Source organism: Haliotis cracherodii, unplaced genomic scaffold (assembly GCF_022045235.1).
Source record: "Haliotis cracherodii isolate W230 unplaced genomic scaffold, xgHalCrac1.p SCAF_13, whole genome shotgun sequence".
Lineage (NCBI taxonomy): Eukaryota > Metazoa > Mollusca > Gastropoda > Lepetellida > Haliotidae > Haliotis > Haliotis cracherodii.
The window spans coordinates 11,796,476-11,857,423 of NW_027266268.1; the positions used below are offsets into that span (position 1 = coordinate 11,796,476).

Here is a 60,948-nt window from a genome sequence, read left to right on the forward strand (position 1 = left end):
TGGGTACTGAGTAGGACAGCCTACCCACAGGACTACCCAGACCCAGACCCATGGTTAGTCACGTGATATATTGTTTAATGACAAAAAGTATCTACAACTCTATGGTTACACTGCAAGTCACTAATATTTGCATTTCTTTCTGACTATGCACCCATTTCTTCTGACTTTTCATATCTTTGAATAAAGATATAACTTGAGTCAACTTCAGTGTAGGCATGACCAGATTGTTTAACACATGTATCTAAATATGTATTGACAGTGCTATGGTAAAAAAATGCCCAATCGGACATTTTGTACCCATCTCTTGAGACCTACAGTGGGTATCCGGGTAGGGTCGGTTTATAGGGGGATGGGTACCCGGGTAGTAAATTCAGACTCGTCCCAGCCCTAACAGAGAAGGACCAAAACTCAAAACATCAAATACATTATTGTTGTACTGTATACCACCAACATACTGCATCTCAACTTTATTATTAACGCATGAATAAATGACTGATCAATGGACAAATTGCCTTTTTAAACATGTGTGTTAAACACCTGAATGAACTCCGTGAATAATGTGTGCTAATTTTCAGCTCCGATGGAGATGTGGAAAATGTATAAGTTTATGAGGAAGGGACAAACGTGTCAGTATAAGCTCACTTTCAAGGTAAGCTTAACTGTGCAAAAGAAATGTATAAAACTCAACAAGCATGATTATAAAGACAATCTGATAAATCAAACCCATTGTTGTCAGTTACATCCCAATTTCACAAAGATGATTGTCTAAACAAGGAAACCTATCAAAACCAAACACAGCTTGTACTTACAATACCTTCAAGCAACACACTGAATATCATTGAGGCCTTGTTCATAAACTAATTCTATACTTTTAACAGAAATATCTGCTTACTATTTCTCTTTTACAGCTGAGAATGAGCCAGCAGAAATAGCAGAACAACAATTTCAAAAGCAATGCAATTTTTCAGGGCATTATCATTAGAAGAAGCCCTCTGAATATTCAACTGCCCCCCTTTGTAAAACACGATTCCCAAATTGCGTGGATCGATGCTTATGATATTAATCACTGGATTGTCTGGTCCAGACTCGATTATTTACAGACCGCCATCATATAGCTGGAATATTGCGGCGTTAAACAACAAACCAACCAACCAACCTTTGTCAAACAGTTATTGTTACCCCTGGCTTCTGCAAATGATAATGCCCTGAAAAAAAAGCATTACCGTTATCATTGCTAAAACGAAGAGAACTTCTTCGTATCATGATAACATCCCTAAACCAACCCAATCAAACACAAAATGGCAGATGTTTATACTAAGGAAACAAAAGAGGTCAGCGTGACACTGCATTATGTCACTGTAAGTCGTGTGACATCATTTGACCTTGGCTTTTGATTCCAGCATTGAAGGAAAATAGTTTTTTAAGCTAATCAATCGTAAATGTTCATAGTTTGATGGTCATTAACATTGATAAGGACTGATACAGAAACAATTGACAGTGAAATTATTTATATTGCCAGCTGCAAGGTCAATACCAGAAAACTGCCTAAACAATGACCGCTGCTGAACTGTTCGCCTTACTTTTCAATCTGTCAAGTGTTTACTCAACTATGCTGCTACTGTTTTCCCATAAACATATCCCCACAAATCATCACTTGACTCGTGAGACGCTCGGTCAATGATGCAAGCCCTGTCTGCTACAATCAGACACCATCTGTATCTCGTATGTTTGGAAAAAAAACAACTAATAATGGTGTTCGTTAACATTTTCCTTTTATCTGAAAATTCTCTCTAATTTTCTCCTGGAAAGACAAGAGCTGTAGCAAAACAACAGCATACCCGCTCCAACACTATGGAAAGTGAACCCTAAAAAGGTGAACAAAACGCAAGAAAATATTGTGTTAGGCACAAAGCCATAATGATCATTATTTATACCTTTCTCTTTATACATTTTCTTTTCTCTCCATTCTGCCTTCTTACAAGAATTTTTGGCATAAATATCTGTAAACTTCACTGAACTTAAATTTCACTTAACTTACTGGCTTAACTGGTCTTGCTTAAATCACATTGTCTAACGAAAAGCCAAAACAAAAGCGCTGGTTCAGCAGAGCACCATTCATGCTAATAAATACAACTGTCCATAATAGAATGTATTGCAGTACATAAGTCTCAAAACAATTATTTGTCTTTGTCATCTGAGATCATTGTGTCTTTATCTGGTAAACTTTTATGCATGTTTGCTAATGATGAAGTTTCTGAACAAAGTGTACATATTTTTTGTATTTCAAATATAGATAAAAGAACAGTCCAAATAGAACATTTTGTCAAATGGCATTAAGAACAAAAACAAACAGAAATAAAGCACTATGCCCTGTTGGCACATATAGAATGACTTTGTATGAACGCCCAGCTTCCTGAAGATGTCCCTGGATCTGAAAATAATACGGAACGATGTACTGAATTCAAACACTAAGGAACCTTGCTGAAATTGACTTTATTCCAAATATAAATGCTCAAGATATTGTGTAGACAGGTTTTTTGAGACATCTCCTTCAACATCATCCAATCACAAGTGAGGAGTGAGAGAGTGAGTTGGGTTTTTCGCCGCTTTTAACAATATTCCGGTTACATCACGGTGTGTCAGCTTGATGTGGGAGGAAAGCCCGAAATGATGCAGACAGTGCTGCAGGTATCAGACGTTTATCACTTTGGTGAAACCCACGAGCATGGGTATGGTGCTGACAAACCTAGAAACATATTCGGGGCGAACCGGGATTCAAATCCACAATCATAGGTTTCTGGTGTGCCCAAGGGACGCAACTCTGCACAGCGAATTGCGGAGCCTTAGACAACTGGGCCACCTGTGCCTCCCTTCTTTGAGTAGCATATATGAAACAAGTTCAAATGGGTATATATAGGAAGAATATCAGCATGAAGTCTGTATTAGTCTGTATTAAACATCTGTTAAAAACACATGATTGAGAAAGCCAATTGAGGCAGAGGCACCAGAGCTGGAGTGTGAGCCGACACAGTTACCTGCTTAATGACCACTGACAGGTGATCAGGCCACAATACTTCAGTCATTCACGGTTGAGAGCATCTTCCCGGGGCAAGCGTGTCCACTAGCCTATATCAAAGCCTAGTTTCCATCCGAGGCAAGCATGTCCACAAGCCTATATCAAAGCCTAGTTTCTACCCTTGCCACATCAAGGCCACTTTCCTTGGCGTGACCCTGGTGCCTGTTTGTGTAGACCATGAGTTGTGCCCATTGTAATGAAAAACGATATCCAATCAGATCGCTGTTTCCTATCTCGTATAACTTCACAAAGATGGCCACTACCACATGCGACGAGCAAGCCTATCAGATAACGAAAACATTCGCCATTTCATCCCAGACATAAAAACATAGGCAGTCATTGGGGGGTTTTAAAAGATGAAAAAGACGTGTCAACAGAGACAGGCAGCGGTAAATCACTTTCATAGAAAGGTGTACGAGTCGTGGATGTTGATTTTGTGAAACATTCTCTGATTAGACTGTCAGTATGTTCGATAGTCCAATCATATTTAGCACAGGAAAATGGGCTCGATGTGGCAAGGGTGGATACAAGACTTTGATAAAAAGGCTAGTGGATGCTCTTGCCTCTGGAAGATGGGTTGAGAGCGACTGAATCACATATTTTCAGAAGATCCTTGTACAGCAGCAGCTACTGACCTGTGTCTCTCGAGGAGCTCGGTCATATCAGGTACTCCACTGCTAGTTTCTTCGGAGATGTCTCATCTTGCTGTTTGGTAAAACAAAAGTAGTGACATGGCACAAAAGTCATGAAACATAGGGAGAAAAAAAAGAAGAAATTTATCCATAATAAATTTCTGAAAATGACCTTATTATGAGAATCTATTTCTTACGCTCACATGTAAAGATTTTGTCAGCCTGCAACTTAATTTCAAAACAATGTCGGAGACTGATTTATTATTGGTTATTTTTTTATTTTATTCTCCTTTCGCTTTCTTGTTTGCACCCACAAAAGATATCTATTCAGGCCTCACTTTGATTCCACTTCCTGTGTTTGTGATGTTGTCTTCTGGTTCAATAGATGTGTCAGGATCTTCTGTAATGATTGCAAATTGAAAGCAAACTCTAATTGTGTTGTCAATACATTGCACAGATTTCTTATCATTTTCAAGTTTGATTTGGATCAGTAGGTGCTCAAGTGTTGTTTTTTGTTTGTTTATTAACCACGCACTCAACAATATTCCTGCTATATGATGTCAGTCTGCAAATAATCAAGTCTGGACCAGACGATCCCATGATCGAAGTCATGAGCATCTATCTATGCAATTGGAATACGATGACATGTATCAACTAAATCAGCGAGCCTGACCACCAGATCCAGTTTGTCGCCTCTTACAACAAGCACAGTTGACTTTTATGGCAAGCATGGGTTGCTGAAGACCTATTCTACCCCGGATCTGCACTGGTAAGTGAGATGGGTTTAAAGCCACTTTGAACAGTATTTCAGCTATATGATGGCATGTCAGCTTGATGTGGAAGGAGGGCCCAAAGTGATGCAGACCTCAGACGTTTACAAGTTGGTGAAACCCACAAGCACAGGTATGGTGCTGACAGACATAGAAATATAATAGTGACAAACCTGGCATCAGAATTTAAATCATGTGCAGAAAATTACAAAGCTCTTGTTGAGTAGGCAAAACATATCCTGTTTCAAATGATAAACATTTGCTTAAATGAGTGACTGAGTGAGATAGGTTTCAATACCCATATAGTCAGATTGATGTGCCATGTGATGAGCAAAGGCAAAGTGATGCAAGCCTTTAATATTTACCTTTCTGGTATCTTTTGTTTGTTTGTTTGTTGTTTAACAATATTCCAGCTATATGACAGCGGTTTGTAAATAATCGAGTCTGGACCAGACAATCCAGTGATTGACATCAAGAGCATCGATCCACGTAATTGTGATATGATGACATGCATCAACCAAATGAGGGAGCCTGATCACCCGATCCGTTAGTCGCCTCTTACGACAAGCATAGGCTCTTTTTACAGCAAGCATGGGTTGCTGAAGACCTATTCTACCCCGGATCTTCACAGTTAGTCCGGTATCTCACAAGCATGACACTGACAAAACAATGGATGGTAATCAGGGCATAATCGGAATCTTGCATGCCTGGAGGGTGAAACCGTGTACACAGAATTGCACCTTCAGACGACTGGGCCACGACTGGGCCACGACTGGGCCACTTCTGTACCCCCTTCCACCCTACTTGCTTTTACCCATGTCTGCAAGTTGCTGAATGTAGAGCTGAGTTGACAGTGACACCACCTATCTCACCTGGTGGACTGTGCTGGGTGGCGATATGTTGTCCAGCCGGGTACAGGGCTACATTGCCAGCCCCTGTTGGCTGTACTGCAGGAACCACAAACTTAGGCACAGTACAGGTCTTGATTGCCAGCAAATCTGCACCATAGAGAGAGAATTATTGTGTAATTACCAATTTATCAAACTTGCATGATTAATGCAACAAATACACATGTAGTAAGCATTTTACTTTCTTAGGCAGTACATACAACATCATGCCTGTGTATGTTGTTTAATGCCTCACTCAGCAATATTCCAGCTGTATGACAGTGGCCTGTAAAGAATCAAGTCTGGACCAGACAATTATCAACATTTTAAGCACTGATCCATCCCATCTGGATATGTTGACACAGTGGGTGTGTGGGCGGGGCTTCGGCACGATGAGCAACAACTTTAACCATCAGGATATGCCCCTACAATAGGCATGGGATCATCTTCCCGAGGCAAGAGTGAGTGAGTGAGTGTGTCTGGTTTAACACCGCTTTTAACAGTATTCCACATGGCGTGTCAGCTTAATGTGGGCGGAAACCCCGAAGTGATGCAGGTCTCAGACGTTTAGCACTTCAGTGAAACCCACGAACATGGGTATGGTGCTGACAAACCTAGAACCCACAATCATAGGTTTCTGGCGTGCCCAAGGGACGCAACTCTGCACAGCAAATCGTGGCACCTTAGACAACTGGGCCACCCCGGATGCAAGAGAGTTAACTGACTTTGAAAGTCCAGTTTCCACCATTGCCGAAACTAGACTGGAAATCCTGGGCTCGATCCCATCAGTGGCTATTACGAGTTACGTCCCATCTGTGCCTGTCCTATGGACCAATCAGATTCCACCTCTCGTATCACTTACATTTACTTCAAACAATATTGCGTCACCCAGCCAAAATGATCTGATCGACAATCAAGATCTATATTATCAGAAAACGAGTCTTACATCGTAAAGTGCATCAAATCACGTGAGCACCTTGATTTAAATTTTGAAACGATTTAGAAAATATCTGTTGACAACAAGTTTGCGGTCCACATGTTTTGCAAATCCTGCAATCGACCAAAATCTGCATGACAGTTCATGAACTGGATTTTGATTCCGTAGCACGAATTTGATTGAACTATGCATAGACTTGTTAGTCCAGCCAAAATGTAACTCCATAATACCAGCCTACGTCGACAAGAGTGGGAACTGGACTTTTATAGTCAGTTAACTCACTTGCCTCAGGAAGATGGCATGGGATAAGTGAGTGAGGGATTATAGTTTGACACTGCTGTTAGCAATATTCCAGCCACCCATTCATGATTGGGGACACAAGAAAAGGGCTTGGCACATATTGTATCCATGTGGGGGAATCGAACCTGGGACCACCCGGGATGGGATGATGAGATCCGGTCTGACCTGGTCATACAGCATTCCTCCTGGCGAATTAGGTCTACAGTGAAACTGAACATGACTGCCTCTCCATCAAAACAAGTAACTGAACTGACCTCTGAGACCTGGTGCAGGCAGCCCCCTCCCAATGCCCATGTTGAAGATGTTGCTGGTACCCACTGGCTGAGCATCCACTGCTGAAAAAGGAGCACACATGTCAACCTCCGAAAACACCATTGACAGCTCATACCATTCACCAGAGCATTGTGAGTGTGTGTGAGTGAGTGAGTGAGTATGGTTTTACACCGCTTTTAGCAATATTCCAGCAATATCACGGGGGACACCAGAAATGGACTTCTCACATTGTACCCATGTCGGGAATCGAACATGAGTCTTTGGCGTGACAAGCGAACGCTTTAACCACTAGGCTACCCGACCGCCCCATGAGTGTGTGAGTAATACAACAGAAGTCCTGTCATTATCAGAGATCCAGATAACTTTTTGAGCAATTGAGTTTTTACTCCAGGGTTTCTATTTTAATTGGGTCATTACATTTTTCATTGGGTAACCAAAATTTTTCACTCATCTATTCATCACTGTATTGGGTGTTTCCCAAAATTAGTGAACATTTTAAGTTTTAAAAAAAAATGAAAGAATGTTTTAGATGCATATAACTGTTCGAAATATATAAGCTTGACTCAAAAATTTTCACTCATCTATTCATCACTATATTGGGTGTTTCCCAAAATAAGTGAACATTTTAAGTTTCAAAAAAAATTAAAGAATGTTTTAGATGCATATAACTGTTCGAAATATATAAGCTTGACTCGGAAAGTAAATTAGCTGTTAATTGTGTTTCGGAAATTAGCTCCTTTGTACGCATGCTGGAAATGGTTATTGGGTATTTATGCATGCTATTCTTAAACATTTGAGTTTTTCATTTAATGCATGCGTTTCTGTACGCAATTTGATTGAAAGTAATTGGGTTTTTAATATTTTGGGGGGGTATTTTACATAAGTACGCTGCTTATCTGTAGCTCTGCATTACTTAATGATTACTGCCCAAACTGTCCGGAGCACGTTGTTCTTGTGATCACCAAGAACAGAGTAAAACACTGACCAGACTTTCCCCTCCCTCGACCCAGGCCTGCCATGGAAAGGGAGTAGGCAAACACGTTGGCAGGGTGTTGTACGGGCTGTTGATGTTCAGACAACTTGGAGGCCTTGGAGGATTCTTGAGGAAGCCGTAGTTTGCCTGATGGATTTTTGCCAGCAAGCGGCTTCTTGACTGTCCTGAATATATAAACACCACTAAATACTTGCTTTTGAATCTTGCTTAGTGATATAAGGCCGAAAAGTAGAGTGTATGTCGATACTGATCCGAAAAACTTAAATATCTAACAGGCAAAGGAGTTAACTGACTGCAAAAGTCCAGTTTACACCGTTGACCGATGTAGGCCGGAATTTCTAGGCTCAATCATAGTGCCACCAGTAGCTATTACGAGTTATGTCCTATGTCCCTCCTACTGACAAATCAGATTCCACCTCTCATATCACTTGCATTTGCTTGAAACAAATTGGCGGTCCCCAGTCAAGACGAACTGATTGATAATCAAGATCTATATAGGAATAAAATCTGTCTTACTTCGTGAGGTGCATTTAATTACGTGAGCTCCTTGATTAAACAAATGAAAAGATTTAGAATATATACAATGGCCCTGAGTGGGTGGTAAACATGCTTTACAAATACTGCACTCGTCCAAAATCTGCCCGGCAGTTGACAAACCAGATGTCGAATTTGTTGCCTGATTTCGATTGGAATATGCTCAGACTCAGTCCTGCCAAATCATAACTCCATAATTCAAACCTAGTTTGGCAAGGACGGAAACTAGACCGTGCAGATTTCGATCGACTGCAGTATTTGCAAAGCATGTGCACAGCCAACTCGTTGTCAACAGATATTATTCCAAATCTTTTCATGTTTTTACTCAAGGTGCTCACGTGATTTGATGCATTTCGCGTTGTAAGACCCGTTTAATCACAATATAGATCTTGATTATTGATCAGATCGTCCTGACTGGGCGCCACCATTTTGTGTGAAGCAAACGCAAGTGATATGAGAGATGGAATCTGATTGGTCCATAGGAGAGGTTTAGAAGGGACACAACTGGTAATAGCCACAGGTGGAGCTACGATCGAGGCCAGTAAATTCAGCCTATTTCGGCAAGGGTGGAAACTGGACTTTTAAAGTCAGTAAACTCTCTTGCCTCGTGAAGATGCGGGAAGATGGCAAAAACAGGAGCATCCCAATCCCCTTCTTTTACTAAATGTCCCAAAACGTTCCCATCCGAAATATGCAGCATGAACCAATTTGACTTCACATCAAAGGACAGTTGACCTGACACATGCCCAATGCAGAAACAGGACAGGCAATGCCTCTACCTCCCTGAACAACAAAGCCGCTTTATCAAGATCGCTTCTCGTTCAGGAAAACACAAGCCCAATGCCCAACTTGGAAATAGAAAGTCATATGCTTCTAGCTACCATAATAACAAAGTCCCAAGCTTTCGGAATGTCAGCTTTACACCAGATGACCTTCACCTTCAATATCAACCCATGATATGCGAGACCACTACTTCTTGCAAACTGAGGTGGTGTTACCATGGTTACATGTACAGAGTCTCCATGCCGTGCTAACAATACTTCCAAAATGAAACAAATCACAAGTCATTTCATGAGTGAATGACCTTCTACAGCGACCCAGACCCTTGACAATCATGAGAGAGAGAGATCATCTTATCTGATTGCAAAAACCTTTGATTTTTCATGAATTAATCCAACATTTCATGAAATGTTAACCTTGTTTCTTAATTTGACCTCTAGTGATTTGACTTACACTTCGGTTCCTGAGGGATTATGTACACTCATCAGATTCTTTTCATAAACACTGAAGTCAATGCTATTTTTATGCCTGGTTCATAAAGTGACCCTGACCTTCAAAGTTATCCAATCATATGTCAGAAAGTTCCCCAGGAGTACGTATTAGGAGGAATATCATGTACGAAGTCTTCAATATTAGTCATAATAGTGTGGTTGAGAAAACCACTTGCAGCGATGACAGCAGTGGAGCTCAAATTAATGCAAAAACATTCACATTATGACAAATTGATCTTGAAGAGAATACCAAATAACCTACCTACTGATGAACCCACCCACCAATCTCAGTCATGAAATCTTAAGTATAGTTCAGGTAAAGTTATACATATTCAGTGGTTGATGTTTGTCATTTAATGCAACACAATAGAAATTCCAGCTATATGACGACGGACTGTAAATAATCAAGTCTGGACCAGACAATCCAAAGATTAACATCAATCTATTCAATTGGGATATTATGACCATCTCTGTGCAAGTCAGTGAGTCTGACCACCTGATCCCGTTAGATGGCTCTTCAGTGTTTGAAATAAAGCATCGAAATCAAGCATCGAAATCCTCATCATCACAATAACGTCTATTGTTATAACTGTAGGGGGTCCCCAGATTCAAATACAACAGGATAAAACCTCAAGGACAGCAAGAACCCCCTCTATATTGGTGAGGTGAAATGGGGTTTAACGGCGCGTCCAAGGTTATGGCACTTATATAGCGACGTGCATGCACATGTGTGTGTGTGTGTGTGTGTGTGTGTGTGTGTGTGTGTGTGTGTGTGTGTGTGTGTGTGTGTCTGCTTGTACTAGTCCGGACTGATGCCGATTTATAGTGCTAGCACACTGAGATACCATGCCACAGTTTAACATGAATACCCCACTCAGAAACAGTATACTGACTCCGAGCCGACCAGTACTTGTTTTAGCCTCTTAATGCCTAGCGCCAGACAGGGTAACAATAAGTACCATCTTTTAACGTCTTTTGGTATGACGCGGCCGGGGATCGAACCATGGACCTTCCGCTCTCCGGGCGGACGCTCTACCTCTTGACCACGGAGGCGGTCCCCTGAATATTAGCCTACTTAACATTGAGATACAAATCTTATCCATCTATGTTTAATGTTATAGCCAGCTGACTACAGTGTACAATACTTACTGTCCTTGAAACTCAGACTTGAGATTCTCGTAATATTGACGCTTTTGTGCCTGTGCATATCTGTCAACAAACAGGGTGTCATTGAGTATGTGGTGTTTCACAACACAATCAGCATCATTCCAGGTGAATCCCTGTAGGCTGTAAACAAGTGGTACCTGACAAACCACTGGTTGATAGCATGAGCAGCAATCCACAATCTCAGGTCATGCTGACATACATCTGCCTGGTCACACATTACAAGCACCATATCACACATTACAAACACATCACTTGACAAATACCATATCACACATTACAAACACATCATCACACATCACATGACAAATACCATATCACACATTACAAACACCATATCACACATATTTTTCTTCTTACTTAATATGACAACGTAAACGGCAACTAAAGACACGATAACTATATTTCAAGCACCATAACACATTACAAGCACCATATCACACATTACAAACACCATATCACACATCACAAACACCATATCAAACATGACAAACACCATAAAACACATAACAAGCACAACATCACACATTACAAACGCCGTATCACGCATAACTAACACCAAATCACACGTTACAAACACCATATCACGCATTACAAACACCATATTAGGCATTACAAACACCATATCATGCATTACAAACACCAAATCACACATTACAAACACTGTATCACACATAACAAGCACCATATCACACATAACTAACACCAAATCACACATTACAAACACCATATCACACATTACAAACACCATATCACACATTACAAGCACCATATCACACATTACAAGCACCATATCACACATTACAAGCACCATATCACACATAACTAACACCAAATCACACGTTACAAACACCGTATAACGCATAACAAAAACAAACACACTACAAACACCATAACATCATGTCGTCAGCAATTTTGGAGCAGCAGAATATTTAGCAGAAGTGTTCTCTTACGGCAGAACTGACCTACCTTGCAGAAAATCGCTTTTGAGCAGAGCTGGTGTAGAACTGTCAGCACCATACCTGTGCTCGTGGGTTTCACTAAACTGGTAAATGTCCAGACCTGCATCACTTCAGGCTTTCCTCCCACATTAAGCTGACACGCAGTGATATAACTGGAATACTGTTCAAGGCGGCATTATACCCAACTCACTCACTCACTCATATTTCCTAGAAAGTCTGACCCATTCAGTTTCACAGAGATTGACAATACCTTTTTCAAGTCATAAATCCATGTGTTTATATTGTGAATCATAGAGTTCATTCTTGGCATTCTTAATATCATTTGAAAGTATATTATAACTGGCTTCACATAGAACACATTGCCACAAGTTCTAATGGTCAATACCACACTTACAGGTGTAAAGCAACTTGAGTCATTTGAGTGAGTTTGTTCGGATTAATGCCACATTTTTACAGTTTGCCATTTATTTGTTTGTTTGTTTGTTTGTTTGTATAATGCCGCACTCAGCAATATTCCAGCTATATGACGGTGGTCTGTAAATAATCGAGTGTGGACCAGACAATCTAGTGATTAACATCATGAGCATCGATCCCGCAATTGGGATACGATGACATGCATCAACAAGTCAGAAAGCCTGACCACGGGACCCCGTTAGTTGCCTCTTAAGACAAGCATAGTCACCTTTAACGACAAGCATGGGTTGCTGAAGACCTATTCTACCCCAGATTTTCAAGGGTAGTATGCCATTTATATCACGGCATGTCAGCTTATACTGGGAGGAAACCAAGAAACATACTTGGGGCGAACCGGGAATCGACCCCACCATCTGTTTCTGGCATGCCAAAGGGACGCAATTCTGCACAGTGAATTGCGTCACCTGAGACGACTTGGCCATCCAGGTCCCCAAGTCATTTAAAGTCAACTGTATCAACTCTGATCAAAACTGGGACTATGTGTCCACAGTCAGGACTAACATCAATATACTTACCCCGACAGGTTGATAAACTTGAACTTGTCGAAGAAGTCTGGGTCTACACCAATCCTTGGACATGAATTCATCTCTAAGAAAATAGATCACAGTAAACTTCTTTCCGTGAACAATCAGTTAACAATGTTTGTTTGTTGTTTAAATGAATGAGTGAGTGAGTATGCTTTAACGTCGCGTTTAGCAATATTCAAGCAATATCAAGGCGGGGGACACCAGAAATGGGCTCCACATATTGTACCCATGTCGGGAATCAAACACGGGTCTTTGGCGAGACAAGTGAACGCTTTAACCACTAGGCTACCTGACTGTCCCCTTTGTTGTTTAAAGCCAAACTCAGGATATCTCTTTAGGTTGTGAGGAAATAACAGACTGTAGAAATGGCAGTTTCAGTCTAGATCTCAAATATACATGATACAAGCCGTTATCTTTTAATGCTACTCAAATGGTGATCAGAATGCAGAGATATGTATGAAGTTTTTCGAGCAAATAACTGCCAAAACATAAAAAAAACATGCTATCAAAGGTACTTCCTATCAAAGTGTGAGTAGCTTTGGAACAACATTACCGTCAACATCAAAAGCGCAAAAGATATCAACCAATTTAATGGACTGTTAATAACCTATTTGTTCCAATCTTACCTCACTTAACTCTCTCTTTGACCACCAGACTCATACAAAAGTGCCTTAGAGCAAATCCAATCTGGAAATTGGTACAATATAAGTTTATATATTATTATTATCATTATTTCATTCTAATAATGTACCCATATCCCAGCTCTCGTCACAGGCCAGGTGGTTGGTGTATGGCGGCACGTCTGTGCATCCCTTGAAGAATGTCCCTTCTCCATTCATCTTGCTCTTCTCTGTAACCGTGGCAACAATACAAGCAAATAGTATGACCAACTAGATACTCACAAGTTATTGTTGACACAACTCTTTAGTGATAAAGCATGGTTTTAAGGGGGATGAGTTTGGGTTTGATATTGAATTAGTATGTCCGTTCTCAAATTACTTATTTCTTTTTATTACTCAGTTTATTTGTTTCCCCAAAACACAAGGTTTGTGATTGAAATCAAAATAAAATTGCAAAACAATATTTTTCTGAACTAAAATAAAAACAGTAAAGGTATTGTTGGTGGGATAAATGACAGTGAGTGAGTGAGTGAGTATTGTTTTACACCGCTTTTAGCAATATTCCAGCAATAGAAATGGGCTTCACACATTGTACCCATGTCGGTAATCGAACCCGGGTCTTCGGCATGACGAGCGAACGCTTTAACCACCAGGCTACCCGACCGCCCCGACAAGTGTTACAACTGTTAAGGCACACATCCTGGAATCAGTAACCAATGGTAACGTTAACCATAACAGCCTATGCCCAAGACCCTACATTTTTTTTCAACTATATTAACTGACTGTCGGAATGAGACTACAAATGTTTATTTGATCAACATTTGTGAAATTTAGGGTTGGCAGATCCATAATCCAGGAAAAAATAATAACTGGAAAGCATGATCAAAAACCTTGAAAGCGTATTATGCTGACAGACAAAAGGGTCACAAACAGCTAAAGGATGACACTCCCGCTCTGCAGATACTGGTACGATGCCATGACCCTGAGACTCTATGGGGAGTCAGGGCCAGTACTGCTGCCCAGCAACCTATGCTGGTTGTAAGAAGCACCGATGTGGATCAGGTGGTCACACTCAGTCGACCCCATGTCATTGTACCCTGCTCACAGCATCAATCACTGGGTTGTCTGGTCCAGTAAGAGGCGACTAGCACAGTGTTCCCACTGGCTTTAGAAACTGCCAGTCCTAGTTGACCGGCAACTCTAAAAATTACCAGTCCCCATTAATTTTTGTCAGTCCAAACTTTCAACAAATAAAAAATGTATGAAAATTAGCTGGTTTTAATTCTTTCAACATCATGTTCAGTGCAATGAGTCATCTCTGAAATAACTTAGTTAGATCTACATGTCATTCACACAAATTTCAGTCACAATTTTCTCTCTCTTTTTTCAATATTTCGAGACAAAGTCACTACAAATGGATATTTAACCTCGAAGCAAAGTGAAATGTTATTTCCTTGCACTAAAAAAAGACAAGGGGATGGCCTGATGGTAACAGACAAGATGATATATTTCTATGAATATCACTGATGTTTTGTTCAACAACAAAGATTTATAAGGATCTTTATTTGCCTGTCCAGAGGGACTGGCAGTCACCTGAATTACCAGTCCCAGCCTAAATTTACCGGTGAAAAACTGGTAATTACCGGTAAACGGGAACACTGCTAGCGGGATCGGGTTGTCAGGCTTGCTCACATGGTTGATGCATGTCATCGTATCCCAGTTGGTTGGATCGATGCTCATGATATCAATCACTGGATTGTCTGGTCCAGGCTTGATTATTTACAGACCGCCGTCATATAACTGAATTACAAATTCATCATTCATCAGTGGTTCTGATTCCTGCAAGATTTAGAGTCAACATGCTCACCATAAGCGATGTCTCTCTCCAGCACTGCTCGGTCACAGCAACTGGCCATGTGGTATCGAAGTTCCGGCTTCGGCATCTCATGCTTAGCGTTAAACGGACACACCGAAAACTCTGATCCAGGCCAGTTCTGAAACAATGGCATCATTAGTCAAAGGTATGTATGTTGTATGTAAATCCTCAATCCTGCTGAGCCCCGATCCAAATGAGCAGTAAGGTCTAAATAATTACTGGGCTAATCTTTTTTTAAGCTGCCTTTCTTTCTGTGTTTCCCACTGTACATGACAAAAAAAACACAGATGGAAGATGTACTAAACCCAGGCAACTTAATGTATTTTGCAAATGCCGAGGAAGGGTTACAGAGAAAAGGCTCAATCTACCATGTCTACCCCCATATTTGAAAATTAAGGGCAACTGAAACCACAACATAACTGATATTGCCTAATCCTTCCTTTACTATTTATCCAATATTTGGCGAGATGCTAAAAGAACACATAAGCAAACTTGAGCTTGTTTAATAACCCCAAAACACCCTTACAATGAGGATAAAAAAAATCAAAAATCTAAAATGTTGTATTTCACGAGCCTTGAAAAGTGATTTCTGAAGACACGAAGTGCGAAGGCACTGGGGATCAGAATTTGAAATATTTTGCATAATTATACATTAATTGCAGGGAATTATCTGAATTCTCAACTATTTTTGTTGTTGTTCATGTTTCAGCATGCTCAGCAATATTCCAGCTATATGATGGCAGTCTGTAAATTGTCGAGTCTGGACCAGACAATCCAGTGGTTGACATCATGAGCATCGACCCACACAATTGGGATATGATGACATGCATCAACCAAGTCAGCAAGCCTGACCACCAGATCCCTTTTTACGACAAGCATGGGTTGCTGAAGACCTATTCTAACACGGATCTTCGCTGGTCAAATTCTCAACTAAGTGCCCCTGGCAGGCAAATTGGGATTTTATAAAAGTTCATGTGTTCTTACATTCAGAAGTATATTGAGATTGCATTTAATGCAATGTTACTAAAAATAAAGCATTAAAACCTGTTCCAATAGTGTGGTCTTGTCATAAATGAATACAGGTTACTGCTACAAATCTTAAACCATACAATTAGTTAGTAGTTCTATATACAGTCAAGTCCCGTTAATCTGACGTTGTTGGTTGAATATGATTATCTCAGATTAACAAGTATGTCCAATAAACGGAATTAGGTAGCATCAACGTTCATGACCGAAAACTGGACAACTAAACGATGTATTCAAACATGTTGTAATCAAAAAGGGAAAAAGGAAATATTCATATTATAGTTTTGGCAGTATATGTTTTCTAATCATGCAACCTCTAAAGTTAAACACAAAACTACTGTTACGGACTGTATGACTGATTCAAAATACTTTTTAAAGCATTGTCTGGAATGGAAGTCGCAATGCTTATGAAAAGTGCTTTCTTAGTGGCTAATGTCAACTTCCTGTTAGTAATTTCATTTGTCGGTCAAAGTTCGCGAAAGGTCTTTCTGACTTGACCTGTAATGGGATGTCCTCAGCGGTAACGAGAACTTGAATCTGATTTTAATGAGATTGAGATAATCTAGGCATGTGATTAATCCTGTTTTGTTTATTTAAAGCAGTAATTGTTTATTGTTAAGTAATAATATCTCTATAGCCGTTAAAATATGCAGCTACTCGCCGACTCATCTCGTATCAAAACACAGGGCTGTGTACTCGCAGGCAGATGACCACGGAGTACACTGATCACCGTGTCGGATTAACGAGACTGAGATGAGTGATTTATGCAATTCGTTGCAAATTAGGTGTGTCGGAGTCAGAATGCAAGACTGTCGGATTAACAGGTCTAAAAAGCACTGATTTAATCGGTTCCCATCATTTGTGTCAGATTAATGAAACTTGACTGTATTCGTAGATTGCAACATGAATTGGGATATTTAATTCCAATGTGGGAATTTATAATGACGTTTGCTGCGGACTTGGGGCTGAAATATTGGTATCTGAGCATGTCTAGACAAATCCCTGGATTGTTACTCAGTCTAGTCCCTTACATATTATTATTATGACTGCCGTCAAATAGCTTGAATATGGCTGACAGTGTCAAACAACAAGCACTCAGTCCTTGTCCAACATGACCTATTGGCTACAAAATATTCTGTACGGTTCTCAATGTCTCCATTTGAAAACTGCATTCACACATAGGTGCATGTCATCGTTTCCCAATTGTGTGGTTCGATGCTCATGGTGTCAAGCACTGGATTGTATGGTCCAGACTTGATAATTTACAGATTGCTGTCATTTAGCTGGAATATTGCTGAGTGCGGCGTTAAACAGCAAACATACAAACTTAGGTTGGATTATGTTCCCACCTTGCGGCACTTCATGAGGTGGTACTGGAATCGTTTCGCTCGCACCATGTGGACCTTGTCATAGGGACACTCTAACAGTTCTTCAGGGTCGGGCACAACAAACTCAGACATGGCGCCAGGCACAACTGAAACCAAGGAAACAGGAGAAAACGTTTTTTTCAAAAAGTGAAAATTTGATGCAGGACAAATCTTAGTCTAATGTATAGCCATGTGCAGAACGAATTGCAGCACTTTTCAAGACTGGGCCACCTGTGTCCCTTAATGTAGTTGAGAGCTGTGATGGGGTCAGACAATCAAGACTTCAAGACAATTGATTTGGAGTGACCCTAGATATTTATTTACGGTCAGATCCCATCACGGCTCTCAGCCAAGCCAAGTGCAAATCACTTTTCAACATATCATCAGTGTCAGTACAGTGTTTAGGGAGTGCATTAATTTTTAAAACTTTAATTAAATTTTAATTGTTTACTGAAATCTAATAAGCGTGAACATCAATTTAAGAGGCAACTGAAGGAACTGATAATGTCGATGACAATTCTTAGCTTGACAGCATCGAGTGCCTGTGCAGTGCTTGCAGTAGACAAGGCTCTTGCCGTCGAATGCTACTAGCCTCCACTCCCCCGCTGAGCATCGGAGTTCTACATAGAGCCTTGATCACTGCCACTGGTCGCTTGTCAAATTTGAAGTTCAACCGGACCGAATAAGAATGGCCAAGACTCACTGACTTCAAACTTGACAAGCGACCAGTGGCAGTGGCAGAGCATACCTGCTCCCCGAATTGTTTTAGAATCGACCTGAATCCTCACATACAAAGTTACTATCACTGATTGTTGCGACAATATAGCCGTTAGAATCCAAAGAAGATCATGAAGGACAGCCTCGACAGGTCAACACTTCCGACAACCAGCTGAGAACACCTGTAATAAATGAATGAAACTTGACCAAGTTGACTTGTCTTAGCCTGACAATATGTGTCATGTACTTACAATGTAATGTTACATCGAAACACTTCAAAAACATATTTAGAATGAAACTCGGACCAACATAAATACCTGAATTAATAACACAGATGACACTTGACCTCGTGCTTCCTGGAAGTCAGCACCGAAGTACAACGGACCGCGCTTTTCTGATTGGTAGATTAGCGTTGGCGGGTTCGATTAGATAAACTGTCAGCGCGTGACTTATTTGTTTATTTTTGTAAGGTTTTTATTTTGATCTGTTTATGAATGACGATAATCATTGTTTCAATTAAAAAAAAAAATTAAAATGCTATGTGTTGCTATATTTACATATGTAATTCTGTAGTGTTTGATATTCAAATTTGATATATATATGCAGGAACGGCCATCAAAATACACATGATTACATGTTATCGTATCCCAATTGCGTGGATGGATGCTCATGGTGTCAGTCACTGGAATTACAGACCGTCACCATACAACTGAATTCTGTAGAGAGCGAAGGTGAAAAAACAAACACAAAAGCATAAACGTGCGGAAGCCTTTCAGGGCCATTTGTTTTTTTAATTTTTTTTTCGATAGTAGAAAGATACTAAGTTGAAATTTCAAGATACTATCTTGAAATTTCAAAACAACAGGGCTGATGATATAGTCGCGGTAGCGCTGTCCATTGAGATTTCCCTCTACCAAGTGCTATCAAACGGGTCCTCTGTCTTGCTGTAATCCCACCCCATACAATAACACTGCCGCCCCCGAACTGATCTTCTTCCATGACACAATGATTGACGTAACGTTCACCTCGACGTCGGTACACTCGAATCCGTCCATCGCTGTGGCTGAGGTGAAAACGAGACTCGTCAGTGAATAGAAGTTGTCCCCACTGCATGGCCGTCCAGCGTAGACGCTGTCTGCACCACTGTAGACGTGCTTGGCGGTGGTTTCCTGTCAAAATGGGACGTCTGGTGGGTCTTCTGGCGACAATCCCTGCACATCTGAGGCGACGACGTACGGTTTGTGAAGAGATTCGTCGAAGGCCAGGGATACTTCTTGCATTCACTGTTGCTGGCTGGAATCGATTTCGTAGGTGTGTTGTTCGAATCCGGTTGTCTTGTCGATTATTGGTTACGCGTGGCCTGTCATTCCGAGGATTGTCTCTGACTGCATTCGTCTGTTGCTAAGTTAACGTTGCCATAAACACCAAATGGTGTTTCTTTGGACGTCAAATTGTCTTGCAACATCACGTTGACTCGATCCTGATTCAAGCATACCAATGCCTCGCAGACGCTCATTTTCGGACTGGCGTGGCATTTCGTAATGTTGAAAAATTGCGTAATTTTGTTGTTTTTTCTGAGTGGTTGTTGTCAGCACGATGCTAAACAATGCATATGGAATCCCGTTAACGCACATGTTTTTATACCCATTTTTGGGTAGTGAAATGCATGGGGCTTGCATAAAAGTCAACTTTTGCATGGAATGCATGCTTTTCTGTAGCAGTTGCGTTTTAGTGACTTAAATTTGATTCCATACATGTACTACAGTATTGAAAACCAAACTTTACTTGTTTGAAAAATACACTAAAAAAATTGGAGTCGCAGGAACTTTTGTTGTTGAGTATATATATCACAGAAATGAGTCTGAACCAGATCTAGAAACACCAGAAGTTGGGACATGGAGGAACCTTGAGGACAGACAATCAAGCCGTCAGGCACAGTGGGGGCACACAATCAAGCCACCGGGGCACGATGACACACAATCAAGCCCTCGGGCACGATGACACACAATCAAGCAATTGGGACACTATGATGACACACAATCAAGCCATTGGGACACTATGATGACACACAGTCAAGCCACCGGGGCACAATGACACACAGTCAAGCCACCGGGGCATGATGACACACAATCAAGCCCTCGGGCACGATGACACACAATCAAGCCATTGGGGCGCAATGACACACAATCAAGCCACCGGGGCACAATGACACACAATCAAGCCGTTAGAACACTATGATGACACACAAACAAACCGTTGGGACACTATGATGACATATAAACAAACCGTTGGGACACTATGATGACATACAAACAAACCGTTGGGACACTATGATGACACGCAATCAAGCCGTTGGAACACTATGATGACATACAAACAAGCCGTTGGGACACGATGATGACACACAAACATGCCGTTGGGACACTATGATAACACACAAACAAGCCGTTGGGACACGATGATGACACACAAACAAACCGTTGGGACACTATGATGACACACAATCAAGCCGTTGGAACACTATGATGACACTCAAACAAGCCGTTGGGACACGATGATGACACACAAACATGCCGTTGGGACACTATGATGACACACAAACAAGCCGTTGGGACACTATGATGACACACAAACATGCCGTTGGGACACTATGATGACACACAATCAAGCCGTTGGAACACTATGATGACACACAAACAAGCCGTTGGAACACTATGATGACACACAAACAAGCCGTTGGGACACTATGATGACACACAAATAAGCCGTTGGGACACTATGATGACACACAAACAAACCTTTGGGACACTATGATGACACACAAACAAACCTTTGGGACACTATGATGACACACAAATAAGCCGTTGGGACACTATGATGACACACAAACAAACCTTTGAGACACTATGATGACACACAAATAAGCCGTTGGGACACTATGATTACACACAAACAAACCTTTGAGACACTATGATGACACACAAATAAGCCATTGGGACACTATGATTACACACAATCAAGCCGTTGGGACACTATGATGACACACACACAAACCGTTGGGACACGATGATGACACACAAACGGGCAGTCGGGGTACGATGAAGACACACAACCTGGCTACATTGTGTGGCATCAGCGTACCCCGACCACTTGGGGCATGATGACACACAATCAAGCCAGGTCAAATAGACTCGCACGACGGTCGGCATTGGGTATGCTGCACTAGAATCACCACAGGAGCAAAATAGGCCGATACAGTTATGTTCATCACGATTGTTACATATATTATTCTGTATCTCATTCATTTCGTATTACTTGTATTTATGTGATGTGCATGCATATACTGTAATTCAAATGTGGGGCATCAAAATTATTGTGTAAATTATTCATATACATATGGATAAGCAAGAAACTCTGGCTTTAGGTTATATAAGAAATCAAGTATTCCACGATCATAAAAATGTTATCAACAGAAAATGAATTTGAAATGAAAAAATCTTAAAACAAACAAAGTAATAACAATAAGATTTAAAAGCGGAAAATACAAAAAATAAATCAAAACATGAAACAGAATTCAAAGGAGAATTGAAAGGTTCCATAAAAATCAACTCAAACTCAAAACTCCTCAAACTGTAAGAAAATAAATAGAACTTGATAGATGAATGAAAAATTACCTTAAAAACGCAGCACTGGATTTTTCAATGACGATACTGCTGTAGTATCAGCAATTATGCGATACAAAATAGCAAAATAGTAAATTTTGTAAACATATTTGTTATTAAAATGCTTAAACAATGAAACATTCCAAAAACACATCAAAGCACACAGAAAATCATATCATAAACCCGAAAACAGGGAAATCATAGCAAATACTGTTGTTTCTAATATAATATATGTTTCTGATAAACATATCCACGTATCGTCGTCTTGGTATTGTCATTTGGTCAACACTTCCAGTAGCCTTAGGAGTCTGCATATATTCGCTGTTATTGTTTATCATAATTGTTGGGCGTCAGTGTATAGCCAATGTGTAAACAAGAGAGATACATTTAGTCACGACAACCTATGTACATGTGACATGCTACACTACTTCGAGGTAAGTTGTTTTTCGCAAATTTTGTTTTCTAATTTCGATTAATATAACCAGGGGAACGAAATTAAAAGCTGCTTTTTTTTTTTAAATCATCCTTTTTGTGCTAAATGTTGTTAAATAATGACACGTCGAATATTACACTCCATATGACAACCCCAGCACCTATACATCACAATTATGGTATGAACCGTGGACGTGCCAATAATTGAATTAATTTGCGAGATGTGAAGTCTTGATACAGAACGAAGCGTGTCGTGTGGTTGCGTTTAATATGGCGGTGCTGAAATATGTTGCTTATTAGTTTTATTTATGAATAGTAATATTGTGAAATACATTGTGTATATGATAAAGGTTATTTCAGTGAGCGTGCAGGGTTACCGTTCCGACCACTGATAACACACAATGGTTTTTCGAGGTTTTTTTTCCATACAGTGTTTTTAAATATTCATAAATGGACATTTGTAGAGAGATATTGCCTATATATATATTAGAGCATGACTATGATATTTTCCAATGTTTGGACTGAACCAAACTAACATTACTCTTTATATGATTGTGTCAATTATTAAATGAACATTCATCTAATTTCCAAACCTGGCATTTTTACGCATATTTGTTCAAATATTTCATATTGTGGATTTTTGTGCTGTTGTCATGGATGATCTGATACGAGACAGCCTAAACTGCAACGGTTGTACGGTTGTCGGTCGTCGCAAAATTTGGGGAATCGTTGCTCATGGTATCGACCACTGGATTGCTCCTTCCTCGATTACTTAGTCTGTGATATACAGTGTCAGTGTACAGTGTTTGCTTTCCGTACCCTGTCTGTCAATGTCAGTAATCACTTGATCACGTTGGTTGGTTGTTTTTCTGTTTAACGCCGCACTCAGCAATATTCCAGCCATATGACGGCGGTCTGTAAATAATCGAGTCTGGACCAGATAATCCAGTGATTAATATCATGAGCATCGATCCCGCAATTGGGATCGATGACGTGCATCAACCAAGTCAGCGAGCCTGACCACCCGATCCCGTTAGTCGCCTCTTACGACAAGCATAGTCACCTTTTACGGCAAGCATGGGTTGCTGAAGAGCTATTCTATCCCGGAATCTTCACGCTTATATGTACACGAGCGGATGATTATATTCTAAGGTGTTATCGCATTCAGATCTGCAATGTACATGCGAGTTGTCTAATCACTACCTGTGTTATCAAAGTGTACATAGTGTGTTGTTTCTTGTTGGAAATCCCTAAATAAAATAATCGTGGAATACAGATATATGTTAATTTTTACTGATCTCTAGCAGAAAATAATGGTGTTAGTGTGTTATTCCGTGGATAGTGCTGTGGAGATTCCATGTCAGAACAGATGCCCCGTGTCCGTCATGAGAGTGAGTGAGTGAGTGAGTGAGTGAGTTGGGTTTAACACCGCTTTTAATAGTATTACAGTTATATCTGGCAAAAGAAAGTATTTACCCATGTTTGATGGTGGCTTAAAATGTAACAAACCGAGAAATGGTTATTTGTTGGTTATGTATTTGATACGGGTATCAATGATAGGTTTGCAGTGTTTCGGCGACTGTTTTCAGCGTAGTAACGTTTCGATAACAATTGAATGTTTTTGCTTAAATCCAGTTTTTAAGTGTATACATTCTTTTGCTCGGCAATTGTGATGGGGCATTGCTGACCAGGAGTTAGGCAACATTCAAAGACTCATTGATGGGATCGTGCTGTCATCACCCAGCCATCCCACACCATCTGTCTTGGTATATGTAGTTCTACTTGCCCTTCGGTGTTATTGAGATCACACATGCTATATTTTCTCAACCACCATTTGATATATAGCAACGAACACATCACCAGTCCACATGGAAGTCGATATGGAGCAGAGAACTTCCGCCGTCCATGTAGCCACTGATATTAGCAGCGTTATGTCAGGACTTGATGAGGAATGACTTTGACAGGTGTACATACATCCATATATGTCCCAGGTATAACTAGTTACCATGGGGATGCAACCAGACAAACCCTAGACACAGCCATGGTACTCCTAAGCTAGAGTGAGGTGTTCCTGAGGTACATTCAAGTATTCTCTAGGTACAACCAGATATTCTCTAGGTACAACCAAGTATTCACTAGGTACAACCACGTATTCTCTTGGTACAAAATATTCTCAAGGTGCAACCAGATATTCTCTAGGTACAACATGCTCTGTGTACAAAGTATTCTCATTGTGCAACCAGGTATACTCAAGGTGCAACCAGATATTCTCTAGGTACAACCAGGTATGCTCTAGGTACAACCAGGTATTCTCTAGGTGCAACCAGGTATTCTCTATGTACGACCAAGTATTCTCTAGGTGCGACCAAGTATTCTCTAGGTACAACCAGGTATTCTCTAGGTACAACCAGGAAAGCTCTAGGTACAACCAGGTAAGCTCTAGGTACAACCAGGTATTCTCTAGGTACAAATAGATATTCTCTAGGTACAACCAGGTATGCTCAAGGTACAACCAGGTATTCTCTAGGTACAACCAGGTATTCTCTAGGTAGCAACAGGTGTTCTCTAGGTACAACCAGGTAAGCTCTAGGTACAACCAGGTATTCTTTGGGTATAACCCGGTATTCTCTAGGCACAACCAGGTATTCTCTAGGTACCAACAGGTGTTCTCAGATACAAATAGATATTCTCTAGGTACAACCAGGTGTTCCCTAGGTACAATCAGGTAAGCTCTTGGTACAACCAGGTAAGCTGAAGATACAACCAGGTATTCTCTAGGTACAACCAGGTGTTCTCTAGGTACAACCAGGTAAGCTCTTGGTACAACCAGGTAAGCTCAAGATACAACCAGGTATTCTCTAGGTACAACCAGTTATTCTCTAGGTATAACCATGTATTCTCTTGGTACAACAGGTTTTCTTTAGGTACAACCAGGTTTTCTTTAGGTACAACCAGTTATTCTCTAGGTACAACCAAGAATTCTCTTGGTACAACCAGGTATTCTCAGGGTACAACCAGATATTCTCGTGATACAACCAGGTATTGTTTCGGTACAACCAGATATTCTCTTGATACAACCAGGTATTCTTTCGGTACAACCAGGTATTCTCTTTGTAGATCCAGGTATTCTCTAGGTACAACCAGTTATTCTCCAGGTACAACAATGTATTCTCTTGGTACAACAAGGTATTCTCTTGATACAACCATGTATGATCTAAGTACAACCAGGTATTCTCTTGATACAACCAGTATTCTTTCGGTACAACCAGGTATTCTCTAGGTACAACCAGCTATTCTCTAGGTGCAACCAGATATTCTCTAGGTGCAACCAGGTATTACCCTGGTACAACAAGGTATTCTCTAGGTACAACCAGGTATTACCTGGGTACAACAAGGTATTCTCTAGGTACAACCAGGTATTCCCTGGGTACAACCAGGTATTATCTAGGTGCAACCAAGTATTCTTTAGGTACAACAAGGTATTCTCTGGTACGACCAACCAGGCATTCCCTTGGACCTACCAGGTATTCTCTAGGTCTAGATCATCTTCCTGTGCCCAGTCAAGATGATCTGATCAATAATCAAGATCTATATTGTGATAAAACAGGTCGTACATTTCAAAGGGCATCAAATCACATGTGCACCTTGATTAAAAACATGACAAGATTTGGAAAATATCTGCTTACACCCAGTTGATGGTACACATGCTTTGCAAATCCTGCAGTCGACCAAAATCTGCATGACAGTTTACGAACCGGATTTTGATTTCATTACGCGAGTTTGATTGACCTATGCATAGACTTTATACAGGACACAGGAATATTACCAGATTCTTACTGGCTGCAGTTCTGAACAACATTCACTCACTCACTCATTATAATACCAACAATGTAAAGAATTGAACACAATAATGTAAGAAGCCCTTTATTAGTCACATTGCCAATATAACATTGAACACATGACAAAATATACCGAAACACAGACATATGTCAGGTCGTAAGATATCTCTATAAATAGAGGTAACATGCAAAATAATCCACTGGTCACATCATAGCAAATATAGCTTATTCATGTAGGCCAAATGTCAAAATACAAAATAATAACAAAATGCAAATGTTTGATGCATGGAAAGATTGTTAATTTAACCCTGGCCCCTACACATCCAAACACATGACCCACGACCTTTGGTGATTAAAAAACAACAACTATATTTGAAAGTAAGCTTGAGAAACCCCTAGACATTGGTCAAAGAAGCATGGAACTTGATAACTAGCAGGCTTCTGTGTTCCTAAACAAATCAGTTTATTGTCTGTTTAGATCTTTCAATAGATCTATCAATTAAAGGAATTACTGAACAAGAGCTTGACTCTAATTTGGTTGTATCAAAATAGGAATCAAATATTTTCTCTACTTTTTTCCATTTGTCACTAAGCTTGAAGCTACTTTCTATCTTGAATATAAAACCTCAAGGAAGCGAGTTGGCTTTGTACGAATCAAGTATTTAGTTTGAGATGAACAATCACATAAAACCAGCTTGAATCTATAAAAAAATAGAATATCTAACAATGCTTGTCACACATGGCATTATCACATCTGGTGACATGTTAGAACTGAAATTTTCACTGATAAACACACTACTCCTGAAAACGTCAATTCTGACCACAACACTCATGAGATGAACAGTGCGTATGTATTGACAACCGCCATTACATTTTAGCTATTTATCATGTCCTTGACATATACCTGGAATCACAAGTCACTACATGTTGCAAAGCCAGGTTTCCAGACTAACAGGGACTCATTGTATACAGTTCCACATCAGGTGTGCATTATGGGTGTCCATTTGGAAAAAAAATACAAAGTTGAAATAAAGGACAAAAGTACGCAATAATAGTCAAATGTTACGAATAATGTATTAAATGTTACTAATAAAGGTCAAAATACCAAACATACACTGATAAAAATTGCACACTATTAACAGTCAAATGTTACAAAAAGACGTCATATGAAAAGAAAGAACAATGTGTACGAAAGAATGTCAGTGGGCACAAAAGGACTCTAAACTGCTAAAGGACCTCTTGACAACAAAGAACACCAGATGGCGCCGCAATTTGTGAAACATTCCAAGAATATTCCGCTGTGTATATGCATGCCAAGGTGCACAATGTATTACGTCATTTTCATAACATCTGAAAAATGCGAGAAGTGCTCGCGCGGCATAGTAGTGGCATAGACTACTATTGCGTACTTTTGTCCTTTATTTCAACTTTGTATTTTTTGACCGAATGGCCGCCCAAAGTGTATTTATCAGTCAAAACTGCACAAACTAACTTGTGATTAAGTACATTGTATTGTGTAGATTTTCTCAACTATGTCTGCAACTTGGCAAGGCTGTCACTGATACACATTTTCACATACTGATAATTAACTGATACTGCTTGATTATCTGCTCTCCTGCTTACATGTGAAGACATTGCTTTAAGTGCAGGGGTTTAAAATTTGCACTAGCCCGTTACTTTAATTGGGAGCTGAGAATGACGTTTAAGAGCACACTAATTCATTCACCAGGGTAGTAATAATGTTGTAGCACATTATTATAAGAAAAGGAAAGCCTCTCCATTATTTCAATAAGGCAAAAAAATAAAGGAATCTCACACTATAGAACAGAATTCAGTATATCCTCCTCCTCCTCATCCTCATCATCATCATAAGAAAAAGAAAGCCTCTTCATTATTTCATTAAGGCAAAAAATAACATATGTCATTGTATTTCGACATAGAATTTCATCTACATGTATGTTGTTGTTTCTTATCTGTAACTTCTTCATTCTTCTGATAGTCTTCTTCATACAGAGAAGATAAATTCTAGTTTATGAATTTTCTTTGCAATACGCCTAGATTAAGATAAATATAACAAATTCACATTATCCAATTGAGGTGTAGGAGTTCTGCTCCAGAAATGGAAAATGGAAAATAGATGGAGGACAGTCGGTAGGATGGACATACAGATCGCTTTATCCCCCATTTTTCAAAAAGGGGGGATAAGAATCACATTTTCAATGAAATCATAGTTTTATTGTTTTCACACTTTTGCATAACTTACGATTGACTCTTCATAAAGCTAAACAATAAATCTATTCACACGAATTCATGGTATGCACTATAAACAATAAGGAAAATGAGTTGGGTTTAAAAAATTCAACAAGTAAACAACAAAATTGAATGAACTTAATCATATTTATGCCATTTAAAATATTAACATGGGAACAAGAAATTCTCAATACTACCAGTAAACATATGATGATTAAGAAGAACAATGATTAATATGTAAACATTTAACATAGATACATCCCTGCCGTCCAAGGTATAAAACATGGCAACCAAACATTTTCAGTATGAATAAAAAGTTATGACTTGAAAATTCCATATACTCCGAGTACTGGTGAATAAATGCATTTGTCAAACAACATTAAGAGGTATAATTGTTGCCTTAGAATTGGGGCTGGGATGAGTCCAAATTTACTACCGGGGTACCTGCTGTAGGTCTCAAGTTGGGTACAAAATGTTCAGTTGGGAATTGTTTTACCAGAGCCCTGGCAGAAAGTATTTAGATATAGCATATAATGATCTGATCGTGCATACACTGAAGTTGACTGTCAAAGCTTTGTATTTACTCACACATATAAATTCATTTACTCAAACATATAAATTCAGAAGGAATGTTCGCAAAGTCAGAAAGAAATGCGAACGTTAGCAACAAGTACTTGTGTAACCATGGAATTTTTATTATTATTGTCATTAAACAATATATCATGTGACTAACCACGGGTCTGGGTACTGACAGGACTACCCGGGTCCTAATCAGGACCCACCCGACCCAAGTACCCGAGTTACCGATCCCAGCCCTCCTGAGAATACATCCCTGCCATTCCTTGATACAAATCCACTCCTGTCTACATTATGAAGTAAGGCCACTCATAGTAATGTACGGTAATATATAGTCTGCTTCTCTATATTCATGACATTATGAAATACCTGCCCCTAAAAAGAAAGAAAAACAACAAAGAAAGAAACACAACTTTTTATGGCATTAAAATCACTTCATGCCGTAACACAATTTCATAATCTGGGACAATTAATACTGCAAAACTCCTAATAACATTTTGCTTGTGAAGCACTGTAAATCATGAAATATATGTGGACATGAAATTAATGCAAAATTCTTATACACGAGTGTCAAAATTTGTTAGTTGTTAAAAGCCACACTCCTCAATATTACAGCTAAGTACATATGACAGCAGTATGTAAATAATCAGGTCTGGACCAGAAAATCCTGTGATTGACATCACGAGTTTTGGGATTAGCTTCCTCAAGTGAGAATGAATGTAATAATGCTACAGTTACTTAAAGCAATAAAGCTTCATTCTCATATGATGCCAGTTTTGACTCATATAAACATGGATCAATATATTATTTCTGCTTTCAGCCCAAATGGTCAATTGATTAAAAAGACTAATTTCGTCAAATTTATTTTCATGTTATGCCAATGTTGTATCACTTGTTCTGAATACTTATATCATGATCAAGTCCTGAAGTTTCACCAAAGTGATCGAGTGAAAAGAAAGATTTATTTACCTTGAAGGGAGAAACTAGGACTAAGAGAGTTATTATGATGTCTGTACTGTCCCTAACTTCATCCCCAAACTTCATCCCAAACGTCATCCCTAACTTCATCCCCAACTTCATCCCCAACTTCATCCCTAACTTCATCCCCAAACTTCATCCCAAACGTCATCTCTAACTTCATCCCTAACTTCATCCCAAACTTCATCCCCAAACTTCATCCCAAACGTCATCCCAAACTTCATCCCCAAACGCCATCCCTGACTTCACCCCAAACTTCATCTCAAACGTCATCCCTTACTTCATCTCAAACGTCATCCCTAACTTCATCCCAAACGTCATCCCTAACTTCATCTCAAACGTCATCCCTAACTTCATCCCAAACGTCATCCCTAACTTCATCCCAAACGTCATCCCTAACTTCATCCCAAACTTCATCTCAAACGTCATCCCTAACTTCATCCCAAACGTCATCCCTAACTTCATCCCAAACGTCATCCCTAACTTCATCCCAAACTTCATCTCAAACGTCATCCCTCACTTCATCCCGAACATCATCCCAAACTTCATCCCAAACGTCATCCCTAACTTCATCCCAAACGTCATCCCAAACGTCATCCCTAAGTTCATCCCAAACGTCATCCCAAACGTCATCCCAAACTTCATCCCAAACTTCAAGTTTTGTGAGAAATGCTATTTTGTGTATTACGTGCAAAAAACCCTCTCTTTTGAAACAACATTTCAGAATCGCTTCTGTGTTTTGTGTTCCTGTAAATACAAAACATGCTAGAACTCAACAGAAAAAAACCCTTTTCAATTGTATGAACGCTTTATCATAACTTTCAAAATAAACAACTTGTTTATCATATCAACAATTTAGCAGTTTTGCTTGACGAAAAAAGGACCATAACATCCCCTGTCAATCTGTGTGCACTTCTCAGTAATTTGAATAAAGACTGATTGATTGACTAATTGATCATACCTCATCCATTAGACAACCAGGTGCAAAACCCTTTGAAACAATTTTACCCAAACCACTAACTTAGAACCAAGGGCTTTCTTTTTTCATCCTCAAAATGCTCTGATGAAACTTAATTTTTCTTGTCAGCTTGGATGACTTCTAGGAGACAGTCAGCCAGGCGCTTGTACTCCTCCAGCGTGTTGTACACCTGGGTACTGATGCGAAGATGAAGATGACCTTGAATCACCTCGATGGCACACTGGATGTTGTACTTGTAGCGTATGTCCGTGTGGAAAGCGATCGATCCTTCCTGTAATTTCAAAGATATCAATATTGCACCACCCATCATGTCATTAAATTGTCAAGTCCTGTTATTCAAACCTTCTGATGCAAGGTTGGACGCCTTGTCCAGAAAGAGGTAAACCACAATCAGCAAACAGTTTGTTTGTTTGTTGTTTAATGCCGCACTCAGCAATATTCCAGCTCTATGACTGCGGTCTATAAATAATCAAATCTGGACCAGACAATCCAGTGATTGAGAGTGAGTGAGTTTGGTTTAACGCCTCTTTTAATAGTATTCAAGTTATATCACGGCGTGCCAGGTTAATGTGGGACGAAAGCCCGAAGTGATGCAGTTCTTAGACGTTTACCACTTCGGTGAAACCCACGAGCATGGGAATGGTGCTGACAAACCTAGAAACATAATCGGGGCGAACCGGGATTCGAACCCACAATCATAGGTTTCTGGCATTCCCAAGGAACGCAACTCTGCACTGTGAATCACGGCACCTTGGGATGTGTCGCTTTGTTACATTTCTATTCGTTACATTGTTTATGATGACTTACGAGGCCAAAGAGCAGAAGAACCTGGCCTGTCGCATCTTTGGTCTTGTGTATTGAAGTAAAATATTAACGGGCCTACGCTTTTAAGTGAATTTTGCAATTCATATATGTTTCATTAATCACACCGGGCAATTAAGTGACACTAGGTGTGCGATATACAGGTACAAGTGCGCATATTTTAAAGAAAAAAAACTTGATTCGTCTTTCATTGCATTATGTCTGGCTGAATATCTAGCATTCTAATGAAATCTCGAAATAATTATTTTCTTATATGCGGTGTCGAAATTACCAATGGGAATTGTTTGAAGCAGATTGAGGAAAACTTGAGTGAGTATTGTGACACAATATTAAATGCATTGCCACTTTTAGTATGAAAAAATGGGAACAGTCCAGAAAAAAACCAGCCTTCTTATGATAATTTCCATATTCTCATTAGTATGTTCTATCTAATAACAGTGTCTGCCTTATTTACAGGTGAATCTACAATACCTGCTCTCGTTCAATTACAATCTGCCATACTATGCGTGAATAAACAATTATGTATGTGTTGCTGTGGGCAAATACCTACATGTATTTCTGTAGATACATGTATTACATATTTGTGTTTACCGTATTCGACCCATTAAGCGCCCAGGGCGTTTAAAAAAAGACAGAAAGGGTGGGGGCTTATTGGGGACAATTCAGGTCAAATTGGCGTAAATTCATCAGTAAGCCTTACCGTATTTTCTTGAGAATAGTGCGCACTATTTTTCCAAAAAACACAGCTGTGTGGAAGGGGGTGTGCATTATACACGAATTAATGAGTTTTGATGTTTTTTCCCCCGTGGAAAGACATTACTGTGAGCACGTAACACCGGAAATACCATGTCAACAAATCCATACTGAAGTTCGCAAATTATTCATTGGGGGAGGGGCGCTTAATTGGTGGAATACAGTATTGTGGATATATTAAACACAAAGACACAAAAGGTTTATGAAAGATGAATTGGTGCCTTGATGTATTCAACAAGAATGAATCTTGTATTTTCTCCGCAATCCTGAAATGCATAATCGTTTAATGGGCCATTAAAAAAAGTATGTTTGGAGGCGATATCAAAGGCGCCGCCCAATAGACACAGTGTCGTCCGTTTTGTGTGAACTACCACCCTACCTGCCAGTAAGTGTTATGTAACCAGTACACAAATAACTTTGATGTGGTGTCAGTGTGGAACGGGTTTGAATTACTTCCACCACTGGCCACAGAATTCGATAACAATCAACAAGGCCAATGCCGTTCAAATAACCTAGTGACGCACGTAACAATGGCTGTCAATCTGTCTGCTACAGCTACCATATCATCATTCCTGTCACAACTGGTGTTTAACTGGCTTTTTCAAAATATCAATTGTCAAAACATTGTTAACAGACTGATGTATGTCATATACAGTCCTCTGATTTGATAAAAAAACAAAAACAGTTAGTACATCAACTGGAAAATGAAATGGATGTTACATTTCTTATATCAGCTAAAGGCTGTTTGTGAAAATATGAACAAGACATAAGATTTAAAGAGTTAAATATGTCTTGGTATCATCTCTTGTGTATTAGATGATGGTAATGATCTGAAATGTTATAATGTTAGATTGGAAGGAGAAACATTAAAGTGTTTTATAATACTTGGGAACATGAGCAATAAGATGTAGCAACATAAACATGCACAAAATGGTATAGGGAAAATGGTGAATACAAAATGAAATAGATTTTAAAAAAACATTACTATCCTAAACAACTTGCCTCTGCACAAGCGGTTCCCAAAATTGTTTGACCGTATTTTGTGTGTTGTAGACTGATGAATAGCAAGTAATTGTCATGCTATATGCATGTTTCCATATTCAAATACAGATATACAACTGGGATGAAGCTGAATACTGAGATGCCAAGTATTAACACATATAACCTGCATTTACACATGAAAGTAATATAATTCTTGTTTGTATGCCATCTCCTCTGAAAAATGTATCACTAAAGTATTTACATTATAATGAATATAGTAATGAATAAAACTTGGTAATTTTGTGTTTCTCCGATAGATATGATTTTTAGTTTTTTTACAGCTTTGATTAATATGTATTATGTACATATCCTCACTTTCTCTAATGTACTGTAAAATGTGAAATTAATGCGTCTCCAAAAGAATGTGACCGCTGGCCCCTAGCCAAAAATGCGACTCAATATGAATGCAACACCCCCTCCTCTCAAGCATCAGTGGATTTATATCTAAACAAAATGTCCTCTGTCAGGTTTACAGGAGAATCCTCACCTTAATCCAACCTTACATTAATCCAATCACACACCAAATAGCACCGCTTATTAGCGCTGAGTAGAGTACTTCAGCTAAAACAATATGTGCGCGCTGGCTCGGGTCGGCCTTTGATGCAGTCACAAAGAGCAAAGACACCGAAAGTTGCTTTCTTGTCACAATATTCACTCAATTTTTCGTCAATCGGCTTCAGACATAATTCCCATTGGTCAGTTCGACACCACATATAAGAAAATAATTATTTCGATATTTCGTCATAATGATGGATATTCAGCCAGACCTTATGGAATGAAATGCGAGACAGGTTTTATTCATTAAAATATGTGCATGTGTACCTGTATATCTCACACCCAGTGTCGCTTAATTGCCCAGTGTGATTAATGGAATGTATATGGAATGAAAAATTCTCTTAAAAGCGTAAGCTGTTAATATTTTACTTCAATACACAAGACCAAAGATGCGACAGGCCAGGTTCTTCTGCTCTTTGGCCTCGTCTTTGTAAGTCATCATAAACAATGTAACGAATAGAAATGTAACAACGCAACACAAAATGGGAAATGAGAAAGAAACCAACTAAACTTTAATGTTGTGGATGATAATGCAAATGAATTGGAGTACACTCGCATGAATTCATATGATAAACTATAAATATATTTTGAGCGGTGAAACTGGGTTCATTAAAGATCGTTACAATATGTAAAAAAGGTAAAACTTATAAAACTTCAATAAAGACATTCAACCAAAGGCCCATTTTAAATATTTCACATGATACAATATACTTTGCACACAAATAGTTAATCATTTGGTTTAGGTGAAAATGAGTTGAATCATGTGTCATGATGCTTGTCGACACACCTTTATGTATTTGCAAAAGAGAAAAACATGAGTTTTGAGCAAAGAAAAAAATTCTTGCTCACGGGTGAAATATTTTAATAAGGCAACAAATTAGTTGAATTAAGTTAAAATGAGTTGAATCATGTGCAGGATGCTTGTAGACAAACCTTTATGTATTTAAAAAGAAAAACATGAATTTTCACCCATGGACCTGCCCATGGGCAGGCCCACAGACCACTCTTCGCCCATGCACAGGCCTATTGGCAACATAGTTTATTTTTTTAGTTTTCCCTTGATTTTTTTGTACATTTTTTCTTTCTTTTCATGTACCCATGAGAACAGCAAGTTCAATTTTGTAAATAACTTTGACAGAGACAGGCCACATCAATGGTTTTCCAGATTAAAATGGGATGTGTTTTATCAATAAACTAAAACCACAGTTAGATGTGTACAATGGGATATTGATTTAGTCTCAGTGGCTCCCATGTCATACAAGATAGCAACGCAGTAAATCAAAAAGAACAATGAAGAAAGAAGTGTGGTTTATTTCACGTTAAAACATAGTTGTATCCTGACGTAATTTCTGCAGATTCAAACATGGGCTCGCAACTTGATGATGTAATAAATTGAATGACGTTATTTTTGAGACGTGTCAAGTGAATTGTTCCCCATTGATGTACCTGGGCAATATAGATTAACGCGATGGCCGAACGATCGCATCCAAAAATGGGAGAGATATGACAATCGGTATTGGGAGAATAGGTACAGCTAATCAACGTGAAAAGTGAGAATATCCATGAAACCAACTAAAAACCCCTCTGTAAAATCGTCTTTTCCAACACTGCTGAGGTTGGATTCTATTCGGAGAGTAATCCTTATTTAAATACAGGTAAATAGTTTTAAAGCTCATACATTTTAGTAACAACCTGAAAGAGGCTGTACATAATACTGATATCTAATATGCACCCTTTCATGGTTTATTCTCCCTGCAGTGTTTTATTGTACGATAAACCACTTGTCGTTTATTTCTTAAATAAATAGAATGAGTTGTATTAAACTCTTGGCAATGCCAATTTCATTAAAATCAGATTTAAGTTCTCGTTGCCGTTAAACAAAGATCTGAGGATATCCCATTACGGGTCATGTCAGAATGACCTTTCACCAACTTTGACCAACCACTGAAACGACTAACAAGAAGTCAACATCAGTCCATTAGAAAGCAGCTTACTCGAGCTTTATGGCACTCATTTTAACTTGGCGACTTCCATTTCAGACTACGCTTGAAATATATATTGATACAGATCTCAATTAAAATTTTGAAAACAGAACAAGGAAGAATCCGGAATGTCTAACATATGGTTGCAATTTTATTGTTGTGTGGAATACCCTGTGTTAACGTTTTCAAGGTTGCATGTAGGGCTAGGACGAGTCCAAATTTACTACCCGGGTACCCGATCCCCTATTACCCAACCCTACCCGGGTACCCACTGAAAGTCTCAAGCGTTGGGAACAAGATGTCTGATTCGGAATTGTTTTACCGCAGCCCTGGCAAAAAGTATTTAGATACATGTATCAAACGATCAGATAATGCTTACACTGAAGTTGACTGAAGCTTCACCTTCACTCAAACATATACAAGTCAATGGAATGTGTGCAATGTTTTTGTCATTAAACAATATATCACACCCGACCAGAGTACCCGAGTTACCCATCCCAGCCCTAGTTGCATGATAAGAAAACACATTCTGACTGTCACTTTCATGATATTGTAAGCGACAGTTTGATTGGTTGCATGAAAGGTCGTTCTGACATGACCCGTAATGGGATATCCTCAGTCCTTTGTTTAGCGATTGCGAGAACTTAGATCTAATTTTAATGAGATTTTGTCATTGCTAAATTACTTTGGGGTATAATAAAGAAATTGTTCATCCATATAACTTATCCTTCCTAAGTAATATACTGCAGGCTAAAATTACCCAAGTTTGAAGCTATGGGCCTGACACAAGATCTACCTGCCACTGGCCTACGGGTAGGCGCTTATTTCGAACACTAAGGTACAGGGTGACCTACCCGGGTGCAGGGGTACTGAGACAAGTCTGGCAGTCGGATCACCCTCATGGTGGGGGACTCCATACGCTGAGGTATCTGCAATGGCTCTGCTTTGAGCTTCTTGAGAATGTACTCATGTGCCTCCGAAGCGAGCTTGGATGTGTAGCCGATGATCTTATCCTGAAACAGTTCCATGTCAGGAGTGTTGAAGCAGACTTTTGACAATGACGTTTGCATGCATGCTAATATGTACATGATGACCACGATTATATGTGATAGCTGGACTTTATGACAGACGATTGGGCAGATGCATGAATGGTACGATAGATGTATGATATGAAAGATGTATTGTGTGACAGATGTATGGTAATACAGATGTATGATATGATAGATGTATGACATGATAGATGTATGGTATGATAGATGTACGGTATGACAGATGTATGATATGATAGATGTATGGTATGATAGATGTATGGTATGATAGGTGTATGATATGATAGATGTATGGTATTACAGATGTATGATATGATAGATGTATGACATGACAGATACATGGTATGATAGATGTATGGTATGATAGATACATGACATGATAGATGTATGACATGATAGATGTATGGTATGATAGATGTATGGTATGACAGATGTATGGTATGATAGATGTATGGTATGATAGGTGTATGATATGATAGATGTATGGTATTACAGATGTATGACATGACAGATACATGGTATGATAGATGTATGGTATGATAGATGCATGACATGATAGATGTATGACATGATAGATGTATGGTATGACAGATGTATGGTGTGACAGATGTATGACATGATAGATGTATGGTATGATAGATGTATGGGTGAGTGAGTGAGTTAAGATTTAACGTCACATCGGCAGTATTTCAGCCATATCGTGACGAGAAGTACATTAATAGTAGACATATTTATACGAAATAAAAACATGTCAACGATGGAAAGTAAAATTACTAGAATATCACAGATTAATATTTAAAACTAGCATACAACTATAAAAGATATCACTATATATAACGGTACAATATAAAAAAGGGCTATAGATCGCCAGCAGCTGAAGGTAGATCACCATGCTAGGGTCCAAGGGGACTTACAGTACTTTAGCTACCTGCATGGACCCCAGCCGGATTGATAGATGTATGGTTTGATGGGTGTATGATATGATAGATGTATGATATGATAGATGTATGGTATGACAGATGTATGGTATGATAGATGTATGACATGATAGATGTATGACATGATAGATGTATGGTATGATAGATGTGATGTATGGTATGCTAGATGTATGGTATGATAGGTGTATGATATGACAGATGTATGATATGAAAAGTATGAAATGATAGATGTATGGTATGATAGGTGTATGGTATGATAGATATATGATATGATAGATGTATGACATGACAGATGTATGGTATGACAAATGTATGACACGATGGATATATCGTATGATTAGTGTATGATATGACAGATGTATGATAATATAGATCTACGATATGATACATGAAGGGTTTGATGGATGTACAATATTACAGATATATGGTATGATAGATGTATGGTATGATCGATGTACGGTACTATAGATGTATGGTATGTCACACCATACATCTGTCATACCATACATCTATTACACCATACATCTGTCATACCATACCTCTGTCATACCATACATCTATCATGCCATACATCTATCACACCATACCTCTGTCATACCATACATCTATCACACCATACCTCTGTCATACCATACATCTATCACACCATACATACACCATGATAGGTGTATGGTATGATAGATGTATGGTATGACAGATGTATGGTATGATAGATGTATGACATGATAGATGTATGACATGATAGATGTATGGTATGATAGATGTGATGTATGGTATGCTAGGTGTATGATATGACAGATGTATGATATGAAAAGTATGAAATGATAGATGTATGGTATGATAGGTGTATGGTATGATAGATATATGATATGATAGATGTATGACATGACATATGTATGGTATGACAAATGCATGACATGATGGATATATCGTATGATTAGTGTATGATATGACAGATGTATGGATGTACCTTACGATAGATTTTCGATATGACAGGTGTACGGTTTCATGGATACTAGTATATGGTATGATAGATGTAGGGTACGATGGATGTACGATATGATAGATGTACAGTATGAAAGATGTCCTCTCTGCATAGCTTAGCACCCTCCTATTTATTGAAATCAAGAACACAGTCCCTGACATAAGGCAAGTGCCAATTACCATGCCGCCAATCCGCTGGTAGAACTCCACTGCATATTTGGCAGAAACGTAGGCCGTGTGATCTATGGTCCCGACCAGGAAGAACTGTTCGTCCAGAGAAAGATGCTGGTTCCAAGACGTGACAAGCGGGTGAACCCAGCTGTGATGTTCTCGCTTCACATGCAGAATGGCACAGCTTCGTGGAGTGTACACCCACTTGTGGAAGTTACCTGTTAAAGTTTAATCAACTATGGTAGGACAAGTGTGCACAAATCTGATTGGTTGATAAACAAGTTCAAGGTCACTCCAGTTTATTTTCTGGCATGTGTATAGGTAAACATATAAAATAACGGACTAGGAAGGTCATGCCGTGACCGTTTCACAATGACCTTCCTTTTCAATACATTTAGTCCTATTGTCATTCAGATTTGTAATCCTTCCATTGCAGTATGTTTCTGATTGGCCCTCAAACCAATCCTCAATGGCAGACTTCAAAGCATCCTCGTCTGCAAAACGGTGTCCCTGCAGCACTAACCTTAGGCCTTGAAAGAGATAACAGTCACTTGGGGCAAGGTCGGGACTGTTGAGGGATGATACAGCAGTTCAGAGACACCTTATTGTAGCATCCTGTGCATCTCTTGAGTTGTGAGTTGGAGTGAGTGAGTGTGTATGGTTTATGCTGCTTTTAGCAATATTCCAGCAATATCACAGCGGGGGACACCAGAAATGGGCTTCACACATTTGTGCATCTTGCTTTTCTCAATTCAGTCAATATGTAGGCATAATACTGACCTGTCCATGATATACAGGGTTCATACGGATCTTTGGACTCAAAGTAAAGCACATCTTAAGCACTTCTCAAATATTTGTACAAGTATCACTTGTCCCCAACTTTTATTTTCATGATTCAAACAAAACTGTTATCTATAAAAAAAATCCAGGAGGGGCAAATGCCCCCTGCATGGAAACTTATTTGTTTCTATTTTTTTCACATAAAGAATACCAAATGAGTATTACCGGTAAAAGCATCGGCGCCGAGTTCAGTGAGATTGATTGGAAGCAAACCAGGAGCATGTGCGCCGTCTACAACGGCCAAAACTCCATACCTGTGACACAGAGTGACGAGGCGCTTCAACGGCATGACTACAGCTGACGGACTGGTGATGGCATCTGACATACAATGACAGGTCGTGGTCAATACAAACATGAGACAACTCTTCATGACCTATTACAATCCATATTTAATATTCCTTACATTACAGTGTCAATATCATGTCTAAAATCATGATGACACAGTGTAATTAAGTTCCTAGAGCCTGAATGGCACACCTAGAAATAATATTTTCATAAAAATTTGTATTCTAAGAATTCAATGTTAAATTTTCTTTTACAAAATTAAACTGGACAAACATATGAAAAAAAACATATGAGCAAACAAGCAGTGCAACATCAATAGATACATTACAGAGGTATTCTGTAGGGCTGTTACGATTCACTCATGTATTCGGTGAATCGACCCCACCCATTCATGAATAGAATTGAATTCGTTATTCGTGGACACTAGAATCCAAACTTTTAATGAATATGAAATCATGTGCATTTACATACCTAAAAATATCCCTAAGGACATATATATATGCACAGATGTCTTAAAAAACAACAACACTCTTATAATATTTAATTTGTTAGTATTGTGGTCACTGGTCATTGGCACATTTAGTAGATACTAGAAGCTGGATAAGTGCAGTATATAAATGTATAATATTTTAATAGTTAACAAACCATGTCAAAAAATTTATGTCATTGGTCCACTGAATATAACAAATAATACATCAACTGCTGACTTATTATGGTATTCATGAATTAATATTTGTATTTGTTACCCTATATTTGTAGATATGAATCATATTCGCCTCATAGTGTATTCATTGCAGCCCAAGTATTCTGGCATTTGGTAGTCAGTCATTTCTAATCAGTCTGATCATGCTGACAAATACATAGCTGTATTTTAAATGAAGCAGAATAAAGATTCACCACATGAAGCAGGGCTATCTCCATAATGAATTTCAGCAATTGCAGCAAAGGGCAGTCATGATGTTTTTGACCAAGGAATATTGTGAATAAAACAAAAGATTGAATGGTCAAAGTAATAGGGAATGATGCCCCTGGTAATCAGTCCTGGTAATCCAGGCCATTTTTGCACTCAACTCGGAACAAATTGCAACAAAATTTATTTCACCACAATGCATTTCTACAAGGTCCAGAAAACAACATACCTTAAAGTCTCAAGCAATCCCAGTTTGGGAAATATGTCTCATTTGCATAATCCAATATGGCCACCAATTATCAATATATCTTCCATATTTCAGATGACGTTCAATGGTTTGATAAAAAAAAGCATGTGTTTTATTGCGAAATAGCCGTATGCTTCTAAAAAGATATTTTCAACTACTGAACATTTTCGACTATTGACAAATCTACAAAAATTCAAGATGGACGTCAATTTCAAGATGGCCGACAAGTTTCCTAAATGTGTGTTTACACTGTTGAATCTTTGAACTCTCAAACAGTGTGCTAGGACTTATATGCATATACCTTGGCACACTAACTCACTGAGGTATAGTTAACACTTTTAGATAGAAACATGGCCCATGGTCAGGAAGACCCTCCTGACAAATCCTGCAATGAAAGCTGCTGTGGAAAAGAGGGTAATGAATGATCAACGGGGAAACGTTATAAAAAGTTTTGAAAGAGCCCGTGAATTAGAAGTTTTGGTAGATACTAGGTAGAATTGACAAATGTCAACCGTCAACACCTTGGTAAGTCGTACTTATCTTCAAGGTGGGAGCCCAGGAACCTTCTTCTGCAAGATCTCCACCCAAGGAGGGAATGCAGTCAAGAACTCCTCATAAATGAGTTGACAAAAAGGAGCCATTATTGTTAACAATCCATACTCACCTAGAACAGCAATTTTGGTTTCTGGGTTGGATTTGAAGAAGTCTTCATATTTTTCGCAAATCTCATCCTCACTGGCTATTGGGAATTGTATATCCAACTCAGCTGACTTGACCCCTGAAGTAACAAACTCAGTATCATATGTAAGTAGGGATGGTTGGTTGGTTGGTTGGTTGTTTAAATGTGCACTCAATAATATTCTGTTATATGACGGCGGTCTGTAAATAATCGAGTCTGGACCAGACAATCCATTGATTAATATTATGAGCATCGATCCACCCAATTGGGATACGATGACATGCATCAACCAAGTCAGCGAGCATGACCACCCGATCCCATTAGTCACCTTTAACGACAAGCATAGTCGCCTTTTACGGCAAGCATGGGTTGCTGAAGACCTATTCTACCCCGGAATCAATTATCAGTTGGGATGGGTATAGGACGTTTAAAATGTATCACAATATTTTCAATGCACAACGCTGTATTGCAATGCGTATCACGATATATTGTATAATTCTAAATTTTGACTTCAGAAGCAATTTGAAACACCATACATGGAACAAAACAAGATGTTGAACAACACAATGTTTACTCATTCTATATATGCATGGATGCATACTCCGGGACAGTGATGACTTGGTGTTACACCACTGCCACAGACAAACTCCAGAGTGAGAACTTGTATTTTGGAATTACGGAAAAATTTCAAAGGTATTTGGCATGTGTATAACATTAAAACACTTGATAAAAATCAATACTTGAAATCACCTGATATACCAAACATTAAAAAATGATATTGTGATACGCATATACCGGTAATACTGCGCACTCACATGTGGAAGCTTGATGAATTACATGTGTCACCAGCGTGGTGTTAGGATTTTACCCTTAATAGGCTCCACTACGAGATTGAACGCATTTGATTATGCCTGGGAAATAATCTTGGCATAAAATTAATGTTTAGTTCCTAATATTCTAAGTGTTATCTTTCTTAGCTCAAACTATGTCACCGTTACTGCTTTCAGCCTAATGACAGATGAAACTAAACATTAAGCCTGGTCTTTCTAAATAAGGTCCTGATGAGAAACTATATTTTTGTTCTTCATGGGCTCATGCCTCAAGTGACTAAATATAAGTGGAAATGTGCCAAGTATTAAAAACATAGAACCAAGAATTAGAAAATGTGACCAATTTTTAGAAATATAGCCCCAAGTATTAGAAAAAAGGCTCAAGTATAAGAAACTTTGGGCCAAGTATTAGAAACATAGGGCCAAGTATTAGAAACATAGGGCCAAGTATTAGAACATTGGGCCACATATTAAAACATAGGGCCAAGTATTAGAAACATAGGGCCATGTATTAGAACATTGGGCCAAGTATTAGAAACATTGGGCCACATAGTAAAACATAGGGCCAAGTATTAGAAACATAGGGCCAAATATCAGAAACATAGGGCCAAGTATTAGAACCGTAGAGCCAAGTATTAGAAACATAGAGCCAAATATCAGAAACATAGGGCCAAGTATTAGAAACATAAGGCCAAGTATTCAAAACATAGGGCCAAATATTAGAAACATAAGGCAAAGTATTAGAAACATTCGACCAAGAATCAGAAGCATAGGGCCTAGCATTAGAAACAGTGGGCCAAGTATTAAAAACATAGGGTCAAGTATTAGAAACATAAGGCTAAGTATTAGAAACATTGGGCCAAGTATCAGAAACATAAGGCTAAGTATTAGAAACATAGGACCAAGTATTAGAAACATAGGGCCAAGTATTAGAAACATAGGGCCAAGTATTAGAAACACTGAGCCAAGTATTAGAAACATTGGGCCACATATTAAAACATATGGCCAAGTATTAAAAACATAGGGCCAAGTATTAGAAACATTGGACCAAGAATCAGAAACATAGGGCCTACTATTAGAAACAATGGACCAAGTATTAGAAACAATGGACCAAGAATCAGAAACATAGGGCAACGTATAAGAAACATAAGGCCAAGTATTAGAAACACTGGGCCACATATTAAAACATAGGGCCAAGTATTAGAAACATAGGGCCAAGCATTAGAAACATAATGCCAAGTATTAGAAACATAGGGCCAAGCATTAGAAACATAAGGCCAAGCATTAGAAACATAGGGCCAAGCATTAGAAACATAAGGCCAAGTATTAGAAACATAAGGCCAAGCATTAGAAACATAAGGCCAAGTATTAGAAACATAGGACCAAGCATTAGAAACATAAGGCCAAATATTAGAAACATAAGGCCAAATATTAGAAACATAAGGCTAAGTATTAAAACATAGGGCTACAGACCCTGTAAGAAAGGGTGGGTCACCTGTACTTTCAAGTGTCAATGCAGGGCTTCACATAATGTGTAATTCCTGTGTATTTGACACAACAATTTCTGAAATACAAGCAAATGTTTTTGATACAGGTCATAACTGACACAACAAATTCACTGAGGACATCTAAGTTCAGACAGAATATTTACAACATTTTCAAAATAGCAAGAGCTCAACTGTGAATAGTTTATCATGACTCCCAAATTCAGAAAATGACGCCACAAGAAGCCATAATGACTCCCATTGTAACGCAGCTATGCAAAACCCTGTCAATGATCCAGGGTCCCGGCCATCAGAAGAACTATGCATGTCACTCTTTTGTAAGGACCCCCCACAATTATTAAGTTCCAGTTTCACCTCCACTGTGATGCTGACCATAACAGTAGAGACATATCGGTCATGAAAGTTAAACAACAGTATCAATATTGTAACAGTTAAATGCCTCCCCGATAAATGTTTTTTCTTTCTCATGACTTTCAACAAAACTTGCAGCTATTTCTCAAAACCCTTAACCACAAGCAGGGTTCTACAAGACACACAGTATTATGTCCAGTACACTTACAAATTGTGAATGGGCACAAATGTACGAATTGTGAATATAGAAATGTGTGCATACTGGTTTTGGTTTTGGTTTGGTTTGTTGTTTAACGACTTTTACGTGTGCATACAGAGTTGTGAGTACAGTAGTATTTTGAGTATAGTACCCCTTTTTGGGGATGAAGTATTTTGGAACAAGAGTTTGCCACTAACATGGCTATATCCCCCGCCCTTGTTGCAGAATTTATGACATAATTAAATCTAAACAAACCCTAACCTTTTTTAACCAAGGTGGAACTTGTCATGGAAATTGTAAAAAAAAGAAGAGGTTGGAACCTAAGTCCATCTTGCTGCCATGGAAACGTAAAAAAATAACAATTTCTAAAATTTCTAAATAGCAAAAGGCTATCAGCATGTCCCTGACAGACCTGCAAAGTTTCATTGAAACATATTGAATGGTTTATGAGTTATGCTCCAGAATGAACCCTACCCTCACAGAACCTAAGTCAATCTTGTTGCCATGGAAACGTAAAAAAATAAAAATTTCTAAAATTTCTAAATAGCAAAAGGCACCAGTTCAGCATGTACCTGACATACCTGCAAAGTTTGATGAAAACATATTGAACGGTTTATGAGTTATGCTCCGGAAACGAGACGTGACGGACGGACGGCTCCGTTTCTATATCCCCCACCAACTTTGTTGGGCGGGGGATAAGAAGAGATATTTCCTGTATTATGTGCAGTAAAAACTACAGTGATCCCCCTCACTACAGTGCTACCTTGGGGGGTCCAAATAATTGATGAGTGTTATAGACGATCAGCGGTTTAACTGAGGAGGTGTCGTAGGGGGTAGAGGTCCAACACAACACTACATGCTTAGCCTACCTACCACAATCTACGCTGCACGTTTCAGAGTTTGAGAAAAGATTAGAATATTGTAATTGTTTTTGATTCAGAGCGTAAAAAAAAATGTATCGTGTGTTTGCTTACGAAAAACACACAGCATCCCTTAAGCCAATTCAGGTGAACGAGCAGAAAAAACAAACTTGGTCAATAAATTGATGATTAACCATTTTAACTGTATTTCTTGTTTTGCTAGGCATTGTTATATATTCAGAGACATATTCATTTTCATTTATTTATTGACTTATTTTAACTTTCACGCTGCATTTTAAATCTGATAATGCAGTATATTTTACTCTGATGCTGTGTTTTAAGCCAGATAATGAAAATGTAAATGGACATTTGTTGCAATTAGAACACATCTGTGACGTCATTCTATTGTTTAAAAGCTCCATTATTTTTCAGGAATGGACAGTTGTTTGTATACATTATCTTGAACCAACATTTCACTTAATTTACACATGGACAAGGCAGAACTATTTTATTTATATACATATAAAGGGCTTGATTTCAAATTGTGTCGGTAAATATGTGTCAACAGCAGGGTTCGACCCACATCGTTTGATTTCAGGACGTCTAATTGTTGACCTCAGCTATTAAATATTTTCAAATATTCACATACTCCTTAAATATGTACATAATCTTGTGTGACATCCGGGTACCAATAACAGTGCTCATATTTAAAGAAATTAGGTAAACCTTTGACGAGAAAAATATTCCGGTAAACAGATATATACCCTTGATCAGGGCAATACATTTGCTAAAATCCAGCCGTCATATAGCTGGAATATTGCTGAGTGCGGCGGTAACCAACATACAAGCATGCTAAAATCCCCTTTAGAATGTATAGGTCTTGCAGGTATAGGCTATAGCCCTGTATGTCAGCGTGGTATACAACAGAATATCTCCAGCTTACCCTCATATAGCTCCGCGGTGGCCTGGCAGGTATAGGCTATAGCCCTGTATGTCAGCGCTGTATACAACAGAATATCTCCAGCTTACCCTCATATACATGTAGCTCCTCTGTGCCCTGGCAGGTATAGGCTATAGCCCTGTATGTCAGCGCTGTATACAACAGAATATCTCCAGCTTACCCTCATACAGCTTCGCTGTGGCCTGGCAGGAATAGGCTATAGCCCTGTATGTCAGCGTGGTATACAACAGAATATCTCCAGCTTACCCTCATATACATGTAGCTCCTCTGTGCCCTGGCAGGTACAGGCTATAGCCCTGTATGTCAGCGCTGTATACAACAGAATATCTCCAGCTTACCCTCATATACATGTAGCTCCTCTGTGCCCTGGCAGGTATAGGCTATAGCCCTGTATGTCAGCGTCGTGTACAACAATATCTCCAGCTTACCCTCATACAGCTTCGCTGTGGCCTGGCAGGTATAGGCTATAGCCCTGTATGTCAGCGTGGTATACAACAGAATATCTCCAGCTTACCCTCATATACATGTAGCTCCTCTGTGCCCTGGCAGGTATAGGCTATAGCCCTGTATGTCAGCGTCGTGTACAACAATATCTCCAGCTTAACCTCATACAGCTTCGCTGTGGCCTGGCAGGTATAGGCTATAGCCCTGTATGTCAGCGTGGTATACAACAGAATATCTCCAGCTTACCCTCATATACATGTAGCTCCTCTGTGCCCTGGCAGGTATAGGCTATAGCCCTGTATGTCAGCGTGGTATACAACAGAATATCTCCAGCTTACCCTCATATACATGTAGCTCCTCTGTGCCCTGGCAGGTATAGGCTATAGCCCTGTATGTCAGCGTCGTGTACAACAATATCTCCAGCTTACCCTCATACAGCTTCGCTGTGGCCTGGCAGGTATAGGCTATAGCCCTGTATGTCAGCGTGGTATACAACAGAATATCTCCAGCTTACCCTCATATACATGTAGCTCCTCTGTGCCCTGGCAGGTATAGGCTATAGCCCTGTATGTCAGCGTGGTATACAACAGAATATCTCCAGCTTACCCTCATATACATGTAGCTCCTCTGTGCACTGGCAGGTATAGGCTGTAGCCCTGTATGTCAGCGCTGTATACAACAGAATATCTCCAGCTTACCCTCATATACATGTAGCTCCTCTGTGCCCTGGCAGGTATAGGCTATAGCCCTGTATGTCAGCGTGGTATACAACAGAATATCTCCAGCTTACCCTCATATACATGTAGCTCCTCTGTGCCCTGGCAGGTATAGGCTATAGCCCTGTATGTCAGCGTCGTGTACAACAATATCTCCAGCTTACCCTCATATAGCTCCGCTGTGGCCTGGCAGGTATAGGCTATAGCCCTGTATGTCAGCGTGGTGTACAGCAGAATATCTCCAGCTTTGTAACGGCAGCTCTTCAGGATTGTGTTTATACCTGTGAATGACATACATACTTGTTTGTTTGTTGTTTAATGCAATCAACCAAGTCATGGCACTCAACCACCCGATCCATTTAGTCGCCTCTCATGATAAGAATAGGTTGCCGGAGACACGCAATCAACCAAGTCAGAGAGCTTGACCACCCAATCCATTTAGTCGCCTCTCATGATAAGAATAGGTTGCCGGAGACACGCAATCAACCAAGTCAGAGAGCTTGACCACCCAATCCATTTAGTCGCCTCTCATGATAAGAATAGGTTGCCGGAGACACGCAATCAACCAAGTCAGAGAGCTTGACCACCCAATCCATTTAGTCGCCTCTCATGATAAGAATAGGTTGCCGGAGACACGCAATCAACCAAGTCAGAGAGCTTGACCACCCAATCCATTTAGTCGCCTCTCACGACAAGAATAGGTTGCCGTAGACATGCAATCAACCAAGTCAGAGAGCTTGACCACCTGATCCATTTAGTCGCCTCTCACGACAAGAATAGGTTGCCGTAGACATGCAATCAACCAAGTCAGAGAGCTTGACCACCCGATCCATTTAGTCGCCTCTCACGACAAGAATAGGTTGCCGTAGACATGCAGTCAACCAAGTCAGAGAGCTTGACCACCCAATCCATTTAGTCGCCTCTCACGACAAGAATAGGTGGCCGGAGACACGCAATCAACCAAGTCAGAGAGCTTGACCACCCAATCCATTTAGTCGCCTCTCACGATAAGAATAGGTTGCCTAAGACACGCAATCAACCAAGTCAGAGAGCTTGACCACCCAATCCATTTAGTCGCCTCTCACGACAAGAATAGGTTGCCGTAGACATGCAATCAACCAAGTCAGAGAAATTGACCACCCGATCTATTTAGTCGCCTCTCACGACAAGAATAGGTTGCTAAGACACGCAATCAACCAAGTCAGAGAGCTTGACCAATTAATCTTTACCAATCACAGTGGAGAACACACACTGTACCCTTGTGGGGAATCAAGCCCAGCCACTTACGGGCAAATGCTTGAACAACAAGGCTACCCTACCATCCCAGTTCAGCAGAGACGGAGGTCCATGCTGTGAAGGACCAGGTAGCTATGACTGCATGATAATGTCACCAATGTGTAAGATTTAGATCATCTGCAAATTCTTACGGTGGATTTTTCAGATCCTTATGCAGCGGGGTATTGTATTTGAGTAAATTATCTTTTTTTATTGAGATTGAGATCACGCCTCTTGTGTACCTGTTGTTGCGTTCTCAACAAACACCAGGTCCTGGGGATCGCAGTGCATGAAGTCAGCTGCTGCCTTCTGTGATTCCTGCCAATACTTGTAGACATTCCTCCGGTACCAGTCATCAGAATGTCTCTCCATCTCATCCAGGAATCTGAAGTCAGTACATATTGATATCAGAGTGAGTGAGTGAGTGATACAGTGATAGAGTGAGTGAGTGAGTGAGTGAGTGAGTGAGTGGGAGGCTACCCAACAGCACTTGCATTGATGTCAGAATGCAGATTCTATTTCCATCATTTGGAATGGAAAATGTTGACAATAAGGACAAACAAAATGGTAGTTCCAACAAATCAGGACAGGTAAAATGGCAGTTCCAGCATATGTACAATTTAAGTCCAGTTAACCAAGAGCCAATGTCAAAATGTTACACCTGGCACCAATTACAACATCTAGATCTTGATAGGAAATGGCCACCTATTGGTGACTGAAACACGTGTGACCTTTGCTCTTATTAGAACCTACCAACTTTGTGCTAACTTGACAAGTCAGGATCCACTGCCAATGACAACTCCCACTACCTGGTACCCAGCACCTCATACCTATTTTTATTATGAACCTTTGCAAAATTACTTATGTTCATCTACATTGTATCACTACCCAACTAAACCAGTCGGGGCTTTAGTGAACATCTAAAACCACTACAAGGGCTATTATCTCATTTTACTGAAATAATTATCTTATCCCATCATGAAAAGATTTTTTTATCATCATTGTGGGTTTTTTTAAATGAAACAACTGCTCATTATCTCATCAGTTAATGGTTTTACTGAAACAATGTGGTATTGTCTTTTTCTGAAACAATGGGCCATTATTTCATTAGTTAGTGGTTATACTGAAACAATATGATATTGTCTTTTTCTGAAACAATGGGCCATTATCTCATCAGTTAGTGGTTATACTGAAACAATAGGCTATTATCTCATCAGTTAGTGGTTATACTGAAACCATGGACTATTATCTCATCAGTTAGTTGTTATACTAAAACAATGGGCTATTATCTCATCAGTTAGTAGTTATTCTGAAACAATGGGCCATTATCTCATCAGTTAGTGGTTATACTGAAACAATAGGCCATTATCTCATCAGTTAGTGGTTATACTGAAGCAATGGGCAATCATCTCATCAGTTAGTGGTTATACTGAAGCAATGGGCCATTATCTCATCAGTTAGTGGTTATACTGAAGCAATGGGCAATCATCTCATCAGTTAGTGGTTATACTGAAACCATGGGCCATTATCTCATCAGTTAGTGGTTATACTGAAGCAATGGGCCATTATCTCATCAGTTAGTGGTTATACTGAAATCATGGGCTATTATCTCATCAGTTAGTGGTTATACTGAAACAATGGGCCATTATCTCATCAGTTAGTGGTTATACTGAAGCAATGGGCAATCATCTCCTCAGTTAGTGGTTATACTGAAACAATGGGCAATCATCTCATCAGTTAGTGGTTATACTGAAACAATGGGCAATCATCTCATCAGTTAGTGGTTATACTGAAGCAATGGGCCATTATCTCATCAGTTAGTGGTTATACTGAAGCAATGGGCCATTATCTCATCAACAGATTTTAGTGAAACAATGCATTGGGACAATGGAACTCCTTTTGACATACATACACAAGCATTCAAACATAAAATAAAGCAATATCATGATTAAAAAAAACAGTGAATGAGTGTTGAGGTTTATGCCTCTTCAGTATGTCAGCTTCATCTTTTCATGTCAGAAAACTAAGACAAATCAGCACGTACAAGAAATCAGATCTGCCTGGTTACAGAAATTATTCTCACAAATGATCAGCTATACCTTAGTCTTACTTGCTGGACACACTTGGGAACACTGCCGTAAGACCCATGATTGAGAAATGTCTCCCCTTCCTGGAAAGAGAAGTTCTCTTCTCTCATCTCGGCCCCGAACTCCACCGCATCATTCAGACCTTCCAGTTCCATCCTCTGGAGATAAACATGGATATCATGAGTTACTGTGAGTTGACCTTCTAGCCCCACGCTAAGGAGATAAACACAGATTTCATAAGGCTGTGAGTTGACCTTCTAGCCCCACGCTAAGGAGATAAACATGGATATCATAAGGCTGTGAGTTGACCTTCTAGCCCCATGCTAAGGAGATAAACACAGATTTCATAAGGCTGTGAGTTGACCTTCTAGCCCCACGCTAAGGAGATAAACAAGGATATCATAAGGCTGTGAGTTGACTTTCTAGCCCTACGCTAAGGAGATAACTAGAGATTACTACACGAGTGTCTGTCAGATACCATTGATCTTACAACGAGTTGTTTCAAAACGTATCTAACGAGCGAAAGCGAGTTAGATACACTTTGTAACGAGTTGTAAGATCAATGGTATCTGACAGGCACGAGTGCAATAATCTGTTTCTTACACACACATCAAATTGCACCTTTTTTGCATCGAATCGATGCATTTTGTCTAATTCTCATGATCGCAGCAGCGCATTAATACATAACACCACTGTCATAAGTGACGTCATCCTATGTATTGCTTACTACCCATAAATAATGTAACCCTAAAAACACAAAATTCCGCCATATTTGTGGATTATCAAGGAGATGACAAAACAAAGAACACTCTGGATGCCGAGTTGAAAGTTCACACCTCAAAGAAATTACCAAATATGTACATATGTCAACAATGTTTACTTCCGTATGACATCACTACCGGTGACCGACTTTTACAAAATGGCGTGTTCACTGACAACAGTACGCGGGATTTCCAGATTAGGGTTTTCGTTGATTGAGGGATCGTGTGTACATAAATCTGTCACGTAAGTAATCAGAAACATTCTGACAATCTGTGTACTGTTATTGGTTCACCATGTTTTCCAATGTAACAAAGAGAATGAGTCAGAAATGCAGATAACTACCGTCGTCCTTGTGCGTGATTTAGCGTCAGTCATGACGTCACACAGGACAGAATTTACCACATCATTGTAATGTATATATTTGAAATTCCATAATTAGTGCAACGATACTCTTCCCATGAATATTCACAAACGCGTGATCTAGCCAATGTATGCAACAATTAGACGAAAGTACCTCTAAAAATGCTACACAGTGTAAAATCTGAATTTGGCTTGTTTACATTTCAGCAAGTACAGTTTCCAAGCACAGTGTTTGTTTCCACACCTAATTTATTTCGAATGATTTCATCTAGATAATTTGCATTGGTGACATTTGTTTCTAAAATGTATGAGGAATTCAGGGATGCATGTAGAGCAGCTGAGTTTGAAATATACCTGATCGAATAGGCGTCTCACAACCGGCATTTTGTAAACACAATCCAATTTTTTCGGAACGTACACTTCGGCGTTCGTGTATGCGAATTTTCCAAAACGTTCCAATCGATTCAAGGCTATCAGCGACGTTTCAAAATTATCATTACAGATTTGATACCCAACATCACTAATATGCTTTTTTTCTACATTAATTTTTCAAGTAAATATCCGATATTTAGATTTCTAAACACACTGAGTATGTACTCTCTGTTAAATAACGCTGTGATTTGTGATTTGGCGAGCTTTACGATATGTACCTAATTTCCAGAAGTCAATTTCAGTAAATTTGCTTTGCCTAAAATGACGGTAAATGATAAACAGAAGGGGGAATACAAAACTGTGATGTGTATTTGTTTGCATGATGTGTTTTGAATTTTATTCGACTTCGAAGTGAGTGTTGAAGAGGAAGTACATTACACTCTAAAAAACGATAACGTTGACATAACAACAGATAATGTAACTGATAATAATAACAAACAAACTCCCAGACGAGTTTGTTTGTTGTTTGTTTATTATTATTACTATTATTATTTTTATTATTATTTTTATTAATTACACGATCCTGTGGTTCAATGCGGACGTAAATGAACATTCGACTGAAGCACGAGAAACTTATGAATGACATATACTCAGGAAAGTAGTCCGTCATCATGTGACCTCAGGTCATCACCATGGATTAGCCAATCACGGGCCCGGAATTCAATCTCACACATATGTTTGATACCAGTTATCTCAAATGGGTTTCTCACCCACAGGTGTGTAAGAAACAAGGATATCATAAGGCTGTGAGTTGACCTTCTAGTCCCATGCTAAGGAGATAAACTCATATATCATAAGGCTGTGAGTTGACCTTCTAGACCCAAGCTAAGGAGATAAAAAAGGATATCATAAGGCTGTGAGTTGACCTTCTAGCACCAAGCTAAGGAGGAAAAACACAGATATCTAAGGCTGTGATGCATGTCATCATATCCCAATTGCGTGGATCGATGCTCATGATGTCAATCACTGGATCGTCTGGTCCAGATTCGATTATTAACAGACCGCCTTCAATGTAGCTGGAGTATTACTGAGTGCGTTCAACAACAAACAACATTCTCTGTTGACGTTATTGATCTTAGAATTGTAACAGCTGCTTATTGTTACTGACCTAGTTTTCGTAAATAACTAAGTTGTCTCGAACGTGCAAACAAATACTAAATCTAGGTCAGCTGATTGAAATTAGGACGACCGTCAACATAATCAAACGTTCACTTCATTGTTTGTGACTTTCTAACTTGATATCATTGGATGAAATAAGTACTTAAATAAATATTTATGCAATGTTATTGCCAAACTGGGTTTGGTATAATTTTCGGCCTACCTCCTTTCTCCAGCCGTGGCGCCCTGTTTTGAGGTCAATCGGCTCCACTCGCTGATGTTCTGTATCTCGTGCCACACCCACGGATACAAGTTAAAACGGATCAGTGCAAAACGGACTAAAGAATTAGGTCAAAACGCTCATGAATGTTTTAACCCCCATGGTGCCGGGGGCCGTCAGCTGGTTTGGTACACTGCTCAGTACCGCACTGTGATGACGTCGTGGTTTCAAAAACCTATACATTGTATCAAAAGTGTTACAACGTTCTTATTTCTTCACACAGTGTAACCAAATTGTATATAATTCAATTCGAGTTGATTGTCTTTCCAACAGTATCTAAAGTCAACAATTGGTTGGTTGGTTTGTTGTTTAACGCCGCACTCAGCAATAGTCTAGCTATATGACGGCGCTCTGTAAATATTCGAGTCTGGACCAGAAAATCCAGTGATTGACAGCATGAGCATCGATCCACTCACTTGGGATCGATTACATGCATCAACCAAGTCAGCGAGCCTGATCACCGGATCCCGTTAGTCGCCTTTCACGACAATCATAGTCGCCTTTTACGGCAAGCATGGGTTGCTGAAGGCCTATTCTACCCCGGAATCTTCACGGGTCTTACATGCAAACGATCTATGCACTGTCCAGCTTTCGATAAAAATGCAGGTATTGAAAGTTTCCTACTTTTCTACATTAATCGTAATATGGACGCACAAGACTGTGGCAAGTAAAGTCAAGTAAGCGCCTTTGTTTGAAATCTTAATGTCCAATAATTCATATCATTGAAAAGTACATATCCTTACGGTGTTAGACATATGACATTTATGTCGAAGTACACATTCATTGAGAATTTTCCCTAATTCATATTTACCAATTAAAAATCCCGATGAAATTGTCGGAATTGACACAACTGGTCGTGACTAATGCATACGCAGACTGTGTCAAAGATTAATTTACAATACGAATGACCGTTTGGAATGTATGTCTTGAAGGAATCCCAGTTACGTCCATGTAAGTTTCAGTGTTCATGCTCTTTCATTGGGGATAAAAACAACTTCGGGGTAATAGACATCGGACAGTTTCAATGGACAAAATGTGAAAGAGTGACATCGCTCAATATCGGACATCATTATTATTTCTTAATAATTAACAAGATCACAATAACGTACTACCATCCCAGAATAGGTACATTGTTAAAAAAAACACAATAAAAATCGACCCGTGAAGATTCCGGGGTAGAATAGGTCTTCATCAACCCATACTTGCCGTAAAAGGTGACTATGCTTGTCGTAAAAGGCGACTTGTTGGTTGGATGGTTTGTGGTTTTACGCCGCACTCAGCAATATTCCAGCTATATGACGGCGGTCTGTAAATAATCGAGTCTGGACCAGACAATACAGTGATTAATATCATGAGAATCATCGATCCACGCAATTGGGATCGATGACATGCATCAATCAGTGAGCCTGACCACCCGATCCCGTTAGTCAATTCCAGCCACGCCTCGCCAAACACCACGCCAAACGGCCCCTGCCATGCCGATTTAACCCTCTTTGACCTCAAACCTGCTGCTTGGAGTTTAAACTTAATTTCACAATGTCCATGATGACAACTGTCTGTGTATGGGGCATCCAGTTCTTTCAGATAGATGTTTGTGGCAAAGGGATGCCGCCTTACCAAAAGGAGCAGTTTCCGATCTTCGCGTGCGAACGTCCAGACCTTGGACGGTCCCTTGCCCCATTTCTTTGACGATGTTTCTGTGCCAATCTGCTTGTAGCACAATAGTGTTAGCCGGGTTCCCGACCAACAGGACATTCGTGCATTAACCATGCCTTATATTTGCCACCTTTAGTCGTCCGATAGTCTCATTCGAGCCGATTTGAACAAGAATTGAGAGTAGAGTTCAGAATAATTTCAAATTTTCCTCGGATGGACCAGCGTCCAATGATGGTGCGTTTTGAAAGGTTGCGAGTGGATCGTTGCACATGCAACGCTCAGGTGCTTTGAGAACATGTTAGCAAACATTCTGAGCTATGTTTATAGGCGTGAAGTCGCCAATTCAGTGAGTTATCCAAAGAGTTTTATAAATGTTCCTTACCTCAATAACGTCCTTGTATAATTAGCTCTCCCTTAATTATCAACAGGGGCGGTCGGGTAGCCTAGCTAGTGGTTAAAGAGTTCGCTCGTCACGACAAAGACCCGGGTTCGATTCCCGACATGGGTACAATGTCAGGATCCCATTTCTGGTGTCCCCTGCCGTGATATTGCTGGAATATTGCTAACAGCGGCGTAAAACCATACCCGCTCACTCACTAATAATGAACACATTGGCTTCTGCGCTATCGTCAAGCGTCCAAAGACCCGTGAAGATCCGGGGTAGAATAGGTCTTCAGCAGCCCATGCTTGCCGTAAAAGGCGACTATGCTTGTCGTAAAAGGCGACTAACGGGATCGGTTGGTCAGGCTCGCTGACTTGGTTGATGTATGTCATCGATCCCAATTGAGTGGATCGATGCTCATGATGTCAATCACTGGATTCTCTGGTCAAGATTCGATTACTTACAGACCGCCGTCTCATAGCTGGAATATTGCTGAAAGCGGCCTTAAACAACAAACAAACAAACAGCACAGCGTAAACGTCCGTGACCACTCGTATTCGTGTTGCAACAATATACAAAACATAAAAGTGAGTGAGTGAGTTAAAGTTTAACGTCACATCGGCAATATTTCAGCCATATCGTGACGAAACAAAATTCGACATTAACAATATATTTTAAACGGTATACAATTCTGCCGACGAAGAGCAGTATAATAACTAGAATACCACAGATTTACATAAAACTAGTCAGAGAGCATGTAAAAATATATTAACATTTTACAACACAACATAAAAACAGGCTATAGATCGCCAACAACTGAAGGTAGATCACTGCGCTAGGGTCCGTGGGGACTTACAGTACTTTTGCTACCTGCATGGACCCCAGCAGGATTTACACAAACCCTTCAGTGGTTGGCGATTATTGTCAATTTAGCCGAATTAAAAGAACATATATTCTGCAATTAAAAACATTTTAGTAATAAATATACTGTGAATGACGGGGACTTACGTACCATCTCCGGGGGACAATCATTTTACACTACTTCAACCCCCTTCGAGGAACAGCCACTGACAATCTTTGTTATCAAATTTATTCGACCAGTATTAAAAGATCATTATTATTTACAAAACACATTTATCAAAATTTATGTTCAAGTTCTATTTCTTTTAAAAAGCTAATTATTAAATGAGACGAACAATTATTAAAAAGATCCTTTAGTGATGTTGCACTGAAATATTTATCCCTTGTGATGGAAAAATCAATACAGTCAAGTAGGACATGCTTGACCGTGATTCTTTCATCACAAAGGATACAAAACGGAGGATCCTCACCTTTCAATAAATACTCATGCGTGTATCTCGAATGGCCAATACGACATCGTCGCATAATGACCTCGTCAAATCTGGACTGACAGCCCAAGTAGGTGTAACCAATATTTGGTTTAATTTCATGTAATTTATTGATACCTACTTTGGTGTCCCACATCTTTTGCATAAGATCTTTGATGTAACATCTGATCGCAGGTTTGTAATCGCTGTATGGAATTAGAAGTGGTGTCACAGATTTGTTGAGTGCAGCTTTAGCAGCAGCATCAGCCATTGTGTTGCCTTTAATGCCCACATGACTGGGCCACCAACAAAAGACGATGTCGTATTGGCCAGTTGAAAGATCATTAGAAAGTTCTAAAATGTTTTAAATGATTGGATGACAAGAAGAGACTTTTTTAGTGCCTGAAGACAAGATAAAGAATCAGAAAAGATTATAAACTGTTTATTTGCAGACTGTTTTTGAATGTGTACTAAGGCTGTGAGTATAGCATTGGCCTCAGCTGTAAAGATGGAGCTATTGTCTGGTATTCTAGAGGATAAATAATTTGATCCAATGACGGTGGCACATGCTACTTTGCCACCATCTTTGGATCCATCAGTAAAGATTTAATGATGAGACATATTCCTGTTGATATTCAAGTTGATTTGTATCAGATTTAATAAAACGGGTTAGAGAAATGTCTACGTCTGGCCTCACCAGCTGCCAGGGAGGAGTGGACAATAGACGATATGGTGAGATAATATCTAGATTTATATTTGCAGCAATAATATGTGATTTGATCCGAATTCCATGTGGTGGAATCAGCTTTGTTTTTTTCTGAAACAGTTCGTCATAGAGGGGATGAGAAACAGAGTCATAAGCAGGGTTAGAAGGATTAGAGTGTAATTTAGTGATATATTGGAGAGACAATTTAATACGGCGTTGTTTCAAAGAAGCTTCGACATAGAGGCTGTGAACAGGAGAAGTTCTAAAAGCACCAAGGCATAGTCTAAGTCCTTGATGGTTGATTGAATCTAGCTGTTTTAAATTACTCTGCAGGCACCAGCATACACAATGGAGCCATAGTCTAATTTAGAACGGATTAATGATCTATATAAGTGAAGGAGAGTTTTCTGATCCCCTCCCCACTTTGAATTTGAGACGACTTTCAATAAATCTAGGGCCTTCAGGCATTTAGTCTTTAAATATTTAATATGTGGCAAAAATGTCAAATGGTGGTCGAAAATCAATCCCAAAAATTTTGCCTCTTTTACAATCTTAATTGGAGTGTTATCTAAAAAGAGCTCTGGGTCTTCATGGGGTTTATATTTCCGACAGAAATGTATACAATTGGTCTTAGTCTGTGAAAACTTAAAGCCATTTTCAAGACACCATTTATGAATTTTATTAAGACACAACTGTAACTGTCTTTCAATGGTACGCATATTTTTACCACGGCATGAAATATCAAAATCATCCACAAACAATGACCCATCAATTGAGTCATTTAATACTTTAGTTAAACTATTTATTTTTATGCTAAACAATGTGACAGACAAAATACTGCCCTGTGGAACACCCTGATCCTGATTATAATGATCAGGCAGGGTTGAACCAACACAAACTTGAAATTGTCTGTCTGTTAAAAACTGTGATACAAATTGAGGCAAGCGGCCTCTGAAACCAAAGTCATGTAAATCTTTTAAAATACCATGCTTCCAAGTGGTATCATAAGCCTTTTCAAGATAAAAAAAAGATAGATACAGCATGTTGTTTATTGACAAAAGCATTTTTGATAAATGATTCTAAACGAACCAAATGGTCAATTGTACTTCGGTTTTTACGGAAACTGCATTGGATATTACTAATCAGATTATTGGTTTCTATAAACCAAACTAATCGATTATTGACCATGCGCTCCATGGTTTTACAAACACAGCTAGTTAACGAAATAGGTCTATAATTGGATGGATCTGTATGATCCCTGCCAGGCTTTGGTATGGGTATAACTATCGCATTTCTCCATGAAGGAGGAAAATGTCCTGTTGTCCAAATATCATCAAAAATATTCAGTAGTGTTGTGTGGCAAGATTCAGGCAAGTGTTTTAATAGCTGATAATGAATATCATCAGCACAAGTTGCAGTATCATGAGCTTGTGCTAAAGCAGTGTGTAGTTCATGTAGTTTTTTCCTCTCTTGTTGTTGTTTATACTTCTGAAACTTTGGATTATAATTTGACGAAGAAGAATGCGTAGCTAAAGTTTCGCCCAATTTGTTTGCAATGTCTGATTTTTCGGTCAATAAGTTATTGTCATCCTTGAGATGATGAATACTCGTTTTAGAACCTTTGCCTCTGATTCTTTGGATCATGTTCCATACCTTTGACATAGGCGTGCGTGAATTTATTTTAGACAAAAAATTCTTCCTAGACTGACGTTTATTGTGTTTAAATGTTTGTCGAGCCTTGGCAGAATTTATTTTCCCATTGTTTAAATTATGAACGGTAGGATGGCGTCGAAAATACTTCTCTACCTTCTTCCTACGCTTCCTAGCTTGTTTGCATTCGTCATTAAACCATGGTTTACGAATATGTGGGTTCACAGGACCTAGGAATAGTTTCATCAGCTATGTTCTTCAGTTTGTCAGAGAACAATTGAATTGGGTCATGAACATCTATAAAAAGGTTTGGTTTCAATTTGTTAGCACATATGGTTTGATATAATGGCCAATTTGCCTTGGAAAAATTCCATCGTGTTGAAGGTGGAGCATCAGTGTGATTTACAGCTGTAATTACCGTCGGAAAATGATCACTTCCACAAAGCTCATCATGGACTGACCATTCAAATTCATTATATATGGTAGAATCAGTGATTGACAGATCTCATGCAGAATACGTACCCGTTGCAGGATGCAATTATGTGTTCGAGCCATCGTTGAATATGCATAGATTATTATTAGAAATAAAATCTTCAAGTATTTTCCCTTTGTCGTTTGTATTGGAACTTCCCCATAGAGGGTTATGTCCATTAAGATCACCCACGATGATACAGGGCTTAGGGAGCT

The 60,948-nt window shown here is 39.3% G+C and overlaps 2 protein-coding genes across 2 annotated transcripts; both read right to left on the minus strand.

Moving 5' to 3' along the window:
* Window positions 1–2,281: 2,281 nt before the first annotated feature.
* On the minus strand, window positions 2,282–18,571 carry LOC139459619 (protein D7-like). The gene is made up of 12 exons (XM_071241201.1): window positions 18,483–18,571; window positions 17,673–17,797; window positions 15,289–15,415; window positions 13,553–13,651; window positions 12,790–12,862; window positions 10,824–10,883; window positions 7,861–8,033; window positions 6,857–6,937; window positions 5,351–5,476; window positions 4,047–4,108; window positions 3,712–3,781; window positions 2,282–2,431 (listed from the first exon to the last, which is right to left on the minus strand). Exons 2-11 carry the CDS (start codon window positions 17,781–17,783, stop codon window positions 3,734–3,736), a joined length of 960 nt encoding a protein of 319 aa, XP_071097302.1. The 5' UTR covers window positions 17,784–17,797; window positions 18,483–18,571; the 3' UTR covers window positions 2,282–2,431; window positions 3,712–3,733.
* Window positions 18,572–27,639: 9,068 nt separating this feature from the next.
* Window positions 27,640–54,545, minus strand: LOC139459618 (uncharacterized). Its single transcript, XM_071241199.1, has 9 exons — window positions 54,483–54,545; window positions 51,620–51,765; window positions 49,763–49,905; window positions 48,410–48,526; window positions 42,365–42,478; window positions 40,424–40,576; window positions 39,428–39,636; window positions 37,131–37,289; window positions 27,640–31,394 (listed from the first exon to the last, which is right to left on the minus strand). The coding sequence occupies exons 2-9, from the start codon at window positions 51,760–51,762 to the stop codon at window positions 31,215–31,217; spliced, it is 1,218 nt and encodes a 405-aa protein (XP_071097300.1). The 5' UTR covers window positions 51,763–51,765; window positions 54,483–54,545; the 3' UTR covers window positions 27,640–31,214.
* Window positions 54,546–60,948: the final 6,403 nt, after the last annotated feature.

What these genes read in the sequence shown, in the direction of transcription:
- LOC139459619 (XM_071241201.1), bottom strand. Translation starts at nt 17,783, where the DNA reads ATGTCTGAGTTTGTTGTGCCCGACCCTGAAGAACTGTTAGAGTGTCCC. An exon ending in AAGTCTGAGTTTCAAGGACA is followed by an intron (nt 8,034 to 10,823) that starts GTAAGTATTGTA and finishes TTATATATTCAG; the next exon opens with GACAGTCAAGAAGCCGCTTG. An exon ending in GCCTGCACCAGGTCTCAGAG is followed by an intron (nt 5,477 to 6,856) that starts GTCAGTTCAGTT and finishes TCTATGGTGCAG; the next exon opens with ATTTGCTGGCAATCAAGACC.
- LOC139459618 (XM_071241199.1), bottom strand. Translation starts at nt 51,762, where the DNA reads ATGGAACTGGAAGGTCTGAATGATGCGGTGGAGTTCGGGGCCGAGATG. An exon ending in TGTTGAGAACGCAACAACAG is followed by an intron (nt 48,527 to 49,762) that starts GTACACAAGAGG and finishes TGTCATTCACAG; the next exon opens with GTATAAACACAATCCTGAAG. An exon ending in AACCAAAATTGCTGTTCTAG is followed by an intron (nt 40,577 to 42,364) that starts GTGAGTATGGAT and finishes ATTGTATGTCAG; the next exon opens with ATGCCATCACCAGTCCGTCA.